This window comes from Caretta caretta, chromosome 13, assembly GCF_965140235.1.
Source record: "Caretta caretta isolate rCarCar2 chromosome 13, rCarCar1.hap1, whole genome shotgun sequence".
Taxonomy (NCBI): domain Eukaryota; kingdom Metazoa; phylum Chordata; order Testudines; family Cheloniidae; genus Caretta; species Caretta caretta.
Window position 1 is genome coordinate 34,405,011 of NC_134218.1, and position 71,844 is coordinate 34,476,854.

General features: G+C 48.6%; 2 protein-coding genes and 1 pseudogene across 2 annotated transcripts; 1 reads left to right on the forward strand and 2 right to left on the reverse strand.

Annotated features, from left to right (window-relative positions):
• Nucleotides 1-2,459: 2,459 nt before the first annotated feature.
• Nucleotides 2,460-3,401, reverse strand: LOC125622506 (olfactory receptor 11L1-like). Its single transcript, XM_048820598.1, has one exon. It carries the CDS (start codon nt 3,399-3,401, stop codon nt 2,460-2,462), a length of 942 nt encoding a protein of 313 aa, XP_048676555.1.
• A 10,582-nt stretch (nt 3,402-13,983) lies between these two features.
• Nucleotides 13,984-26,923, reverse strand: LOC125622507 (olfactory receptor 6C76-like; annotated as a pseudogene).
• Nucleotides 26,924-61,827: 34,904 nt separating this feature from the next.
• LOC125622618 (olfactory receptor 5AR1-like) lies at nt 61,828-62,772 on the forward strand. The gene has a single exon (XM_048820742.1). The coding sequence runs from the start codon at nt 61,828-61,830 to the stop codon at nt 62,770-62,772; it is 945 nt and encodes a 314-aa protein (XP_048676699.1).
• The last annotated feature ends 9,072 nt before the right edge of the window (nt 62,773-71,844 follow it).

Sequence of the window (71,844 nt, forward strand, 5' to 3'; positions counted from 1 at the left end):
AGCCATTAAGATTCCAAACCACCATTAATGGCCCACACTTTGCATAATTACATTAGGACCTCAGAGTTATATTTCATATTTCTAGTTTCAGATACAAGAATGATACATACAAATAGGATGACCACACTCAGTAGATTATAAGCTTTGTAATGATGCCGTATAAGAGACCTTTTGCATGAAGCATATTCCAGTTACATTATATTCACACTTATTAGCATATTTTCATAGAATCCTATGGAGGGCAACAACAATGAGGAGTCTTGTGGCACCTTAAAGTCTAACACATTTATTAGAGCATAAGTTTTTGTGGGCTATGACCCACTTCTTCAGATGTATGGAGTGAAAATTATAGTAGGCAGGCATAAATATACAGCACAAGAAAGGATGCCTTTCAAAGTGGGGGGTCAATGATTCAATCAGGGTGGATGTGTCCCATTCCCAACGGTTGAAAAGAAGGTGTGAATGTCAACAGAGTAAAAATTACTTTTTGTAGTGCTAACGAGATGGATGGCCCATACTCAACAGTTGATGGGAGATTACTTCTTGTAGTAACCCAGCCATTCCCAGTCTTTATTCAGGCCTAATTTGATGGTGTCAAGTTTGCAAATGAATTCCAGCTCTGCAGTTTCTCATTGAAGTCTGTTTTTGAAGTTTTTTTGTTGAAGAATGGTCACTTTTAAGTCTGAAATCGAGTGTCCAGGGATGTTAAAATGCTCTCCCACTGGTTTTTGAATGTTAGAATTTTTGACATCTGCTTTGTGTCCATTTATTCTTTTGCGTAGAGACTGTCCAGTTTGGCCAAAGTACATGGCAGAGGGGCACTGCAACGTCACACTCACATCATGATTTACAGAGAGTTATAGAGAGAATATAAGTTATAGAGAGAATCCACCTTTTACTCTAGTTTAAACCTGCAAATGGTCCATACCCTAAGCTGCAGAGAAATGTGACCCCCCCACACACCTAAAAAGTCTCTGCCAATATGACCTGGGGGAAAATTCCTTCCCAACCCCAAATATGGCAATCAGTTGGACCTTGAGCATGTGGGTGAGACCAACCAGCCAAAGAATACTCTGTAGTAACTCAGAGCCCTCCCTATCTAGTGTCCCATCACGGGCTGTTTGGCAGATTTTCTACTAATAGCCTCAGATATGTCATGCCATTGTAGGCAGTCCCAACAGACCATACCCTCCATAAACTTATCAAGCTCAGTCTTGAGGCCAGTTAGGATTTCTGCCCCCACTGCTCCCCACGTGTGGCTATTCCAGAACGTCACTTCTCTGATGGTTAGAATTGTCTACCTATCAGGTAAGTGTCATGGCCACTGGGATCTGAGTTATTCTGGTGCAAGGCTCCCTCTGTCTCACTAGGTGAAATCATCTACTGTGGAGAGATCATTTAAAAAGGCATTGGAGCAGGAAAATCAGAATATTTTTGCAAAATCAAAATTTTCCTATGGAAGATTTAAGTGTAAGATTTAAGTTTTCCAGAAACTTCATTTTCCATCGATAAGTGGTTTGATGGAAAATTACCAATCAGCTGCAGACACAGTATCGGGAATTATAGATCTTCTTAAACAGGAGGGGTGAAAATCTAGCCCAATTGAAATCAACGGCAAAACTCCTATTGACATCAGTGAATCCAGGATTTTACCCTACGTGGCTGTTGTAGAAATCAGCTTCTACCAGAAGTACAAACAGATAAGCCCCCCCACATCTTGAGTTCCAGCCTTGCCTGCATTGTTGTTTACCAGGAGTCACACCATGTCTGGAACTGCATACCATCCACAGAGCCAACCAGTGATTGATTGAATAACATTGTTTTGCATTCATCAAATACTTCTGCCCCCTTTTGGATCAAAAAGTATCTAGTTACATTTTGGGACCCTGGAGACGTTACAGCTGGAAGTAGAATTGCTGCAGTCTGGTATTTTCCTTGATGTAATCTTGTTTATTTACAAGGAAGGTACAAAGTCCTACTTCTCTGAATGCAGGAGAAAACAAGAACAACAAAAAAAGCCAGTTTCTTAGCTTACAGCCTCAAACCTCTTGAGTCAACACCAACCCAAAAACTTTCTCTTTCTAGCTTTTCCCAGGGTCTCAATAGGCTCACGGGCTACTGCTTGGCTTTCTTGCTTTTTTGCCTCTGCCTCTCTTTCTGTTCCTGTATGTTATGAGTTTCTGTGTGTTCTGCATTCCCCTCCCCCTCTCCCCTGGACTCTTTCCCCTACACACACACACACACACACACAATACACAAACAATACTCATCATCAACCCTCCATTCACTCAGTCCAAACTCCTGGGCAGGATCACAACCTCCTTTTGCCTTAGGTGGGAGGCTTCTGATGAACTCATCCTAACTGAAGGGTGCTTCCCACCCAACCTCAGCGAGGTTTGTGATTGATATAGTTCCTGGTACCCCTCCACATAATGAAGCCACCTGGGGAAAGTTCTTCCTTAGGCCCTAAATAATCCTGAGGTTGTCATTGGTTTCCTCAGTGCCTCCTTCACCATGTTGTTCCGTAGGGTGTATATGATGGGGTTCAGCAGTGGGGTCAGGACACAGTAGAAGAATGACACCACCTTGTCCATGTCAGAGGACTCCATCACAGGCGGCCGGGCATACATAGAAAGGGCTGAGCCATAGAATATGCCTGTGACCGCAATGTGGGCACCACATGTGGTCAGAGCTTTCTGGAGACCACTCTCTGAAGGCATCCGCCATGCTGTCCATATGACACAGCTGTAGGAACCGGCGGTGAGAAGGAAGGAACTCCCGGCTATGGCCCATGTCAGGGTGAAGCACACGAGCTTGCTGAGATGCGTGTCTGAGCAGGAAAGCTTGGCCAGGGGGACAAAGTCGCAGAAGAAGTGATCAATCTCATTGGGTCCACAGAACGACAGCCTGGACACGGCCACGGTGAGGACGGAGGAGGCCAGGAAGCCAGACACCCAAGCAACCACCGACAGCTTGAGGCACAAGATGTTACACATGATGGTGGAGTAGCGCAAGGGGTGGCAGATGGCCAAGTAGCGGTCATACGCCATCACTGCTAGGAGGAAGAACTCAGTGGAACCCATGGAGAAGAAGAAAAACATCTGGGTTATGCATCCATGGACGGAGATTGACCTGTTCCCCAACAGAAGCCCAGCCAGCATCTTGGGCACCGTCACTGAGGTGTACCAGATCTCCAGGAAAGAGAGGTTGCTGAGTAACACGTACATAGGGCAGTGGAGGCTTGGACAACTCCTGACTATGGCAATGATGGAAGTGTTGGTGGCAATTGTCAGGAGGTAGATGATCAGGAACATCACAAAGAGGATCCACTGCAGCTCCGGGAATGCAGAGAAACCCATGAGAATGAACTCAGTCACTTCAGTTTGGTTAGCCCCTTCCATGGTGCTTGCAGCCGTTTGATCCATGAGAGAAAAAATACATATGTTAATATGAGGATTTCCAGAGCAGAGCCAAATCCTGAGAGGCACTGAGATAGATAGATAGATAGATAGATAGATAGATAGATAGATAGATAGATAGATAGATAATGAGTCTGAGCGCTCTGACCGGCTTTGTTTTTTGACAATTGCCCTCACAAAAGTAATTATATAGGACGTTAAAAATCTAATTGCATGTGCTCTTTAGTAGATCAATAAATTAATGAAGAGCTAAAATTTCTAATGCTCTGTGAGAATCTGGTACCTTAGATTTACCCTGCATGCACTCTAGATACTTCTTCTTGTGTCAAATTAATGCCCTCCAATTAAATACCAGCTCATTGTCACCAGTACGATTGTCAATGTCTCTGCTATCTCTTCACTCAGGAATGGGGTTTGGAGTTGCAAAGCAGCACTTGAGCTTCTCCGCATGCCTGAAGCCTGTCTGTCCCAAACTGGGACATTTATAATGAGTGTAGGACACATCCAGGGAATGCACTGGGAATCTGAGAACTGAGGGATGTATCTGCTGTTGCTCTACCTAATTACAATACGATGTGTGCATTTTCCCCAGCTCCTACTTTACCTCAGAGATGGATGAGTCTGCCATAGCCTGAGCTAACAGCCTTTGGGATTTTAGCTCAGCCCAGAGGGGTTCAGAACCCAGAGGTCCTGGGTTCACTGTGCCCACCAGACCTGAGACCCTCGTGTAATATGTGGCGACGCGAACAAGGGTTTAAGCTGTGATGTGGGTTCCCCAGCCCCACTTCTCAGTGCCACAAGAAAGAAGGGGGATTCTAGCCTACTTGTGCAGCTTTTAATTATACTGGGGCAGATGCAGGTGGATGGTCCATTGGGAAAAGCTGCAAGGCAAGAGGCTGGGATTCTGTCCCCACACGTGTCCAGTTGCTTTCCTGGATGACCTTATGCAAATCACGTCAGGCGAGATTTTCAGACATATGGATTCATAGATACCAAGGCCAGAAGGGACCAATGTGATCATCTAGTCTGATCTTCTGTACAACCCAAGCCAGAGCACTGCCCCCAAATGATTCCAGTCTTCATTTAAAAATTATCCATGATGGAGAATCCACCAGAACACTTGGTAAACTGTCCCAATGTTTAATTAGTATCCCCATTAAAAATGTAGGAATTTGTCTACCTTCAACTTCCAGACATTTTGGTGCCCAAAGATACATACAGGTGTCTAGTGGGATTTTCCAGCTGCCTTCACTGATTAGCCACCTAACTCCCATTGAAATCACATGTATGCCCACCATTCATGGCAGTGCCAAGCACAGGAACAAACCTCACTCACCCAGACACCTAAACAGCTCTGCCATATACCCAAGCAGATACACCCTACAAATCCAGCACCCGTCTCCATCTATGTCCAACACACACCCCACTCCCCAAAGGCCTGGTCTAAACTTAGAAGTTAGGATGTCATAGCTACATTAGTTGGGGGTGTGAAAAAAACACACCCGTGACTGACACGCTATGCAGACCTAACTCAGGCAGCTACGCTGATGCAAGACTGTTTCTGCCAACGTAGCTAGTGGTGTTCCAACACTGACGGAAAAACCCCTTACACTGGTGTCAACTGCATCTTTGCCGTGGGTTTACACTAGCATAGCTACACAAATGTCCTTGTCTTGTAGACACAGCCTCAGTCTGAATTCTTCCAAGCCTGTTTGTGTTCGCTACTCATGGCACTAACTGAACTATTCATTAATTAATATTTCTCATTTTAAATATATTTCTGGGTCTTTTATGTAACACAGATACGTTCATTTGCCAATGCACCCTATTCCTCCCCCCACCCCCAACACACACACACTCACTCTTCCAACCCACATGCCCAAATCTAGCCTACCTATACAAACATGGACACACAAATATCTCACCCATACAAAGTCATACACACACAAATGTGTAACATACCGGTCCATCTATCTTCTAAGGACACAGACAAAAGTATTATGCACAAAACTCTCTCTCTCTCTCTCACACACACACACATACACACACACATATTTATTAGACAAAACCACATCTGTAAAAATTAAACAAAGCTTTCAAATACACAAAATAACCTGCAAACTTGCTTCTTCTTCAGTCTCTGTTCTTTGTTAAATAAACTTCTTCGTGCTTTTACTGTAAATATATCCAGGTGCGGTGTGTTGAGCAGAGCATGAATCTGAGGTAAGTGGGCACTGTCCCTTTGGGACTCACGGAGCTGTGAATTTGGGGAGTGTGCACTGGAAAAGGGGTTGGAGGCTAGGAGGGCTCGTGGGTTGGCAAATGCCTATCACTAGCCCGTGAAGGGAGAGCAATGTCTGCGGAGGCCCTGAGTTGCTAGAGGCTGCTGGGGTCACACAGTTGACCCCAGCAAGTACAGGCAAGCCTTCTTCACACTCAAGGCAAGCGGTAGCCAGGTGCCTCGCAATCCTGGAAACCCCTGGGAAGTGTGACACACACAGTAACCAGTCACACCAAATTCCTACACACTAAAGTCATTCACACCCATGCACACACTCCAGTGTGACTGCTAATATGACCAAGAGCTGCCAGACAGGACACGCAGTAGAGAAGAGAAATGGAATTTTCTTTGTATAGAAGTAACAGACGCTGAGGTTGCTCTTGTTGAAGTCAACAGGAGTTTTGCTTTTCATTTTTGTGGGAACAGGGCTGGGCCCATGGACTGTTCTGGAAGATGGCCTTTTGTGTAACGCTACAATGAGAACACTCCAAATAGAATCCCAATCTTAAACTTCCTTTAAAAAAAATATCTGTGTGGCAAATTGCCAGCACTACTATGATGGGTCTCAAGCTTTCTCTTCTTCTAGGCGGGGGGGGGGGGGGTTCAGGGCGCCATTTCTTGCCCCTGAACTGCAGTATTAACTGCCCCACTAGTGTCCTAGAGGAGGGGAGTGGAGAAGGGGGGACCCGGGCCTGCCCCGTACTCCGGGTCCCAAGCCAGGGCCCTAGGGGTAGCGGTAAAACACTTGAACTAGCAGTTCCTTCCCCTGGGCTACTCCCCTCTCCTTCCCTTCAGCTTGTGGGGCTTCCTGCCCTCCCGCTGCACAAACCACATGTCCCTTTACCTAGGGTCTTTGTCTTCTTAGCCCACCACAGCACTTCGCCAACCTCTCCTCTGTTTCCCTCCAAACTGCTCTCTGCTCCAACACCAATCCACTCTGCTTCAACTCCTCCTCTTGATTGAAGCAGGGGGGGTTTTATCAGGTGACTGACTTCAGGTGCTCTAATTGGCTTCACGTGCTTTAATTGGCTTCAGGTGCTTTAATTAATCGATAGCAAACTTTCTTCCCTCTACAGGGAATAAGGCTCCCTTCTATCACTCTCCTGCTGCCCTCTGGCCATGCTGTATCACATATCCCCGCCCCCCCCCCGCTCAACACCATGGGGTTGGGCTACTTGGGACGAGAGGCAGTGCTGTCGTCTTAGGTCATCAGCGTTACCGTGTTGGCTTCTGGCCCTGTGCTGTACCTGGAAATGGAAGGGCTGCAGGGATAGGAACCTCCTAGTCATTCTTGTGTTCTTCTCCTTGTTTCTGTGCATCCACTGGAGTGGGGCATGGCCTGTCACGAGGGTAAACTGCCGCCTCAGTAGGTAGTAGCGGAGAGTCTCCATAGCCCATTTTACTGCCAGACATTCCTTTTCAACGATGGCGTACTTTTGTTCCCTGGGGAGGAGTTTCCAGCTGAGGTACAAGATTGGGTGTTCCTCCTCCCCTACCATCTGCGAAAGGACGGCTCTTAGCCCTACCTCCGAGGCATCTGTTTGTAGGATGAATTCCTTCTCGAAGTCTGGGGCTATGAGTACTGGATGGCAGCAAAGGGCGGTCCTTAAATCTGCAAATGCTCATTCTGCCACATCAGTCCACTTTACTATCTCGGGGCCCCAAGCCTTGTGGCGAAATGAGGGATGAAGCTCATATAGTATCCTACTATCCCTAGAAACGCTCTGACCTGCTTTTTGCGGACTGGTCGAGGCCAACCTTGTATTGCCTCCACTTTGTTCCATTGGGGTTTCACCAAACGTCTCCCTACTACATACCTGAGGTATCTGGCCTCAGCTAGTCCTATCACGCACTTGAGAGGATTGGCCTCACTTCCGCAGGGCATCTAGCACCACTTCTACTTTTCTTAGGTGTGTTTCCCAGTCAGGGCTATGGATAACTATGTCGTCTAGATAGGCGGTGGTATACTTGGCATGGAGTCGCATCAATTTGTCCATAAGTCTTTGGAATGTTGCAGGGACCCCATGGAGTCCAAAAGGGAGGACAATGTATTGGAACAGGCCATCGGGTGTAGAGAAGGCAGTCTTTTCCTTGGCATTCTTGGCCAGGGAAATTTGCCAATATCCTTTGGTCAGGTCCAGAGTGGTTAGGAATCAGGCCTTGCCTAACTGATCAACTAGCTCGTCAATGCGTGGTATCGGATAGGCATCGAATTGGGATACTTCATTCAACTTCTGGAAGTCATTGCAAAATCTCAGGATGCTGTTAGGATATAGATATTCAGGCCTGTCTGTAAAGGCATATACTCTAAGAATTTAGGTGTATTCTTATCACTTAGCTAGTTCTAGAGGTATAAAAGAAAGAATCAAAATTACTGTCTGCCTGTGTAAGGTCCTTCTCTTACTGTGACAGTCTGAGGCCCTGTTCTTAGGCTAAGGCCTTTGGCTAAGCAGCAGAGGCAGCCATAAGCTGCGAAGCGAACGGTCACATCCTCACGTTCCAAACCTGTCACATTGAAATCAGGTGCTACTGGCCTATTAGGAATACAATCCTGTCCTGATAATGCCCATCACCTCCAGAGAAAGGAAAGTGCCTAGAAGATGTAAAAGGAAACTTAGTTTGATAACATCCTGTCTGGCAAGAACTCACTTATCAATAGCTGGGATGTGAAATCCTCACTTCTGTATTGTTTTGTCATTATAGTTCCCACTTTGCTATTCTTTGTCTGTATAATCTGTGTCTGGTTCTGTGATTGTTCCTGTCTGCTGTATAATTAATTTTGCTGGGTGTAAACTAATTGAGGTAGTGGGATATAATTGGTTAAATAATCATGTTACAATATGTTAGGCTTGGTTAGTTAAATTTCAGTAAAATGATTGGTTAAGGTATAGCTAAGCAGAACTCAAGTTTAACTATATAGTCTGCAGTCAATCAGGAAGTGAGGGGGTGGGGGAGATGGAAACAGGGAATGGGAGTAAGGAAATTGGAATCATGTTTGGCTAAGGGCAGGAATTGGAACAGGGACACAGGTGTAAGGCTCTGTGGTGTCAGAGCTGGGAAGGAGGATACTAAGGAAGGAAACTGGAATCATGCTTGCTGGAAGTTCACCCCAATAAACATCGAATTGTTTGCACCTTTGGACTTCGGGTATTGTTGCTCTCTGTTCATGCGAGAAGGACCAGGGAAGTAAGTGGGTGAAGGAATAAGCCCCTTAACAGGTGCCGTCAGGCTTGGGGAATAGGATGATAGGGCTGGACCACTGGCTGTGGGATTCTTCAATAACCCCGAGTTCCAGCATCTTCTTCACTTCTGTCCTAATTTCTTCCCTTTTAGCTTCCGGTATTCGGTATGGCCTTATCGTCACCCTTACTCCAGGACTGGTGATAATATGATGTTGGACCAGTGTTGTACGGCCTGGCTGTATACAGAACACATCCTGGTTTAGTTGGATCATATCAATGACTTCTGTTCGTTGTTCTGGAGTTAACTCAGGAGATATCTTCACCTGCCCCTGTTGGTCGTCTGTCTGGGGTGGAGCTCCCCGAATGACCAGGCACGTCTCTCGGTCACGCCAGGGCTTCAGTAAGTTGATGTGGTAGATTTGCTCTGGCCTTCGGCGGTCTGGCTGTCTGACCTTATAGTCCACCTCCCCAATGGCTTCCACTATCTCATGTGATCCATGTCAGCTGGCCAGGAGTTCGCTTTCTGCTGTCGGCACTAGCACCATCACCCGTTCCCCCGGCTGAAATCTCCGTACTTTCGCCCAGTGGTTGTAATATTTCCGCTGGGCCTCTTGTGCTTTTTCCAAATGTTCTCATACTATAGGGGTTACTCGAATTATTCGCTCTCTCATCTGTGTCACGTGCTCAATGACATTCTTTCCTGGGTCAGGTTGTTCTTCCCAATCTTCCTTGGCAATATCTAATATTCCGCATGGGTGGCGTCCGTATAGTAGTTCAAAGGGAGAGAAACCAGTAAACGTCTGGGGGACTTCCCGTATAGCAAACATTAGATACGGTAGAAGGGTATCCCAGTCTTTTCCGTCCTGTGCTACCACCTTCCAGATCATACTTTTAACAGTACGGTTAAACCACTCGACCAGTCCATTTGTTTGTGGATGGTAGACTGAGGTCTGTATGGCCTGGATGCTGAGCAGGGTACATAAGTCTTTCATTAATTTTGACATGAACAGGGGTCCTTGGTCTGTCAGGATCTCCTTAGGGATGCCCACTCTGGCAAAAACCTGGAGTAGTTCTTTTGCTATTATCTTGGATGTGGGGTTTCTTAAAGGAATAGCTTCTGGATATCACGTGGCATAGTCAAAGATGACTAGTACATTTCGGTGGCCCCATGCTGATCTTTCCCGTGGGCCCACTATGTCCATGGCTATCCTCTCAAAAGGGACTTCAATAATAGGCAAAGGTACTAATGGGGCCCGCAAGTGAGGTCGGGGGCTATGCAATTGGCATTCAGGGCAAGAGGCACAATAGCGCTGGACCTCTGCACGTATTCCTGGCCAATAAAATCTTCTTAGGACTCTGTTCAGTGTCTTGTCTACTCCTAGATGTCCCCCAAATAGATGACTGTGAGCTAACTCTAGTACTGCCCTTGTGTGTTTCCGTGGGACTAAGAGTTACTCCACTTCTTCCCCTCGTATTTGTGCTATCCTGTACAACAGATCGCGTTTGAGCACATAATATGGCCTTGGACCTTTGGTCTTTCCTTCCACGGGTACACCATTTACTTCCACTAACTCCTCCCTTACATTTGCATATAGCGGGTCATTGGTTTGGTCCTGCCCGAAATTCTCATGTGTGGTACTGATCTGACCTAATTCCAAGAGGTCTGTTTCTACTCCGCCCCCTGGGTTGCCCTACTTGGGCTGGGAACCCCCTCTGAGTCCTCACTGGCCTGAATTATCTCCTGGCCTCCTGAACGGGTTCACCTATCAACAAGGGAGGTTTTCTGGTTCTCTGCTAGAATCCTGGTCCCTAATCTTTTATCTGCCCTCCTTTCCCACCTAGACTTTCAGGGTTTTCCGGGGGATGAGAATAACTCTGGGGCAAATTTGTCAAACGTTGGCGTGAGGCTATCTGTAGGTGCCTCCCTCTCAGCCTGGGGGGTTGCTACCCTCCCCTGACTCTAATGGTGGGAGTAAGCTCTCAAACCCGGGGAAGTCCCTACCAATTAAGACAGGGTAGGGGAGCCTGGGGACTACCCCTGCAGTCACCCTGGTAGTATTCCCCTGGATCTCAATCCGTACTGGGATTGTGGGGTAGAAATTTACGGTGCCATGAACACACGTTACCCCTGTGTTTTTGGCCCAGGTTAGTAGGTCTTGCCCCACCAACTTCCCCGAGACCAGCGTGACAGCACTCCCAGAATCTACTAATGCTATGATCTCAATACTATTCATTTTTACTGATCTTGTATACCCATGCGAGGTCATTGCGACCCCTACCAGGCCGATTAGGCCACATTGCTCCCCGTGATCTCCCAGATTACATTGCATAGGCTCTTCCCTGTTGGGACATTGGGCTGTTATATGCCCCAATTCTCCACACTCGTAACACTGCCCCCTTATTCCAGTTGCCACCCTCTGCCTGGGACTATTTGGCCGGCCCACCCAGCCCTCTCTTCCCAAACCCCCAGGTCCCTTCTTGGCCTCGGGCCATTCCTCAATGTCTTTCCTTCCAGTTACGGTTCTGGAGTTCTTGACAGTCCGGGTCCTTGAGTTTGGGACTCGCTTCCTGGTTTACTGTGTCTTACCCCCTGTGGTTTGGAACAGTTCGCGGGCTGCCAGCTGTCTTTCCACAAGGGAGACCAACTCATCATAGGTGAGGCCTGGTGGTAGCCCCCTCATATACTGGTCCAGTACCAGGAGCTCCATCATCTTCTCAGAGCTGAGGTCCTCAGGGCACAGCCATTTCCAGGTCAGGTGGATCAGGTCAAACAATTGCGATCGGGGTGTCTTGTCCTCTGTATACTGCCACTCATGGAACCTCTGGGCTCGCAACACCGTCGTTACTCCGGATCTGGCCAGGATCTCTGCCTTCAGCTGGGGGTAATCTGCTGCAGTCTCCGCGGCCATATCATAGTAGACCTTCTGGGCCTCCCCACACAGAAATGGGGCGAGGATATCAGACCACTGATCTCGGGGCCAGGCATCCCTCAGGGCTGCTCTTTCAAAAGACAGGAAGTATGCCTCCACATCATCCTCCCGTGTCATTTTCTGTAGGCAGTGGCTGGCCCTTATGGTCCGGGTCCCATCGCAGTTGTGGTTCAGCTCCATAAGGGCCTTCATCTGGTTCACCAACTCTTCGAGCAGGCCTCGGTCCTGGGCAGCCTGACTCATCAACAGATGATTAGTCTCCTGCTGCATCCGAGTTGCCTCCTGTTGGGCGGTTGCTTGGACCCGGGTAGCCTCCTGCTAGTGGCTTGTATTAGGGCCTTGACCATGTCATCCATCTTAGGGATGGGAGGGTTTTGGCTAACCCTGGTTAAAGTCCTCAGCACGTAGATCCCACCCCTGACACCATGTGTGGCAAATTGCCGGAACTGCTATGATGGGTCTCACGCTTTCTCTTCTTGGGGGGGTTCAGGGCACCGTTTCTTGCCCCTGAACTGGGGTATTAACTGCCCCACTAGTGTCCTAGAGGAGGGGAGTGGAGAGGGAGGGACCCGGGCCCACCCTCTACTCCGAGTCCCAGCCCAGGGGCCCTAGGGGTAGCGGTAAACCATTTGAACTAGCGGTTCCTTCCCCTGGGCTGGGAATTGATGCCGACACACTCAATCTAACCAGGTGAGTTATTACTCTACAGATGAGCACTGAAATCTGTGGGCCAGATTCTGTGTTTTGGCTGGGCTCTCCTTGGCAGAGATGAGCATATGTGACCTTGAGCCTCCAATGTTCCAGTCTCTGCATGGATGAGGATTTGTGTTGGTCAGAAGGGGGAGTTCACAGGTCCCTAGCCTATAGAGAATAGCCTATTTCACCTAAAGCGGAAAAAAAGTATTATAATTCCACTTGTTTTATTGCTTGACCAGGATGGGAGTTCAGCTAACTTAGTGACTATCTCACAGGACTGGCAATCAAAAGCAAAGGGTTATATTCTTGAGGCTTCTGGGAAGTCACTTCACAACCTTCTGCCTCAGTTTCCCCCATCTGTCAAGTGACGGGAATGTTACTTATCAATGTTTGTAAAGTGTTTTTAGATGGTTATATGTAAATTGCTATCTATGGACTAAGTATTATTAACAAAAGACCTTGCAAGAGATATTAGAGAGACAAAGTGGGTGAGGCAATATCCTTTATTGGACCTACTTCTGTGGGCGAGACAGATAAGGGTGTGGTTTACATTATAGCACTAGGTCAACACAAGGTAGCTTTTGTTGACCTAACTATGGAAGCGTCTACTCTTAAATTTCGCTCCCAGCTGACTTAACTGACCCACTACATTGAATTAACAACTCCACCTCCATGAGCAGCGTAGAGTCAAAGTCGATGTAGTTAGGTTGATGCACCATCAGTGTAGACACTGCCTTGCTTATGTCGACTATTACTGCCTTTCAGGAGCTATTCCACAATGCTGCACATAACAGTACAATCAATACAAGTACTCCTGCTGAGGACGCGCACCGACTATACAAGAAGCAAAGTTTAAACACGCACTAGTGATGTAATTACTGTGGCAAAAGTATGCCGACATAAGTTAGGTCAACTTAATTTGGTAATATAATATAGACATGGCCAAGCCTTTGAGCTACACAGAGCTCTTCCTTGGGTCTGAGAAAGGTACTCAGAGTGTCACAGCTAAATACAAGATCAAACAGATAGTTTAGAATAAGTAGTTAGCACATATTCTAAGATATTGTTTAAGGCGAAATGGCCCATTAACACAACACTGCATATTGCAAGAGATAGATAGATAGATAGATAGTCAGACTTGACAATTAAGGTCTGGCTTGACAAAACCCTGGCTGGGATGATTTAATTGGGGATTGGTCCTGCTTTGAGCAGGGGGGTGGACTAGATGACCTCCTGAGGTCCCTTCCAACCCTGATATTCTATGATTCTATGATAGATAGATATATAGATAGATAATTGGTTTTCTTGGAGGGAAAGAATGGTTTCTAGCATCCTATTACTCTTGTTTAATTTCCCCTTCTTTTCCACTCACAAAACCCATTCAGAAGTGAAGATGATTCCTTTAGAAGTTCACGCTTCTCTTCAAGATGGCCCTCAGGGCATCTTTAATCTGCTCATGCTGAAGATGAAGGGGCTTATGGGAGGCTGTTCCTCAGGCTGAAGATGAAAGAGTTCATGAGAGGCGTCACCACTGTGTTGAGCAGGGCCACCAGATTGTTGAGCAAGGCATCGCTTCCCGGAGGCTGGACACACATGAAGATGCAGCTGCCGTAGCCCAGGGTGATGATGATGAAGTGGAAGGAGCAGGTGGAGAAGGCCTGGTTGCGTCCTCTGGGGGATGTTATCCTGAGGATGGTGGCAACAATGTAGGTGTAGGACACCACCATAAGGATCAAGGATCCCAACAGGATGGCAGAGGAAGCCATGAAACTCACCAGCTCCACAAAGCTCATATCCGCACAGGACAGCTTGACCAAGGCCATGTCATCGCAAAAGAAGTGGTCAATGCGGTTGGCACTTCAGAAGGGCAGGGTGATGACCTGGATGGTGGGGATGATGGGGGACAGGAACCCTGCTGCCCATTACCCCCAAACCAAGCTGGAGGCAGAGCTGAGAATTCTTGAATGTGGTGTAGCACAGTGGGTCACAGATGGCCACGTAGCAGTCATAGGACATGGCGGCCAGCAAGGCAAACTTGCTTCAGCCCAGAAAGAAATAGAAGTAGCATTGAGCAATGCAAGCCGGGTAGGAGATGGCCCTGTTACCCCTCAGGAAGCTGGCTATCATCTTGGGTAGGACGGAAGATGTAATAAGGATCTCCAAGCGACAGTTTTCAGAGAAAGAAGTTTATGGGGCTGTAGAGGTGACACTTTAAGAGGATGATTGCGATGATCATGATATTGCCAGATAAGATCAGCAGGTAAGAGGCCAGGAAGCCAACAACAATGAGGCATTTCCAGATGATGGGGGTAGAGGAAGCCCACGAAGATGAATTCAGTCACGGTGGTTTGGTTCTGCTTGGTTACATAGGAGCTTTCTGTGTTGGGGCAGAGGGAAGACGGTGGGAATAGGGAACAATGTGTTAGATGAACAGGAGAAAAGAAAAGAAGAAAAACGGAAGAGTAGAGAAGAGGAAAGAAAGTGGAAGAGAGAAAACTTTAGACAAAAAATTTTAAAAGAGCAAAGCTGGATGGAATTGTTTCCCTGTGGAAATGTTCAATTCTTTTGAGGGTGTGAGGGAGAGAGGAAATTTTATTTCCTCAATGAAAAGTGCAAAATTTTCCACAGACAGCAGACACTTACCACAATTTTTTATGTTAGTTGAAAACCCAATTTTTTGTCAAAAACCAGTTTTGATAGAAATGTTTGGACTAGACTTAAAAATAAGGAAAAAAAGAAAAATAGTAACTGAAGTTACTAGATCACAGGCCCTGATTCTCATGGGAGACTTCAATCACCCTGATATCTGCTGGGAGAGCAATACAGCGGTGCACGGACAATCCAGGAAGTTTTTGGAAAGGGTAGGGGACAATTTACTGGTGCAAGTGCTGGAGGAACCAACTAGGGGCAGAGCTCTTCTTGATCTGCTGCTCACAAACCAGGAAGAATTAGTAGAGGAAGCTAAAGTGGATGGGAACCTGGGAGGCAGTGACCATGAGATCGTCAAGTTCAGGATCCTGACACAGGGAAGAATGGAGAGCAGCAGAATACGGACCCTGGACTTCAGAAAAGCAGAGTTTGACTCCCTCAAGGAACTGATGGGCAAGATCCCCTGGGAGAATAACATGATGGGGAAAGGACTATAAGGTGGATAGAAAGTTGGCTAGATTGTCGGGCTCAACGGGTAGTGATCAATGGCTTCATGTTTAGTTGGCAGCTGGTATCAAGTGGAGTGCCCCAAAGGTCGGTCCTGGGGCCAGTTTTGTTCAATATCTTCATAAATGATCTGGAGGATGGTGTGGATTGCAACCTCAGCAAGTTTGCAGATGAGACTAACCTGGGAGGAGAGGTAGATATGCTGGAGGGTAGGGATAGGATACAGAGGGCCCTAGACAAATTAGAGGATTGGGCCAAAAGAAAAATGATGACGTTCAACAAGGACAAGTGCAGAGTCCTGCACTTAGGACTGAGTCATCTATCTGCCGACCTGATGGGGCAAACAGAGAAGTCTGCTGCTTGCCAGGGCCTAAAATTCGCGATGTGACGGAGAGTCTGCCGAGACTCATCAACCCCTCGGATCGCTACCCCTTCCTGCTTCTCCACATGGGCACCAGTGATACTGCCAAGAATGACCGTGAGTGGATCACTGCGGACTACGTGGCCCTGGGAAGAAGGATAAAGGAGTTGGAGGCGCAAGTGATGTTCTCATCCATCCTCCCCGTGGAAGGAAAAGGCCGGGGTAGGGATCGTCGAATCGTGGAAGTCAACGAATGGCTACACAGGTGGTGTCGGAGAGAAGGCTTTGGATTCTTTGACCATGGGACGGTGTTCCAAGAAGGAGGAGTGCTAGGCAGAGACGGGCTCCACCTAACAAAGAGAGGGAAGAGCATCTTCGCGAGCAGGCTGGCTAACCTAGAGAGGAGGGCTTTAAACTAGGTTCAACGGGGGAAGGAGACCAAAGCCCTGAGGTAAGTGGGGAAGCGGGATACCGGGAGGAAGCACGAGCAGGAGCGTGTGAGAGGGGAGGGCTCCTGCTTCATACTGAGAAAGTCAGTTATCTCAAGTGCCTATATACAAATGCACAAAGCCTGGGAAACAAGCAGGGAGACCTGGAGGTCCTGGCAAAGTCAGAGAATTATGATGTGATTGGAATAACAGAGACTTGGTGGGATAACTCGCATGACTGGAGTACTGTCATGGATGGGTATAAACTGTTCAGGGAGGCCAGAAACTGTTCAGGGAGGCCAGAAAAGGTGGGGAAGTTGCACTGTATGTAAGGGAGCAGTATGACAGCTCAGAGCACAAGTATGAAACTGCAGAAAAACCTGAGAGTCTCTGGATTAAGTTTAGAAGTGTGAGCAACAAGGGTGATGTCGTGCTGGGAGTCTACTATAGACCACTGGACCAGGGGGATGAGGTGGATGAGGCTTTCTTCTGGCAACTCGCAGAAATTATTAGATTGCACGCCCTGGTTCTCATGGGAGACTTCAATCACCCTGATATCTGCTGGGAGAGCAATACAGCGGTGCACAGACAATCCAGGAAGTTTTTGGAAACTGTAGGGGACAATTTCCTGGTGCAAGTGCTGGAGGAACCAACTAGGGGCAGAGCTCTTCTTGACCTGCTGCTCACAAACCAGGAAGAATTAGTAGGGGAAGCAAAAGTGGATGGGAACCTGGGAGACAGTGACCATGAGATGGTCGAGTTCAGGATCCTGACACAAGGAAGAAAGCAAAGCAGCAGAATACAGACCCTGGACTTCAGAAAAGCAGACTTTGACTCCCTCAAGGAACTGATGCGCAAGATCCCCTGGGAGAATAACATGAGGGGGAAAGAAGGCCAGGAGAGCTGGCTGTATTTTAAAGAATCCTTATTGTGGTTACAGGGACAAACCATCCCGATGTGTAGACAGAATAGTAAATATGGCAGGCGACCAGCTTGGCTTAACAGTGAAATCCTTGCTGATCTTGAACACAAAAAAGAAGCTTACAAGAAGTGGAAGATTGGACAAATGACCAGGGATGAGTATAAAAATATTGCCCGGGGATGCAGGAGTGAAATCAGGAAGGCCAAATCACACCTGGAGTTGCAGCTAGCAAGAGATGTTAAGAGTAACAAGAAGGGTTTCTTCAGGTATGTTGGCAAGAAGAAGAAAGTCAAGGAAAGTGTGGGCCCCTTACTGAATGAGGGAGGCAACCTAGTGACAGAGTAACCTAGTCCCACAGTATTCTTGTCAGCAAGTTAAAGAAGTATGGGCTGGATGGATGCACTACGAGGTGGGTAGAAAGTTGGCTAGATTGTCGGGCTCAATGGGTAGTGATCAATGGCTCCATGTCTGGTTGGCAGCCAGTTTCTAGCGGAGTGCCCCAAGGGTCGGTTCTGGGGCCAGTTTTGTTCAATATCTTCATAAATGATCTGGAGGATGGTGTGGATTGCACCCTCAGCAAGTTTGCAGATGACACTAAACTGGGAGGAGTGGTAGATACGCTGGAGGGTAGGGATAGGATACAGAAGGACCTAGACAAATTGGAGGATTAGGCCAAAAGAAATCTGATGAGGTTCAACAAGGACAAGTGCAGAGTCCTGCACTTTGGACGGAAGAATCCAATGCACCTCTACAGACTAGGGACTGAATGGCTAGGCAGCAGTTCTTCAGAGAAGGACCTAGGGGTGACAGTGGACGAGAAGCTGGATATGAGTCAACAGTGTGCCTTGTTGCAAAGAAGCAATGGCATTTTGGAATGTATACGTAGGGGCATTGCCAGCAGATCGAGGGACGTGATCATTCCCCTCTGCTCGACATTGGTGAGGCCTCATCTGGAGTACTGTGTGCAGTTTTGGGCCCCACACTGCAAGAAGGATGTGGAAAAATTGGAAAGAGTCCAGCGAAGGGCAACAAAAATGATTAGGGGTCTGGAACACATGACTTATGAGGAGAGGCTGAGGGAACTGGGATTGTTTAGTCTACGGAAGAGAAGAATGAGGGGGGATTTGATAGCTGCTTTCAACTACCTGAAAGGGGGTTCCAGAGAGGATGGTTCTAGACTATTCTCAGTGGTAGAAGAGGACAGGACAAGGAGTAATGGTCTCAAGTTGCAGTGGGGGAGGTTTAGGTTGGATATTAGGAAAACCTTTTTCACTAGGAGGGCGGTGAAACACTGGAATGCTTTACCTAGGGAGGTGGTGGAATCTCCTTCCTTAGATATTTTTAAGGTCAGGCTTGACAAAGCCCTGGCTGGGATGATTTAGTTGGGGATTGGTCCTTCTTTGAGCAGGGGGTTGGACTAGATGACCTCCAGAGGTCCCTTCCAACCCTGATATTCTATGATTCTACGATTCTATGAAAGTGAAAGTTAAAAACAGGAATACAGAAAAAAGTAAAGGATATGAGAGGGTGAAAATGAAAGGAGAGAAATGAAGAAAGAGAATAAAAAGGAAAGAAGGAAAAATAAAGCAAAAAAGTAAAGAACAAAATTAAGAGAAAAAGAAAAGAAATTAGAAAAGAGGAAAATGGAAAAAGGAGAAATAAAACAAGGAGAAAAGGAACAGAGAGAAAAAATAAACATCAAATTTAGGAACCAAAAAAAAAAACAAAGTAAAAGGAAGGAAAGAAAAGAAAAGAAACCAGAAAAAAACAAGGAAAAAATTATGAGTACAAGCAGAGTCAGGATGAGCTCTACCCTGACATCTGGTTGTGAGTCATGGTGGGTTGTGGAAAAGAACTTCAGGGGCTGATCTCATTTGCATAGACACACCCACCCCACCTAGATGGTCACTTTCGCTGCTGTAGGAGCCCCAGTTTCTCTGTTATTGGGGCAGGAATAAACTGTTATCCTGATTATGTGAATCAAGGACAGTGGAACTGTACTTGGCCTTTTGTTATGCTTGAGGGACTCACCATCAACTAAGCAGCACTCACTAGGCAAGGGAGATGGGTTCCAAAACCCAGTGAATGAAGAGAGGCTGGGTTTAGGTATTGATGTCTAGTGGTATGGGTCTGTTTGTGAGGGCTTTATGTGCTAATTGCACTTCTTTCTTTTTCTACTGTAGAATATTAGAGCTAGCTTTGATTCTATTAGGAGTCTATTTACAGGTTGCTGAGCTGAAGTTGTTTTGGGCCAATGGTACACCAGCAGTGAGGCTCTCCTACTACAAGCTGAAGTTACAAAAGAGCTAAACTTACTAAGAGCTGAAATCACTGAGTGTTGTGTTAAGTAGCAGGGGAGCCTGAAGATATGGTGTGGAACAGTTTGCGGGATGGCTGGCAGAGCAGAGTGGCTGGTGGAGTTGAGCAGTTTGTGGGTGCTGGAGCAGCTCATGGGGGCGGCTGGCAGAGTGGAGTGGAACGATTTGTGGGACAGCTGGTGGAGCGGAGCGGATCCCCATGGAGAGGTGGAGCGATCGGCTTTGGACCATGTAAGGTGCCCCTTAAATCCCCCCCCCCCCCCCCCCGCACATCTCCACCCAGGTTGGGAGGTAAAACTCTGCAGATAAACTTTCAAACTCTGGGGCTGCACTGACCAGGGACAGAGACCTTTGGGTTGTTGGACTTTTGGGACTTTGGGTGATTTTGAGTTGCTGGACTCAAGAACCAAAGGGAAAGGACACAGCCCAATTTGCTTGGGATGGGTTTTTTGCTCATGGGTTGTGTTATGAATCCTGTTGGTGGTGTTTCCCCAACATAATGCCACATTGTTTCTCTCCGTTATTAAAAAACTTTTGGTACACTCAGACTCTGTGCTTGCGGGAGGGGAAGTATTGCCTCTTAGAGGCACCCAGTGGGGGTGGTATATATTTGTCCCAGGTCACTGGATGGAGGCTCGAGCCGGTTTTGCATTGTGTATTGGAATGGAACCTCTAGGTACTGAACCCGGCCCTTGTTGCTGCCAACTCTGACGGGCAGAAGGGTTACATGAGTGAAAAAAGAAAGGAGAGAAGAGAGAAAGAGGAAATGAAAAGATAAGAAAAAAGGTGATTAAAAAGGAGATAATATTTTTAAAAAGGGAAAAAGAAAAGGGAAAAAAACAAAAGGAAATAATAACCGGAAGTAGTGCATGTGGGTGGGGAGGACAGCTACTTACATTAGTCTGGGTCTGTGATGCTAGGAAGATGCCATAAAGACAAGCCAGATAGGCACAGATTGAGGCATGTGCTGCAATCATCCCCAACCCCCGTAAGGCAAATTCTTCTGGAGTAATTTTTAAATTCTAGTCCCAGCTCTTTTGGATTAAATACTAAAGTAATTTGTTCTGAACTGCTTCAAAGACTGACAAGAAATAATCTCTGATTTTTCTCTTCATGTCAAACTACGAGAAGCTGTCAAATAGCACCTGCAATGTCAGGATCTTTTGACTTGTCTGACGGGCATTGTCACATCTCAACAACTTGTCCTTTTATATGTTGATTCTAGTTCTCCTGGTCTGATGAATAACCCCCCTGGCCTTCTCTGTGAAGTAGGTCTACCTTGACTGGGTGAGGCTGAGTAGTGAAAATGATCGCATGTACCCCAGAGGATCAACTATTGGAGAGTCCCAAATCCACTTTCTGAGATGTACGTGGAAAGAGGAAAAAACATGACACTCGCTTTCCAAGAAATACTAACTAAGTTACCATCTGTGACCAACTACAGGCACCTTTCAGAATGTTTTAGTCTTTGCCCATATGTCACAGGCTCGCTTGTGATGCCAGAGATCTCTAATGTGCCATCTAATTCATTGCATGTGACTCCGACCATTTAATTATTGTGTTCCTTACACTTCTTGGTAAGCAGTGTAGTCCAGTGGGTTATGCACTGGTCTGCGCAGCAGGAGATCCTCACTTCTAATGATCTCTATGTCGCTTGCTCAGGGCAGGTCCTTTAGCACTAAGCCCCCGAACCACAAAATGCCTAACTCCTGTTGTGACCATTGGGCCGTTAATTGTTGCCCACTTGCGAGTTAACTAAGGAGAGTAGGCCAGTCAAGGTTCCTTCCCCACTCTGAACTCTAGGGTACAGATGTGGGGACCTGCATGAAAAACCCCCTAAGCTTATTTTTACCAGCTTAGGTTAAAACTTCCCCAAGGTACAAACTATTTTACCTTTTGCCCCTGGACTTTATTGCTGCCACCACCAAGCGTCTAACAAATATATAACAGGGAAAGAGCCAACTTGGAAACGTCTTTCCCCCCCAAGAATCCTCCCAAACCCTACACCCCCTTTCCTGGGGAAGGCTTGATAAAAATTCTCACCAATTTGCATAGGTGAACACAGACCCAAAGCCTTGGATCTTAGGAACAATGAAAAAGCAATCAAGTTCTAAAAAGAAGAATTTTAATTGAAGAAAAAGTAAAAGAATCACCTCTGTAAAATCAGGATGGTAAATACCTTACAGGGTAATCAGATTCAAAACATAGAGAATCCCTCTAGGCAAAACCTTAAGTTCCAAAAAGACACAAAAACAGGAATATCCATTCCATTCAGCACAACTTATTTTATCAGCCATTTAAACAAAACAGAATCTAATGCAAATCTAACTAGATTGCTTATTAGCCCTTTACAGGAGTTCTGACCTGCACTCCTGCTCTGGTCCTGGCAAAAGCAGCACACAGACCGAGAGAACCTTTGTTTCTCCCCCACTCCAGCTTTGAAGGTATCTTGTCTCCTCATTGGTCATTTTGGTCAGGTGCCAGCGAGGTTATCCTAGCTTCTTAACCCTTTACAGGTGAAAGGATTTTTCCTCTGGCCAGGAGGGATTTTAAAGGTGTTTACCCTTCCCTTTATATTTATGACAAGGCCAAGTTGTTTTCACTAATAAATGTGATAAACAGGTTAAGTCCCAATCACCACCTCAGATGAAACAGGATTGAATTTAACAGTAACAGCTCCTGCCCATCTGAACTTAGTTCTTCACTTTCCCCACAAGGACAGTTAGGACCATCTTTGATGCCCTCTAAGATGCGGTCCCACGAGGGTTGTTTTCCTTTCTAAAACTCTCTCTGGCTAAAGAGACAGGGAACAAGGGATGTGGCTGAAACAAAAACCTTGTCTAATACCTTACATTTCAAATGCCGTAACTGCTCTTTCTTATTTTCTTTGTCTTTAATAAAAGGTTAAAAGGATTTTTAATGATGTGTTTGCCATAGGAACTAAGCAGGCTGATGCATGTGCATACCAAACCCTGAACCTTGTTTAACACTGTTTGATGTTGGACAGTGATTGGGTGATGCTAACACCTTTGGACCCATGTATTCCATCTAAATTAAACCAATGCTACTATTTTAGACACCTAAGTTCAAAATTTAGGCACCACTGAGCTCCTCAAAGCCCCCACTTAGCTGTTGCCAAGCCCTATAAGTGCCTTAATTCTCTCGATGCCGAAAGTTTTGCTGCAAACATCCCCTAAGTACCAATTGTTTCTGCCATGATGCATGTGAACCGCAGCCTCACTCGAGGTGTTTGGTTGCCTGTCTCAAATCTAAGCCCCAGCCGGATCCTCAAACCAGACAAACATTGACATGACTGCACTTCTTTCTCCTGTGGAACCTGACCTGATAGATGGGCTCTGAACACACCTAAATCCACATAAGATAGTGTAGGGTACTGTGAGGATTTCCTCATATCTAAGCTGGAAAGGAATAGATTTTTATCGATAAATATCAGTTAACGGTGATTTCATCAAACACACAATATGACGAAAAAATGTTTCCATCACTAATCAAAATTGACTGATAGGCAAGGTAAGCAAAATGCTACCTGAGCACTGATTAGAGTTTGATTTAAGGATATTGATCTTGTATATCATGTTGCCAATTAGTGTTGTAACATTTTATAAAGCTTTAACTTTCTGAATCCCAGCATCTATCCTCATTAAATAATTATCTGATCCCCTCCCTCATAATTTCCTGCAACTGTGAAAATTTAAATCAATAAACATTGAGGGGGAAATAAAGCTTAAAACTTTTGATTTTGCACAACTGTGAAAACTAAAAAAAATAAAAAAGCTTAAAAATAAGCATCAATAATATCTGCCAAAACAAATTTTTTTAAATTGAAATCTGCCAACCCTACTCATAACTTGTATGTTAGGGCACATAACAGTGGTTAGGACACACTCGGGGGCCAAGGATTCCTAACCTCTTGTTTTTGGTTTTCACTGTGCGGCTAAGGCCCAGATCCACAAAGAGACTACAGCATTGCAATGTGTCTTAAGACCTAACTTTAAGGCACCTGGAAGCCAGTGGAATCAACAAATCCTGGGTCAGGCATCTAAGCTCTCTATGCAAGGAATGGGGAGAGAGGGACACCTAAGAATGGGATCCACAAAAGCCAGCATGCTGGGTGGGGAGCTGCCTAAATTAGCCAAAGGCATATGCCAATGACAGGGATGTGTCTTAAAGCCAACCCTCTCGGGGAGTTCAGCTCCTAAATCTGGGCTGGAGGGAGACACCTAGCTCTGCTTAGAATTTTCTGCTGTGAACCATCTCCTGGAGTTAGGGGCCAATGTCATTTTTTTCAAGACATGCCCAGGGAGAAGAAGCCCACCGGGTAATGCACTCACCTGGGACATTAAAGACCTGGGTTCAATGTCACCCTCTACCCAATGTGGAGAGCAATTCTGAACGAGGGCATCCCATATCCCAGGTGAGCACCCTAATGACTGAGCTAAAGGTTACAATGGAGTTCCTCCTCCTGCCCTCTGCCATTTTGTGTGGCATTGGGCTACTTCAGAACACTCTACTAGATCAAGCCCTGCAGGTGAGATCAACTAAGAATTGCCACTATGAATGACAATGGATAATTAATGGGCCAGGGACAGGGGCATGAGGATGACTCTAAAGCCAGGTATTTGGAGCATTCACCTAGGATGTAGGAGAGGTAAATTCATGTCCCTGTTTGTTATTTATAAATAGTGGAGCAGCTTCAACAGTCAAGCCTTAGAGAGAACCCTGCACCACACCACCCCATAATCCAATGACTAGGGGTCTATTCTGTGTCATAGAATCATAGAATATCAGTGTTGGAAGGGACCTCAGGAGGTCATCTAGTCCAACCCCCTGCTCAAAGCAGGACCAATCCCCAATTAAATCATCCCAGCCAGGGCTTTGTCAAGCCTGACCTTAAAAACTTCTAAGGAAGGAGATTCCACCACCTTCCTAGGTAATGCATTCCAGTGTTTCACCACCCTCCTAATGAAAAAGGTTTTCCTAATATCCAACCTAAACCTCCCCCACTGCAACTTGAGACCATTACTCCTTGTCCTGTCCTCTTCTACCACTGAGAATAGTCTAGAACCATCCTCTCTGGAACCCCCTTTCAGGTAGTTGAAAGCAGCTATCAAATCCCCCCTCATTCTTCTTTTCTGCAGACTAAATAATTCCAGTTCCCTCAGCCTCTCCTCATAAATCATGTGTTCCAGTCCCCTAATCATTTTAGTTGCCCTCCGCTGGACTCTTTCCAATTTTTCCTCATCCGTCTTGTAGTGTGGGGCCCAAAACTGGACACAGTACTCTAAATCAGGCCTCACCAATGTCTAATAGAGGGGAATGATCATCTCCCTTGATCTGCTGGCAATGCTCCTACTTATACAGCCTGTTAGGGGGCTTATTCCTTCACCCACTTACTTCCCTGGTCCTTCTCGCATGAACAAAGATCAACAATACCCAAAGTCCAAAGGTGCAAACGATTAAATGTTTATTGGGTGAACTTCCAGCAAGCATGATTCCAGTTTCCTTCCTTAGTGTCCCCCTTCCCAGCTCTGACACCATAGAGCCTTACCTGTGGCCCTGTTCCCATCCCTGCCCTTAGCTAAACATGATTCCAATTTCTCCACCCCCATTCCCTGTTCCCATTCTCCCACCTCCCCCACACACACACACATACACACTTCCTGATTGACTGCAGACTATATAGTAAAACTTGAGTTAGGCTTAGCTATACCTTTACCAATCATTTTACTGAAATTTAACTAACCAAGGCTAACATATTGTAACATGATTATTTAACCAATTATATCCCACCACCTTAATTAGTTTACACTCAGCAAAATTAATTATACAGCAGACAGGAACAATCACAAAACCAGACAGAGATTATACAGACAAAGAATAGCGAAGTGGGAACTATAATGACAAAACAATACAGAAGTGAGGATTTCACATCCCAGTTATTGATAAGTGAGTTCTTGCCAGACAGGATGTTATCAAACTAAGTTTCCTTTTACATCTTCTAGGCACTTCCCTTTCTCTGGAGGTGATAGGCATTATCAGGACAGGATTGTATTCCTAACAGCCCAATAGCACCTTCTTTCAATGTGACTAGTTTGGAATGTGAGGATGTGACCGTTCGCTTCCCAGGTTATGGCTGCCTCTGCTGCTTAGCCAAAGGCCTTAGCCTAAGAACAGGGCCTCAGACTGTCACAGTAAGAGAAGGCCCTTACACCAGCAGACAGTGAATTTGATTCTTTCTTTTATACCTCTATACCTAGCCAAGTGATAAGAATACACCTAAATTCTTAGAGTATAGGCCTTTACAGACAGGCCTGAATATATATATCCTAACACAGCCCAAAATGTTGTTAGCCTTCTTGGCAACAAGGGCACACTGTTGACTCATATCTAGTTTCTAATGCACTGTAATCCCCAGGTCCTTTTCTGCAGAACTGCGCCTAGCCACTCGGTCCCTAGTCTGTAGCGGTGCATGGGATTCTTCCGTCCTAAGTGCAGGACTCTGCACTTGTCCTTGTTGAACCTCATCAGATTTCTTTTGGCCCAATCCTCTAATTTTTCTTGGTCCCTCTGTATCCTATCCCTACCCTCCTATCTACCACTCCTCCCGGTTTAGTGTCATCAACAAACTTGCTGAGGGTGTAATCCACGCCATCCTCCAGATCATTTATGAAGATATTGAACAAAACCGGCCCCAGGACTGACCCATGGGGTACTCCACTTGATACCGGCTGCCAACTAGACATGGAGCCATTGATCACTACCCGTTGACCCCAACGATCTAGCCAGCTTTCTATCCAGCTTCTAGTCTATTCATCCAGCCCATACTTCTTTAACTTGCTGGCAAGAATACTGTGGGAGACCATATCAAAAGCTTTGCCTCATAGTGCAGACAACCCAGCTTCACGGATCTTCTCCATATCAGGCAGAGCAGGGAACTGTTGGGTTGTCTGTATCACCTGAACCAAAAGCATTTCTTGTGGTTAACAGCTACTGGTAAAGCAATAGATCATGACAGATAGGCAAGGAAAAGGTTAGGACCAGCTAACCTTCTCCAGCTAATAATAATAAGGTGATGATGACGGAGTTCCCAATCATCACCACCATAAGGATGATGAAGAATAGCATGACAAGGACAATCACCACCTCGCGGGGGCTGGGGAAACCTATCAGAATGAATTCAGTCACAAGTGTCCTGTTCCTTGCTTCCATACCTGCTACGACCCTTACCTAGACAGAGAACAATAAAATAATGAAACCAACACATTTTCAAGTGTTATTGAGAGCTTTACTTAGAATTGCAGTGGGAAACATGAGGTTTAATTAATAGATAACAGTAAATAATAATAGATAAGATGCAGGAGAGGATGGAGAAAAAAATGATGAGGAAGAAGATGAAGATGAAGAACAAGAATATAAAGAAGAAGAAGAAGAGCCTCTAAAACAAGATTGGATCATTGGGATTGATACATGAATCACTGGGTGAGGTTCTTTGGTCTGTGTTATGCAGGAGGTCAGATTAGGTGATCCATAATGGTCTCATCTGGCTTTGAAATCTATGAATTTATCAAAAAGACAACGACAACAACGAAGACAGAGAAGCAGAAGTTAATGACGATGCAAAATAACTAAATCACAAAAGTGGAATGAGGCATACTTTTATTTTTTTTTCTCCCAAGCATATGATGATCTGATCTGAACACGTAGGCTGATATTTTCAAAGCAGGCTAAAATTAATTGGAATTGGCCATCTAAATCTGCTATGTACTGTGAAAAAGTTCCTCCTCTACCTTGGTGGGTCTTGCACTTATTGGCCTATTTGCTTGCCTTGGAGCTTCACGGCAGCCCTCAGTTTGGCCATTTTCGTGAAACCACAGTCCAGGTCAACTCCTCCTGTGTCTGACCAGGAGTTGGGAGGTTTGGGAGGAACCTGGGCCCGCCATCTACTCCGGGTTCCAGCCCAGGGCCCTGTGGAATGCAGCTGTCTAGAGTGCCTCCTGAAACAGTTGTGCGACAGCTACATCTCCCTGGGCTACTTCCCAATGGCCTCCTCCAAACACCTTCTTTATCCTCACCATAGGACCTTCCTCCTGGTGTCTGATAATGCTTGTACTCCTCAGTCCTCCAACAGTCCACGTTCTCACTCTCAGCTCCTAGTGCCTCTTGCTCCCAGCTCCTTACACACGCACCACAAACTGAATTGAGCTCCTTTTTAAACCCAGGTGCCCTGATTATCCTGCCTTAATTGATTCTAGCAGCTTCTTGATTGGCTGTAGGTGTTCTAATCAGCCTGTCTGTCTTAATTGTGTCCAGAAGGTTCCTGATAGTTCTGGAACCTTCCCTGTTGGGAAACGGAACGTCTTTTGCTTGCTCCTCAGCTATCTGCTTTCTATTCTTTCCTAAAGCCCCCTGGCCCGGATTTTTCTTACTTTTTGCACCTGCCTTAGTCCCCCCCCCGACCGGGCCAGACGCTTTTTTGTTTTTTCTTTTCATTTTTTGTGTTTTTTTTCCGTCTACGTCCTTCGCCAGCACCCGCCCCCCCACGCCTGCTTTCGGGCGCAGCTACTTGCCTCAGCTGAGCCCCCGGAGGAGGGGGGGAAGATTGCCGATTTGCTGTCCGGGGGGGGGAGTGGAAACCCCCAGACCCAGCCGTCTTGCCAGCAGCTCGGACTTTACAACATTCTTAGCATGCCGGAAGCCTTGGAACACAGCCAACACAGCCGGAGAAGAAGATTTCAGTAGACAGGAGACATAATCCAGGAGAGCTATAAATCATAGTGAAGGGGGCCGTAAGACTGAGTAATTTTCTGAATTATACTCTCGTGGGGGGGAGTTTGACTGTGGTTACTTGCGTTTGTGGCGGCACAGGGGGTGTGGCGTGGAGACCCCCACCCCCGATCCATCGGTGCCCCTACCCCCCCATCGTTATTACAACTGTCATGGCCCCCCCGCCGTCTGTCCCTGCTGGCAACCTGCCATCTCCCTTCAGATCCAGCTGTTCGCTTTGAACTTTGCCTTCCGGACCGGACATAACAGCCGACCAACCGAGACTCTTTGGACAAACATGTGTGGGTCTGCACCGCCCCCCCCCCAGATTGCTTATCCCACAGCTTGCCCCTATTACTGGACCCCGATTTTGTTTTTCCCCCCCTCTCCCAGTCTAACCCCCTCGGTATTTCCCCCCTCCCTGCCCGCAGCCTAGCGGAAGGAGGGGCTACTCTGCTTTCTCCCCTCCCCCTCCTCCTTCCGGTGTCTCCCTGTCTCTCCCTGCTCACAATGGCGGGGAACGAGAGGGGCGAGACTGCTTCAACAAAATTAGTTGTCCCTCCCCCACCACCACCCCTGCCCGACGCCCAAGGTCCCCCACCACCACTATTGTCAAGATACTTGCCACTCCCCCTGCTGGGGCACCGGTAGCAGGAGGCACCAGGGTGATTGCTGCTGCTGCTGCACCCACTGCCCCCCCAGATTCTAGGAAACCCCCCCCCGGTTAGCCAGAAGGGCCAGGGCGGGTGGAAAGGAAAGGGCCCCGCTAAAACCACTAAGCCCTCCATGGCAGGGGCTGCCCCCACCGCTGTGGCCTCGTCATCAACCGTGGCACCCCTCCCTGCATTTCCCTCCACCAGCTCTGCGATTGTCCCTCCCCCGGCCCCCAGGACGTATGCCCGGGTGGCAGCGGGCTCCCCCCTGCCTGCCGCCTCGTCATCTCGCCCCCCCCGCCTCCGCCACCATCACCAGCGGCCGGGGCCCTTTCCCCGCCTTGACCAGGAAGCACGGCGTCCTTTGCCTCCTGGTGCCCGCCTCGCCCCACGTGGAGACATCCATGCAGGCGTTGGCGAAGGTGGTAGGACACACGGCTATTGTGGCAGCCTCCAAGATGTATGGGAAGGTCGTTTTTTTCTTAGCCTCGGAGGATGCCGCCCAGGAGGCAGTGGAGAGGGGCCTGACGGTGGGGGGGGGGTGTTTGTCCCCCTAGAACCGTTAGAAGACCTGGGCGTTCGCCTCGTCCTTACCTCCGTTCCTCCCTTCTTACCCAATGCTGCCCTGTTACCCGCTCTTTCCACCCTGGGGAAACTTGTTTCTGTCATCAGCCCTCTCCCGTTGGGTTGCAAGGACCCCACCCTCCGTCACATTTTTTCGTTCCGCCGGCAAGTGCAGCTTCTACCACCGGCAGGGGCGTGTGACGAAGAGGCGCTCGAGGGGTCTTTTCTAGTCCCCTACCCGGGAGCCCGCTATCGAGTCTTTTACTCTACCGGAGAGGCCTGGTGCTACCTCTGCCGTTCAGCGGGGCATGTCCGCAGAGACTGCCCTTTAGCCCGGGGGGGAGGGGCATCCGAAACCCCTGAGACCCGGCAGGACATCGGCCCCGTTGCTGCCGACGCCCCTGGCTGCCCGGCACCTGAAATCAACCCTCCTCCTACTCGACCCATCGCTGCTCCCGTCCGGGCCCAAGAAATACCTTCCCTACAACGCCCGGGCGAGCAAGGGAGTTCCACCCTTGCTAGTACCAATCCAACAGAGCCCATGGAGGAGGGTGTGGCAAGGATATTACCGGGTGTAAGAGAGGGCCCTCCCCAAGGAGAAACCCCCGCCCCTCATGTTGCCTCACCGCTACCTCCCCGAACCCCTAAACCATCACCTCCGCCCCCCAACATGACCCCTGCTAACCAGCCCCCAGATGACGCTATGGAGGGCTGGACCCTAGTCCAGGGGAAGCGAGGCAAGCGGAAGGCTCGAGCTCCGCTGCATCCGTCCGACGCGGAAGCCCCCCGGAAGACCAGGAAAGGAGGCATTGCTTTCGAGCCTCCCGCCACGGCCAGGAGCGAGATCCATCTGCTGGTGTCGAGAGGGGAAGACGGACTGGCATTGGAGGGCAGAATCCCCCCTCCACGGGAGACCCTCCCCTCCGAGACTTCTGAGGACGCCCCTTCTGCCTGGACACTACCCGAACCCCCCGCGGACCCCGAGGTGACCGTTGAGGCGGGCCCTAGAGGAGAGGCCCCCGGGGTGGCAGGAGTTGGCCTCTCCCCCGTGTACGCGGAGATTGAGGCCCTAGATTTGACCCCGGTCACCCAGGGAGGGGATGATCTGCTGCCGGCTGGCCTCGAGCTGGGCAGCCTTACCCCAGCCTCCCTTTCCCCATGCTCCCTCCCCCTAACTGCCTTCCCGGGTGAGCACCCTGCAGAAGGTGGTCCCCCACCTGATGCCATGGCCGCTAAGACCACCATGGAGCCAGCACCTAGCATTATTGGGAGCCCCCTCCGTTACCCCTTAACCCTTGACTCTGCTCAGGAGGCACTTTCCTTTAGCTGCTTGCCTCCTGCACCCCAGAGCCTTACCCCTGCCCCTGCCCCCACCCCTGCCCCTGCCCAAGTCCCCTCCTCCTGCAATGTTAATGCCGCCCCTGGGGTTATTTCCTTTCCGCCTTTCGCAGATTCCCCCCAGGGAGCAGTCTTTGCACTTTCTAGCCGCGACCCATTAGGAGTGGCAATTTTTCCCCTGCCATCCCCCTCCACCCCAAGGTGTGAAATGAATTTAATAACCCCAGCCTGTCAGACGCCCCATCGGTGGTCCGCACCCTGTCTACCCGCCTTAGCGGACCACGAGGCTGTATTAAGAGGCCCATCAGGGAACACCTCGGGAATTGTAACCCCACCCCCCCATGAGCTGCGGCATGTGCTACGGAAGTTCCTAGAGCACACCCGTGGCGCCCGCGATAGGGCACAGCTGGCTCTTCGGCTATGGGGGGACTTTGATCAAATCCTCCAGGCCACAAGGGCCCTTATAAAGGAGGGCAGGGGGCAAGAAAGACACGGTGCTGCGGCCTACGAGCGAGCCCGCAGCTTCCGACGCGATCTACTCACCCACAGGATGGGTCACGGGTTGCTGCGCAACCCGCCGGGGGCCCTGAACACCCCCGCCAACACGAGGCCCCCACCCCCCCAGCCCTCCGCATGACGCCTCTTATTATTGCGACCCTGAATACCAGGGGCTGTAGGATGGCTCTCTGCAGGTCCCAGGTGCTCTCTTACCTTCGGGAAGGGAGGTACTCTGTAGTTTTCCTGCAGGAGACCCATACGGACCTGGCCGCCGAGGACAGGTGGTGGCTGGAGTGGGGGGACGGGGTATACTTTAGCCACTTCGCGACCTGGCAAGCTGGAGTAGCGACCCTGTTCTCCCCCAACCTACGGCCTGAGGTGCTAGGGGTCAATGAGGCCGTGCCGGGCCACCTGCTGCACCTTCGAGTCCGTATGGAGGGGCTCGTGGTTAATCTTGTTAACATCTATGCCCCGCAAATGAGCTCCAGGCGGCCACAAATTTATCAGCAGGTGTCCGACTTTCTCGGCACCCTGGATTCGCACGAGTGCCTGGTCCTGGGAGGGGACTTTAACACCACCCTCGAGGAACGGGACCGCTCAGGGGCCGAACCGAGTCTGGCCGCTGCGAATATTCTCCAAGGGATAGTCGACCATCACTCCCTAGTGGACGTCTGGCGTGACCATCACCCAGATGACACCTCCACGTTCACCTTTGTCCGGGTGGAGGCCCATCGGTCACACCACTCTTGGTTGGACCGTATTTACTTATCCCGTTTCCATCTTTCACAGGCCCATTCCTCCGCCATTCGGCCGGCCCCATTCTCCGATCATCATTTAGTCACCGTAATGGTCTCCCTCCGTGCAGAGAGACCGGGGCCGGCCTATTGGCACTTTAATAACAGCCTGTTGGAGGACGAGAGCTTTGTGATGTCCTTCCGGGAGTTTTGGCTGGCCTGGTGAGAGCAGTGGCGTGCCTTTCCCTTGGTGCGGCGATGGTGGGATCTCGGGAAGGTGCGCACCAAGCTCTTCTGCCGTGACTACACTCGGGGCACCAGCCGACGGCGAAATGCGGCGATCGAGCAGTTGGAACGGGAGGTCTTAGAGATGGAGAGGCGCCTGGCCACCAATCCCGAGGACCCGTCCCTCTGCGGAGCGTGCCGGGAGAAGCGGGAGGAGCTCCGGGCCCTTGAGGACCATCGGGCCCGAGGTGCCTTCGTTCGGTCCCGCATCCGCCTCCTTTGGGAGATGGACCGCGGCTCCCGCTTCTTCTATGCCCTGGAGAAAACGAGGGGGGCCAAGAAACAAGTCACCTGCCTTCTTGCGGAAGACGGCACCCCCCTCACGGATCCGGAGGAGATGTGTGGGAGGGCCCGCGACTTCTACACAAGCCTTTTCTCCCCGGACCCGACCGATCCTGACGCTTGCAAGGTGCTCTGGGAGGAACTCCCCACCGGTCAGCGTGGGCGACCGAGACCGACTAGAGCTGCCTCTCACCCTGGCCGAGTTCTCGGAAGCCCTCCGTCGCATGCCCACCAATAAATCTCCGGGCATGGACGGGCTGACCGTGGAGATTTACCGCGCGTTCTGGGACATTCTCGGCCCAGACCTAGTCACCGTCTGGGCTGAGTCCTTGCAGAGCGGGATCCTCCCTCTGTCGTGCAGGCGAGCGGTGCTCGCTTTGCTGCCGAAGAGGGGGGACCTCCGCGACCTACGAAACTGGCGTCCCGTCTCACTCCTTAGCACGGATTACAAAATCGTAGCGAAAGCAATCTCGCTGTGGCTAGGGTCCGTGATGGCGGACGTGATCCACCCAGACCAGACCTGTACTGTCCCGGGTCGCAGCATTTTTGACAACCTCTTTCTAGTCCAAGATCTTTTGGAACTCGGGCGGAGAGATTGTCTGTCATTCGTCCTCCTGTCTCTTGATCAGGAGAAGGCGTTCGACAGAGTAGACCATGGGTATCTCCTGAGCACTCTGCAGGCGTTTGGATTTGGACCTCAGTTTGTGAGTTTTCTCCGGGTGCTGTATGCCTCCGCGGAGTGTTTGGTTAGGCTCAACTGGACCCTGACTGAACCGGTCAGCTTTGGGCGAGGAGTGTGGCAGGGGTGCCCCCTCTCGGGCCAGTTGTACGCTCTGGCGATCAAGCCTTTCCTCTGTCTCCTCCGCAGGAGGATGACAGGGTTGGTGCTGCGGGAGCCGGAGCTGCAGCTGGTCCTGTCGGCGTACGCCGATGACGTACTCCTCGTGGTCCAGGACCCGGGCGACTTGGCGCGAGTGGAGGCATGCCAAGCCATCTATTCGGCAGCCTCCTCCGCCCGAGTCAACTGGGTCAAGAGCTCTGGCTTGGTGGTGGGGGACTGGCGGCAGGTGGGCTCCCTCCCACCCGCACTTCAGACCATACGGTGGAGTGTGGGTCCACTGCTCTATCTCGGCGTTTACCTTTCCACCATGCATCCTTCCCCGCCGGAGAACTGGCAAAATTTAGAGGGCGGGGTGATAGAGCGGATCCAGAGATGGACGAGGCTACTCCGATGTCTCTCCCTCCGAGGGAGAGCACTAGTGCTTAACCAACTAGTCCTGTCCACGCTCTGGTACCGGCTCAACACCCTGGCCCCGGCCCCGGGTTTCCTGACCCACCTCCGGAGATTGATTCTAGAGTTCTTTTAGTCAGGAATGCACTGGGCCCCTGTTGGGGTTCTTCATCTACCCCTGAAGGAAGGAGGGCAGGGCCTGAAGTGTCTGTACACTCAGGTCCGCGTTTTCCGCCTCCAGGCCCTGCAGAGGCTCTTTTATAGTGCACGTAGTTCAGCGTGGAGCATACTGGCGCATGCCTTCCTGCGCCGTTTCCAAGGGCTTCGATACGACCGGCAGCTCTTTAATCTTTCTCCGAGGGGTTTTCCGCGAGACCTCTCCGGGCTGCCGGTCTTCTACCAGGACCTCCTCTGGACCTGGAAACTGTTTCTAACAACCAGGTCCGTGGCGGCCACCGTGGGAGCAGATCTCCTCACGGAGCCCCTGCTACACAACCCCCAGCTCCGTGTGCAGGTGGCGGAGTCCCGCTCGGTGCGCCAGAGGTTGGTCCTGGCGGAAGTCACGAGGGTCGGAGACCTCCTGGACTATGACCGGAGAGACTGGCTGGTTCCCCTGACGCTCGCTCGGCGCATGGGGCTCTCCAGCCTCCGTACCCCCCGGCGCGTACTTCAGGAGGTGAAGGCCGCCTTGACCCCCGCTGCTCGGGCTTATGTTAGCCGAGCCTTGTGCGAGGGCGCACCCCGCCCATCCCTTACCCCAGGCCCGCCTGACCTTTCCATCGGGCCCCTACCCCGTAGATCCCAACAAACCCCTCACCCTTTCACTGCAAGCCGGCTGCACGAACTGCAGCCGGTTAGCTTTCAAATTGCACCACGGAAATACTTATATACACTTACACTTCACACCCTTCACGCCCACACCCTGGTGTCCCGCCCCGATACAAAGTGGCGGGACCTCCTGCCACCTTTGGAGGGTGAGCAACCTCGGTGGGCCAGCCTGTATTCCCAAGGCCCGTCGGGGACATCAGTTGGCGGCTCCTTCACGGAGCTGTGAGCACGGGCGTGTTTCTGACACGGTTTACCCCCATCCCGGACACTTGTCCTTTCTGTAATGTGAGGGAAACCCTGGCACACGTATATTTAGAGTGTGCCAGATTGCAGCCCCTTTTCCGGCTCCTCACAAATATTCTATTACGCTTCTGGCTTCATTTCTCCCCTCACCTTTTTATCTACACACTTCCCATCCGTGGCCCCACAAAGTCGCGGGATCTTCTGGTCAACCTCCTCCTAGCCTTGGCTAAAACAGCCATTTATAAAACCAGAGAGAGGAGGTTGGCCCATGAAGCGTCCTGCGATTGTGGGGCCTTTTTCTGATCCTCAGTACATTCACATATCCGGGCGGAGTTTCTCTGGGCGGCGTCCACCGACTCCCTTGACGCCTTCGAGGAGCGGTGGGCGCTGTCTGGGGTTCTCTGCTCGGTGACCCCATCCGGTTCCCTCCGTCTGACCCGTTGATTGAGGGGAAGAGCGAGAGACGCCAGCCCCAGCCGTTGCCGCTGTGGATACCATCATTCCTGTCATCTAGGAGGGGTCCTATAATACATGGGTGTCTACCCCCCCACCCCTAAACCGCCCACCCCGCAGCCGTGCCCATCTTACCGGGCACTCTCAGGAGAGGGAGGATCGGTGACACTGGGCGCGGCACTGGGTAACTCGAGGGGGTGGAAGACCACGAGTGTCGAGGAAGCCCCCCCGCTCTGGGCCCGCGCTAGCCTGAACACTTCTCCCTCCTGAAAGCTGCTGTGTTATACCTTCTGATTGCGTTGTTTTGTTGCATAGTTGTTTTGTTTCCTTTGGTAATTCTGTAAACGTTACCAATAAACTTTCTTTCTGTTTCAAAAAAACCTTCCCTGTTGGGAAACGGAACGTCCTTTGCTTGCTCCTCAGCTATCTGCTTTCTATTCTTTCCTAAAGCCCCCTGGCCTGGATTTTTCTTTCTTTTGGACCCTGCCTTAGCTTCCCCCTCCACCCCCCTGACTGGGCCAGATGCTTTTTTGTTTTGTTTCGTTTTTCTGCCGTTTCTCTGTTGCTGTTGAGTGCTGGTCAGCTGCCAAATTGCCACCAGCACCCCGCCTCATGCCTGTTCCCGGGCGCAGCTATTTACCTTAGCCGAAATCCCCGGAGGAGGGGGGGAAAGATTGCCGACCTGTTATCCGGAGAGGGGAGTGGAAGCCCCCAGACCCAGCCGTTTTGCTGTTAGCTTATTTTTGTAATTTTTCTCGGCCGGCCGGAAGCCTTGGAACACAGCCAACACAGCTGGAGAAGAAGATTTCAGAAGACAGGAGAAATAACCCAGGGAAGCTACAAATCATCGTGAAGGGGGCCATAAGACTGAGTAATTTTCTGAATTATACTCTCGTGGGGGGGAGTTTGACTGTCGTTTACTTGCATTTGTGGCGGCGCAGGGGGTGTGGCGCGGAGCCCCCCCAATCCATCGGTGCCCACCCCCCCACACCATTACTACAACTGTCACGGCCCCCCCGCCGTCCGTCCCTGCTGGCAACATGCCATCTCCTTTCGGATCCAGCTGTTCGCTTTGAACTTTGCCTTTCGGACCGGACATAACAGCCGACCAACCGAGACTCTTTGGACAAACGTGCATGGGTCTGCACCCCCCACCCCGGATTGCTTATCCCACAGCTTGCCCCTATTACCGGACCCTGATTTGTTTTTTCCCCCCCTCCCAGTCCAACCCCTTCGGCATTCCCCCCCCCCGGCCTGAAGCCCAGCAGGGAGGAGCGGTTACTCTGCTTCCCCCTCCCTCCTCCTCCTTCCGGTGTCTCCCCGTCTCTCCCTGCTCACAATGGCGGGGAATGAGAGGGGTGAGGCCCCTCCAACAAAATTAGTTGTCCCTCCCCCACCTCCCCCCCGCCCGACCCCCAAGGTCCCTCCCCACCACTATTATTAAGATACTTGCCACCCCCCGCCCCCGCTGGGGCACCGGCGGCAGGAGGCACCAGGGTGATCACTGCTGCTGCTGCGCCCAACACCCCCCCAGATTCTAGGAAACCCCCCGCAGCTGGCTGGAAGGGCCAGGGTGGGAAAAAAGGAAAGGGCCCCACTAGAACCACTGAGTCCTCCATGGCAGGGGCTGCCCCCACCACTGTGGCCTCGTCATCAACCGTGGCGCCCCTCCCTGCGTTTCCCTCCACCAGCTCTGCGATTGTCCCTCCCCCGGCCCCCAGGACGTATGCCCGAGCGGTGACGGGCTCCCCCCTGCCTGCCGCCTCGTCATCTCGCCCCCCCGCCTCCGCTACCATCACCAGCGGCCAAGGCCCTTTCCCCACCTTGACCAGAGGCACGGTGTCCGTTGCCTCCTGGTGCCCGCCTCACCCCACGTGGAGACATACGTGCAGGCGTTGGCGAAGGTGGTAGGACCCACGGCTATTTTGGCGGCCTCCAAGATGTATGGGAAGGTCTTTTTTTTCTTAGCTTCGGAGGCTGCTGCCCAGGAGGTGGTGGAGAGGGGCCTGGCGGTGGGGGGGATGTTTGTCCCCCTAGAGCTGCTAGAAGACCTGGCCGTTCGCCTTGTCCTCACCTCCGTTCCTCTCTTCTTACCCAATGTTGCCCTGTTACCCGCTCTCTCCACTTTGAGGAAACTTGTCTCTGTCATCAGCCCTCTCCCGTTGGGCTGCAAGGACCCCACCCTCCGTCACGGCCTCTCATTCCGCTGGCAAGTGCAGCTTCTACCGCCGGCAGGGGCGCGTGACAGAGAGGTGCTCGAGGGGTCTTTCCTAGTCCCCTACCAGGGAGCTCGCTATCGGGTCTTTTACTCCACCGGAGAGGCCCAGTGCTACCTCTGCTGCTCAGCGGGGCATGTCCGCAGAGACTGCCCTTTGGCCCGGGGGGGAGGGGCACCCGAAACCCCCAAGACCCGGCAGGACATCGCCCCCATCGCTGCCGATGCCCCTGGCTGCCCGGCACCTGAAACCAACCCTCCTCCTACTCCACCCATCGCTGCTCCCGTCCGGGCCCAAGAGACACCTTCCCTACAATGCCCGGGCGAGCAAGGGAGTTCCACCCTTGCTATTACCAATCCAGCAGAGCCTATAGAGAAGGGTGCAGCAAAGATATTACCGGGTATAGGCCCGCCCCAAGGAGAACCCCCCGCCCCCCATGCTGCCTCATCGTTACCCCCCCAAACCCCTGAACCATCACCTCTGCCCCCCGACACGACCCCTGCTAACCAACCCCCAGATGACGCTATGGAGGGCTGGACCCTAGTCCAGGGGAAGCGAGGCAAGCGGAAGGCTCGAGCTCCGCCGCACCCATCCAATGCGGAGGCCCCCCGGAAGACCAGGAAGGGAGGCACTGCTATCGAGCCTCCCGCCACGGCCACGAGCGAGATCCATCCGCTGGTGTCGAGAGGGGAAGATAGAATGGCATTGGAGGGTAGAATCTCCCCTCCATGGAAGACCCTCCCCTCTGAGACCCCTGAGGAAGCCCCTTCTACCCGGATACTACCTGAACCCCCCGCGAACCCCGAAGCGACCGTCGAGGCGGGCCCCAGAGAAGAGGCCCCCGGGGTAGCAGAAGGCGACCTCTCCTCCATGTATGAGGAGATTGAGGCCCTAGGTTTGACCCCGGTCACCCAGGGAGAGGATGATCTACTGCCGGCTGGCCTCGATCTGGGCAACCTCACCCCAGCCCCCCTTTCCCCATGCTCCCTCCCCCTAACTGCCTTCCCGGGCGGGCACCCTACAGAAGGTGGTCCACCACCTGATGCCATGGCCGCCAAATCCACCACAGAGCCTGCACCTAGCATCACTGGGAGCCCCCTCTCCCACCCCTCAACCCTCGAATCCGCTCAGGAGGCACCACCTCTCAGCTGCTTGCCTCCCAAAGCCCAGAGCCTTGCCTCTGCCCCTGCCCCAACCCCTGTCCCTGCCCAATCCACCTCCTCCTGCAATGCTATTGCCACCCCTGGGGTTATTTCTTTCCCATTTTTTGCGGATTCCCCCCAGGGAGCAGCCTTTGCATTTTCCTGCCATGACCCATTAGGAGCTGCAATTTTCCCTCTGCCATCCCCTTCTACCCCAAGGTGTGAGATGGACCTAATAACTTTAGCCTGTCAGATGCCCCATCGGTGGTCCGCACCCTGCCTGCCCACCTCAGTGGACCACGAGGCTGCATCAAGAGCCCCACCAGGGAACAACCTGAAAATCGTAACCCCACCCCCCCATGAGCTGTGAAATGCATTGTGGAAGTTTTTAGAAAACATCCGTGGCGCCCGCAACAGGGTACAGCTGGCTCTCCAGCTATGGGGGGACTTTGATCAAATCCTCCAGGCCACAAGGGCCCTTATAAAGGAGGGTAAAGGGCAAGGAAAGCACGGTGCTGCGGCCTACGGGCGGGCCCGCAGCTTCCATAATGATCTGCTCCCTTACGAGATGGGTCACGGATTGCTGCATGACCCGCCGAGGGCCGCGAACACCCCCACCAATAAGGAACCCCCACACCCCCAGCCTTCCGCATGACACCTCTCATTATCACAACTTTGAACACCAGGGGCTGTAGGATGGCTCTCCGCAGGTCCCAGGTGCTCTCTTACCTTCGGGAAGGGGGGTACTCTGTAGTTTTCCTGCAGGAGACCCATATGGATCCGACCGCCGAGGACAGCTGGCAGCTGGAGTGGGGGGACGGGGTCGACTTTAGCCACTTCACGCTTCGACAAGCTGGAGTGGCGACCCTGTTCTCCCCCAACCTACGGCCCGAGGTGCTAGGGGTCACTGAGGCCGTGCCGGGCCACCTGCTGCATCTCCGAGTCCGTATAGAGGAGCTCGTGGTTAACTTTGTTAATATCTATGCCCCGACTACGAGCCCGAAACGGCCACAAATCTATCAGCGAGTGTCCGACTTCCTCAGCACCCTAGATTCTCACGAGTGCCTAGTCCTGGGAGGGGATTTTAAAACCACCCTCGAGGAACGGGACCGCTCGGGGCCGAGCTGAGCCCGGCCGCTGCGAACATTCTCCGAGAAATAGTCGATCATCACTCCCTAGTAGACGTCTGGTGTGACCACCACCCAGATGACACTTCCACGTTCACCTTTGTCCGGGTGGAGGCCCATCGGTCACACCACTCTCGTTTGGACCACATTTATTTATCCCGTTTCCATCTTTCACAGGCCCACTCCTCCAACATTCGGACGGCCCCATTTTCTGACCATCATCTAGCCACCATAACAGCCTCCCTCCGTGCAGAGAGGCCGGGGCCGGCCTATTGGCACTTTAACAACAGCCTGTTGGAGGATGAGGGCTTTGTGATGTCCTTCCGGGAGTTTTGGCTGGCCTGGCAAGAACAGCGGCGTGCCTTTCCCTCGGCGCGGCGATGGTGGGATCTAGGGAAGGTGTGCGCCAAGCTCTTCTGCCATGACTACACCCGGGGCACAAGCTGACGGAGAAATGCAGCGATAGAGCAGTTGGAACGGGAGGTCTTAGAGATGGAGAGGCATCTGGCCGCCAGCCCCGAGGACCCGTTCCTCTGCGGAGCACGCCGGGAGAAGCGGGAGGAGCTCCGGGCCCTTGAGGACCATCGGGCCCGAGGTGCCTTCGTTCGGTCCCACATCCGCCTCCTTCGGGAGATGGACCGCGGCTCCTGCTTCTTCTATGCCCTGGAGAAAGCAAGGGGGGCCAAGAAACACGTCACCTGCCTTCTTGCGGAAGACGGCACCCCCCTCACGGATCCGGAGGAGATGTGTGGGAGGGCCCGTGACTTCTACACAAGCCTTTTCTCCCCAGATCCGACCGATCCTGGCGCTTGCAGGGTGCTCTGGGAGGAACTCCCCATGGTCAGCGTGGGCGACCGAGACCAGCTAGAGCTGCCTCTCACCCTGGCCGAGTTCTCGGAAGCCCTCCGTCGCATGCCCACCAATAAATCTCCGGGCATGGACGGACTGACCGTGGAGTTCTACCACGCGTTCTGGGACATCCTTGGCCCAGACCTAGCCACTGTCTGGGCCTAGTCTTTTCAGGGCGGGCTCCTCCCTCTTTCGTGCAGGCGAGCGGTGCTCACCTTGTTGCAGAAGAAGGGGGACCTCTGCAATTTATGAAACTGGCATCCCGTCTCGTTCCTTAGCACGGACTACAAAATTGTAGCAAAAGCAATCTCGCTGTGGCTAGGGTCCGTGATGGTGGACGTGATCCACCCAGACCAGACCTACACTGATCCGGGCCGCAGCATTTTTGACAACCTATTTCTAGTCCGAGACCTTTTGAAACTCGGGCGTAGAGACGGTCTGTCGTTCGCCCTCCTGTCTCTCAATCAGGAGAAGGCGTTCGATAGAGTGGACCATGGGTACCTCCTGGGCACTCTGCAGGCGTTTGGATTCGGACCTCAGTTTGTGAGTTTTCTCCAAGTGCTGTATGCTTCCGTGGAGTGTCTGGTTAGGCTCAACTGGACCCTGACTGAACCGGTCAGCTTCGGGCGAGAAGTACGGCAAGGGTGCCCCCTCTCAGGCCAGCTGTACTCTCTGGCAATTGAGCCCTTCCTCTGTCTCTTCCGAAGGAAGTTGACAGGGTTGGTGCTATGGGAGCCAGAGCTGCGGCTGGTCCTGTCGGCGTACGCCGATGATGTGCTCCTCGTGGTCCAGGACCCGGGCGACTTGGCGCGGGTGCAGGCTTGCCAGGCCATCTATTCGGCAGCCTCCTCCGCCGAGTCAACTGGGTCAAGAGCTCTGGCTTGGCGGTGGGGGACTGGCGGCAGGTGAGCTCCCTCCCACCCGCGCTTCAGACCATACGGTGGAGTGCAGGTCCACTGCTCTACCTAGGCGTTTACCTTTCTGCCACGCAAAATTTAGAAGGCGGGGTGATAGAGCGGCTCCGGAAATGGACGAGGCTACTCCGATGTCTCTCCCTGCGAGGGAGAGCACTGGTGCTTAACCAACTAGTCCTGTCCACGCTCTGGTACCAGCTCAACACCCTGGTTCCGGCCCTGGGTTTTCTGACCAACCTCTGGATATCGATTCTAGAGTTCTTTTGGTCAGGAATGCACTGGGCCCCCATTGGGGTTCTTCATCTACCCCTGAAGGAAGGAGGGCAGGGCCTGAAGTGTCTGCACACTCAGGTCTGTGTCTTCTGCCTCCAGGCCCTGCAGAGGCTCCTTATAGTGCAGGTAGTTCGACGTGGAGCATATTGGCATACGCCTTCCTGCGCCGCTTCCAAGGGCTCCGATACGACCGGCAGCTCTTTTATCTCTGTCCGAGAGGTTTTCTGCGAGACCTCTCCGGGCTGCCGGTCTTCTACCAGGACCTCCTCCAGACCTCGAAACTGTTTTCAACGACCAGGTCCGTAGCAGCCACCATGGGAGTGGATCTCCTCGCGGAGCCCCTGCTACACAACCCCCAGCTCCGTGTGCAGGTGGCGGAGTCCCACTCGGTGCGCCAGAGTTTGGTCCTGGCGGAAGTCACGAGAGTTGAAGACCTCCTGGACTCCGACCGGGGAGACTGGCTGGATCCCCTGACGCTTGCTCGGCGCATGGGGCTCTCCAGACCTCGTACCCCCCGGCACGTACTTCAGGAGGTGAAGGCCGCCTTGACGCCCGCTGCTTAGGCTTATCTTAATCGAGCCCTGCGTGAGGGCGCACCCCACCCATCCTCTACCCCAGGCCTGCTGGACCTTTCAGTTGGGCCCTTACCCCGTAGATCCCAACAAATCCCTCACCCTTTCACTGCGAGCCGGCTGCATGAAGTGTAGCTGGTCAGCTTCCAAATCGCGCCACAGAAATATCTATACACACTCACGCTTCACACCCTTCACGCCCACATCCTGGTGTCCCACCCCGATACAAAGTGGCGGGACCTCCTGCCACCTTTGGAGGGTGAGCAACCCTGGTGGGCCAGCCTGTATTCCACCTTGATCCCGAGGCCCGTCGGGGACATTAGTTGGCGGCTCCTTCATGGAGCTGTGAGCCCGGGCATGTTTTTGACGCAGTTCACCCCCATCCCGGATACTTGCCCTTTTTGCAACATGAGGGAAACCCTGGCGCACGTATATTTACAGTGTGCCAGGCTGCAGTGCCTTTTCCAGCTCCTCATGAATATTTTATTACGCTTTTGGCTACACTTTTCCCCTCACCTTTTTATTTACACACTCCCCATCCGTGGCCCCACAAAGTCGCGGGATCTCCTGGTTAACCTCCTCCTAGCCCTAGCTAAAACAGCCATCTATAAAACCAGAGAGAGGAGGTTGGCCACTGAAATGTCCTGCGACTGTAAGGCCATTTTCTGATCCTCAGTACATTCACGTATCCGGGCGGAGTTCCTCTGGGTGGCGTCCACCGACTCCCTTGATGCCTTCGAGGAGCGTTGGGCGCTGTCCGAGTTTCTCTGCTCGGTGACCCCGTCCTGTTCCCTCCGTCTGACCTTTTGATTGAGGGGAAGAGCGAGAGACGCCAGCCCCAGCCGTTGCCGCTGTGGATACCATCATCACTGTCATCTAGGAGGGGTCCTATCACACGTGGGTGTATGTCCCCCCACCCCCAAACTGCCCACCCCGCAGCCGTGCCCATCTTGTCGGGCACTCTCAGGAGAGGAATGATCAGTGACACTGGGCGTGGCACTAGGTAACTCGAGGGGGTGGAAGACCATGAGTGTCGAGGAAGCTCCCCCGCTCTAGGCCACCAGGTAACTCAGGAGGGTGGAAGACCACGAGTGTCGAGGAAGCCCTCCCTCTCTGGGCCCAGGCTAGCCTGAACACTTCTCCCTCCTGAAGGCTGCTGTGTTATACCTTGCGTTTGCTTTTGTTTTATTGCATAGTTTTGTTTTATCCTTTTTGGTGATTCTTTGTAAGTGTTACACAAATAAAACTCTTTTCTGCTTCAAAAAAAAAAAATCACTCTCCTATAGCCCCCTGGCCTGGGCTTTTCTTACTTTTTGCCCATGCTTCAGCTTCCACCCCCCTCCCTCCAACCGGGCCAGACGCTTTTTCTTCGTTTTGTTTTTTTTTGCTGTTTTTCTGCTGCCGTTCGAGTACTGGTCGGCGGCCAGCTAGCTGCCAGCGCCCTCACTCCTGCCCTTGGATGCTGCTACTGCTCTGGCTGAAACCCCCAGAGCGGGGTGGACTGCTGACCCGCTCCCCAGAGGAGGGGAGTGGAAGCCCCCAGACCCAACCGTTTTGCTGTTTTTTCTGGACCCGTATCGGGCCGAGAAGAATCTTATCCCCAAAATGGAGAAGAGTCAGAACCTTAGACACATTTCTATGGACAAACTATTTTTTGTCAAAGATGCTGAGATAGGTGTTGGGAAGCAGGATAAAGCGAGAAGAGACGCAAAGGGAAGAGAAGAGACATTTTTACACCTCTACAAAAAGAATATAAAGTAGTTGCCAGAGATTACTATAAGTAAGAAAGGAATTTGGATTTGGTACCATTTTACATCCCAGTTTGCATTTATCATGCAACAATTCTTAACATATGGTGTAAGGCATGGGAAAATCAGATCTATTGATTGCATTTATTGAATGGCATGTTTGTGTATTAGGCATTATTTTACACTACTTAATAAAAGAGTGACCTAAATTGCGCTGTTAGTACAGAATCTGACAGAAGTGGATTTTCTAGTCTCTTAAATGAGAAATGTGATATGTCCGTGTTTCTTAGATTTTTAAGATCTACAAGGCTTAGAAAGGGTTTTGCTCTATGTTTTATGAAGCATCATGTAGGTTTGTGGTATGAAATAAAAGAAACTGAATAACACTGGGGCTGATATTTCTATGTGGTGTAATTCCTCATTCAACAGGGCTGAATCCCCTCTCACTCAGCCTGGTGTAAATGAGGTCTATAGAAGTCAAGGGATAAAGGCAACTCTGCAGTCCCACTGCCTGCCGTGGTTCTATAAGTTAGAAGCTAGCCAAGTAAATGAAAATTGCTTGGCAATGCAAGAGCCAGAAGATGATCTGTCTCTCGTCAGTGCATTGATTCAGGAGGATGACCAGAATGAAAAGTCGCACAAACTTGGCACTGTCCCTTCAGTTAGCAGATCTGAGTCTGATAAGCATGGGGGGAAGTGGGGGAGCAGTGATGCAAAGAGGGAAGTTGTTGGTTTAGCCAGGGAATGCAATATAATTCCTAGTTCGGTATGACGATGCAACAGCCAGGTGAAACTCCTGGGTTTACGTCTCTCTTTACAAGGTGGAATTTTCTGGACAACATACCAAACTCATGATCCAATTCTCCATGCACTGCACCTTCTGTTTTCATTTACAGCAGAGCAAAATGTGTGCAAAATGCTACAAAAGCAGAATGTCAGTGAGAATCTGGGGTTTCTATTCCCGGGTTTGTCATGGGCCTGCTGTGTGGCCTTGTGACAGTTCCTGTCTTTCTCCTCTCAACCTTTCTTTGTCATTTCTATTTAGACTGTAAGATCTTTAGGTGAGTACTGGCTTTCCCTATATGTCTGTGAAGTGCATAGCACAGTGGGGCTTCATTTTTGTTTGGCGTTTCCAGAGGAAAAAAAAATTATTATTGTTGTTGTTGTACACCCATTTTGCACAAGAATAAATGGCAAAACAAGTTACAAGGCAACAGAGAAGTAAGCCCTATACAAAAACGCCTTGATGTGACCCCATACAAATAACACCAGAAAGCTGTGAAATACACAAAATACGACAATCAGAAATACTCACTTCATTTCCCACACATCATCATCAAGGAGCTGTGTTTGGGTCTATTGTCCTTTCTCAAAGGAGAGAGGTCCCATCCAGCCTATATGGACTCCAGAATGCAGAGTTCTCTTCTTTCAGGACATCTTCAGCTAACAACAGCTGCGCTCTTCCTGCCTATACCCAGACCATGGGCTTCCGTACAGATTTTCCAAGCTTGGAAATTTGTGTGAGAGACAACTTCATTGTAAAAAGAAAAGGAGTACTTGTGGCACCTTAGAGACTAACCAATTTATTTGAGCATGAGCTTTCGTGAGCTACAGCTCACTTCATCGGATGCATACTGTGGAAACTGCAGAAGACATTATATACACACAGAGACCATGAAACAATACCTCCTCCCACCCCACTGTCCTGCTGGTAATAGCTTATCTAAAGTGATCATCAAGTTGGGCCATTAATGTCTTCTGCAGTTTCCACGGTATGCATCCAATGAAGTGAGCTGTAGCTCACGAAAGCTCATGCTCAAATAAATTGGTTAGTCTCTAAAGTGCCACAAGTACTCCTTTTCTTTTTGCGAATACAGACTAACACGGCTGTTACTCTGAAACTTCATTGTAGGAGTTATGGAACCACTGAGAGTAGACTCACTAATTCAACTATTCACTACTGTACTGACAAAAACCCAAATCTTAACCTCAGCAGTATGACTGGCAGGATGCGCCAATTTGGCTACCAGTTGAGAACCTCCTAATAGCATAATCTGCTTCAGTATCCAGCCACCATTTGGCCAACATGACAAGATCATGGGTTCCAGCAGACAGATATTTGAAGCATCGGTGCTGAGCAAGAATAATTTGTGTGCTGCTTGAAATTATCTCCCCTGGCAGCAAAGAAGCATGTGGGAAATAGCCAGTTCTTTTCTGGCTCACGATATGTATTTTTAGCCAACTGATTAGTATGTTCCATAACGTTATCCTCTGGGGACCAGTTATAAACATTTCTCCTGGTGGAATGAGAAAAAAAAGTTTCCAAAATACTATTACAAAAACTATCTAAGAACTGATATTTAGCAGTATTGATCATCCACAGCAGATTAGATAGAGAGAGAGAGAGATAGCACATTTCTTCTAGACTCCAATACCAGCATGAGCAGGCTCCTTTCCCTAAATTTAGCAGTCATGTCTCCAATCATTATCATTCACCTTGGCTTGAGGAGTCATTTTGGCCTGGATCAAACTGGGGTTCAGCCATTGACAACTAAGGCCTGATCCATATTACAAAGTTAGGTCAACATAATCCAAATTGCATCAACCTATTCTAATTTGTCTCTGGCTGACATAAGCACCCCATTACAGTGACACAGTGAAATCACCTCCCCAAACGGTGTTGAGTCTTGGTCAACCTACCGAGGTGGATGCAGTGCAAGTGTAGACACTGCGTGACCCAATAAATTCTCCAGCAGCTGTCCCACAATGCCCCATTCCATGGTCTTAATTGTGAACTCCACTGTCCAGGGGTCACAGAGACTGGAAGCCACACACCAGTGGAAAACACCCAGCATATTTTTGAAATGCCTTTTCCTGATCACCCAGTTTGTCAAGCACACCTAGGAGCTTTCCCGTGGCATGTATATACCTCTGTGAAATCAGCAATGAGCAATAGGCACCAGTTCTAATAGACTGAGCATTGGGCTGGGACTCACACATCTGGCTCCTCCTGGGCTCTCAAGGACATGCTGTTAGCTAAATCACAAATTCAGCCTTCTGTCTATCTACTCTTATGGTTCTCAGTACCATATGACCCCTCCTAATTGTGAATGGATGGTACCCTCACAACACCCCTGTGAAATAGGGAACTATTACTCTAGTCTTACAATGGAGAACTGAGGGATAGAGAGATTAAGTGACTTCCTCAGGCTACCCAGGCTGTCTAAGGAGGCACAAAGAATTGAATCCAGGTATCATGAATACAGGGCCAGTGCCCTATCCAGTAGATGTTGGCAAGCCCTGGATTCTGTGAGCCTTAAGGGCTTGTCTACACTTACATTTTATAGTGCTCTGTCTTTCTGGTGCTGGGGGGTGAAAAATCACCCCCTGAATGCAGCAAGTCTGAGCGCTTTAAAGCGCTAGTGTAGACAGACTCTGAGCTAATCCCCTTGTTCAGGTGGATTACCAGAGGTGCTGGGAAAACCCTCTATACCAGCGCTGGCATGCGACCACACTCGCACTTCAGAGCGCTGCCGCAGGAGCGTTCCCGTGACAGCGCTGTGAAGTTTCCAGTGTAGCCGTGCCCTAAGTTGTTTGCTTGTTTTGTTTTGGTGATTGAAAAGTCAAAAAAGCTTTGAGCTTGAAACTAACAGATGCATTGGTCATGTCAAAGCAAAGTGTTTCGTTCTGTATCAACCTGAAAAAAAAGTTGGTTAGACTTTCAGGCATGTTGCAGAAAGCAAAGTAAAAGATTCAGAGAAGGGCTACTAGGATGATCCGAGGAATGGAAAACCTGTCTTATGAAAGGAGACTCAAGGAGCTTGGCTTGTTTAGCCTAACGAAAAGAAGGCTGAGAGGAGATATGATTGCTCTCTATAAATATATCAGAGGGATAAATACCGGAGAGAGGGAGGAATTATTTAAGCTCAGTACCAATGTGGACACAAGAACAAATGGATATAAACTGGCCATCGGAAAGTTTAGACTTGAAATTAGACGAAGGTTTCTAACCATCAGAGGAGTGAAGTTTTGAAATAGCCTTCCAAGGGAAGCAGTGGGGGCAAAAGACCTATCTGCCTTTAAGATTAAACTCGATAAGTTTATGGAGGAGATGGTATGATGGGATAATATGATTTTGGCAATTAATTGATTTTTAAATATTCATAGCAAATAGGCCTAATGGCCTGTGATGGGATGTTAGATGGGGTGGGATCTGAGTTACTACAGAAAATTCTTTCCTGAGTATCTGGCTGGTGAATCTTGCCCATGCTCAGGGTTTAGCTGATCGCCATATTTGGGGTCGGGAAGGAATTTTCCTCCAGGGCAGATTGGAAGAGGCCCTGGAGGTTTATCGCCTTCCTCTGTAGCATGGGGCACGGGTCACTTGCTGGAGGATTCTCTGCTCCTTGAAGTCTTTAAACCACAATTTGAGGACTTCAATAGCTCAGACATAGGTGAGAGGTTTTTTGCAAAAGTGGGTGGGTGAGATTCTGTGGCCTGCGTTGTGCAGAAGGTCGGACTAGATGATCATAATGGTCCCTTTTGACCTTAATATCTATGAATCTATGAATCTATAAAAGATTCCCCAAACCCGAGAAGGCGAACACCATCATGGTAGGGGTAAGCTTCACCCAGTGGTCACGGCATTCACCAAAGAAACCTCGATTCATCCCTCTCCCCAGTCCCCACCTGATGATGATAAAGTAACTGAATGTTGGACTAAGAACATAAGAACGGTCATACTGGATCAGACCAAAGGTCCATCTAGCCCAGTATCCTGTCTTCCAACAGTGGCTAATTCCAGGTGCCCCAGAGGGAATGAACAGAACAGGTCATCACCAAGTGATCCATTCTCTGTCTCCCATTCCCAGCTTCTGGCAAAGAGAAGCAAGTGACACCCTCCCTGCTAATAGCCATTGATGGACCTATGCGCCATCATGAACTTATCTAGTTCTTTTCTGAACCCTGTTACAGTCTTGACCTTCATAACATCCTCAGGCAATCAGTACCACAGTCCCACCTTTTGTTTGTTTTAAACCTGCTGCCTATTAATTTCATTGGGTGACCCCCCTAGATCTTGTGTTATGAGAAGGAGTAAATAACACTTCCTTATTTATTTATGTTCTTAGTCTGTATGTTTTCCCCCGTTATGGAAAAACACCCCTGACACTGGGCTTTGGGATCACCTGGGTTGAGTTCTTCTCAGTCTTTCCTCTAGAAGCTGTTCGACTTTTTATATAATTAAAAAAATTATTATAAATAAAAATATTATAAATAAATAAAAATTATAAAAATAATTATAAAAAAATTTATAATTAAACAGCTAATAGAGCAGCACGTTGAGTTTGGGTCTCCCACATCGCAGGTGACCACCTGACCGATCACGCAATAGAGCAATACTCACTGTCGCCCAGGCCAGAGGGTATATACTGTAATGCATAGTGGTAATTCACAGTCATTCACGATGATTCTGGAGAGTCATTAGTTCAGGGAAAGAGAGTGAGGCATCCTTACAGCACTCTGTCCATCTTAAACACTGACATCCTCTTACCCTTAAACCTCTCCCCTCAGACTCCCCTCTACAACCATGTCCCTTTCACATTCGGCCTTCAGTGATCCTCTGTACCCTTCACATCCGCCCTTGCTGATCACCGTGCAGCCCCCATCCCGCCCCTTCACTCTGTGTCACCTCTGTTGAATACCATTCCTTTATTATTTTTATATTTCAGTTGACTTCATTCACTATAGACAGGTGTAATTGGTCTGAAATGCATTGACAGTGAGTTTTTTTAAAGTTATTACTGTCAGACCTAGCTTACAGCTATTTTCTCAGGGCTGTGTTAGTTCAGGAAATCTTACAGGTCTATAGATAGTTATCACTCATTTTGTGAACTGAAAATCTAATTCTGATATACAGGGAGTGTAGAACTGTTCAGGAAGAAGTGCCCAGTTTTCCCTAATATTTTTCAGTGGCGAACAGCCTCATTAGTACTTAAATTTTGAAAATACAGAACTCGTTGGGAAAGAAAAAGAATCACAATAGTCTTTGGAAATTTACAAAAATATTGTTATTTTGAAATTTTTTAAAGAACTGTGTATTTCTCATCGAGTAAAATTTCCATAAGTGTTTCCTTTTCATCTAAATGTCTTTCTGTCTTTTTTTCTTAGGGAGAAAAAAGGGGTAAATGTGAAGAAAAAATAATCTAAATATATTTAGAAAAGTTATTTACTCTTTTATTTTTCTTTAAATTGGAGATCTGGAAAATGTGCGGAGGGATTTTTTTAAAAGTTATTTATCTATTATGAATAAAAAAGCCAGTTTAAAAAATAACAACGAAAACAGAAACATCTTTGCATCTTCTCTTTATAATTGTATTTTTAATCAGGATTAGCAGAAAAGGTAACCAAAAACAAGTCTAGTTTAACCTGTGACATTAGAGATTGAAATGTCCTGTAAGAAAATTAAAACCAATTCCTTGTAATGGAAGCCATGTAGTAAGACATGTCCATTTCCACCAGTTCTGGCCCATTTACCCTCGTGGAGCCATGTCTGATTTACACTGATGGTTGGTTTGGGCTTTTTTTTTACTTAGATGGAGGTGTCACACTATCTAGGGTGGCTCATGACTGTAAGTGTGCACATCAGGGCAGACTGTCCAAAACAGGGCAGATTCCTCAAACCGGTGGGATGCTCTGTAATTAGATTTCACAAAGCTGGTAACAACTGTGAATTCCTGGGTATGAAGTTTAAGAAATGTATCCAAATGAACTGAGTGAGACAAGGTGGGTGCTGTAATATCTGTTACTGGACCAGCTTCCATTGGTAAAAGAGACTAGCTTTTTAGCTCAGCAAAGTTTCTCTCTTTCACCAACAAAAGTTGATCCAATTAAAGATATAACCTCACCCACCTTGTCTTGCCCATAACCTGGGACTGACAGGGCTACAACACCACCGCACACATCCAAATGAAAGCAAAAGTTTCATTTTAGTTTGAAAGTTTTCTCATGCAACATCACAAATTTTCATCAAAAATGACATTTTCCCATCAAATCTTTTGATTCCAGCAAAACCTCTTTTTTTTACCTTGACATTTCTTTCGACAGAAGAAAATTTTGATTCAAAATGAAAGAAAAAAATTAATTTGGCTTGAAATTTTCTGATGACAAATGAAATAAATAAATAAGTAAAAAAATAGATTTTTCCCACTCATGTTTACTGCCAAACGCTGCAGGGAGATGGATTTCATTTCTGCCCTGCTGTGGACATCCTCCGTGACCATGGGTAACTCACCCCATCCCTCAGTCTGGGATTTTCAAGAGAGAGGAAGCTAGGTGCCCAATTCCCATAGAATTTTGCTGGGAGTTTGATGTCTGAGCCCCCAGGATGCTTTGAATATTCCAGCCTCCGTACTTCTTTGTGAAGTAAGCTGATTTTAAACAGTTATGGATCTTAGGGCTAGATTCCCAATAGTACTCTGGCTTTTAGACCTGTAAAAATCTCTCCGATTCACCAAAACTGAATTTGGTGTGCAGGCTCCCTATCCGATGGGGAGAGGTAGAATCACAGAATATCAGGGTTGGAAGAGACCTCAGGAGGCCATCTAGTCCAAGCCCCTGCTCAAAGCAGGACCAACCCCAACTAAATCATCCCAGCCAGGGCTTTGTCAACCCTGATCTTAAAAACCTCTAAGGAAGGAGATTCCACCACCTCCCTAGGTAACCCATTCCAGTGTTTCACCACCCTCCTAGTCAGATAGTTTTTCCTTATATCCAGCCTAGACCTCCCCCACTGCAACTTGAGACCATTACTCCTTGTTCTGTCATCTGTTAAAATAAGACACAAGGCCCCAGTTTGATTTGAACTCATGACTATTGGTTTATAAGACCAGTACTCTAATCCCTGAGCTACGGAGCCAATCTTGTTAGCGCCTACAAATGGGATTCACAGAAGTCAACAGGATGAACAGCTCCCTGCCTATGCTTATGATGGGATGTGCCTCAGGGAGGGATGTGTGCTAAAGATGTTACTGCAAGAAGTAGCTTGTAGCTCTTCTTTTAGGGCTGGGTTAGTTAGGAGGTCATACAGGAGTATAAATAGATATAACTCATTTTTGGATCTGAAAATCCAATTTTGATACACATAAAGGGTAGGTCTTTTCAGAAAGCAGTGCCCATTTTTAGCTAAATATTTTTCACTGAGGAGCAGTCTCTTTAGTACATTGAAAATATAGAACTTGTTGGGAAAGAAAAAAATCACAATATTTTTGAAAAGTTACAAAAATATTTTTATTTTAATTTTTTTGAAAAAGAACTGTGTTTTCCTCTCATTGTAAAATTCCATAATTTTCTTTTATCTACATTTCCATTTCTTTCTTTCTTTCTTTGAAAAAAAGGAGGAAATGTAGAAAAATTAAAAAACTAAATATAGTTAGGAAAGAAACTTTCCTTTTTTCTTGAAAATAAAAATCTGGAAAATATATGAAACTATTTTAAAATGTTATTTACATATTGTCAGTGAAAAGGACACGCTAAAAATATTCCAAGAAAAAATGTCTCCCTTCCCTATTGATAACTACACTTTTAGATTGGAATTAGCAGAAAAAGCTAATGACGACGAGTTTAGTTTAATTTGTAAAAGTTAAGAGGCAGAAATGGAAATATTATGTAACAAAAATTTAAACCAATTCCTTGTGAAGATAAGATCTCAGTATTATTCAACCACTTTGCTATGAAGTCATATGGTAAATGCAGATAAGTGGTATATACATATAAGGGAAAAAAGAATGAGCCATAAAGCACAAGAAAGTCTGTATTCCCCTATTGGAAATTTCTATAGCAATTTCTTCACCACAATCAGTACATTAGTTATGATACATAGTTTATTGAAAATACATTTTCTCAGAGAAGATATTGATTTTCATGGATTCCCAGGTCTATCCATAGCTAAAGGGGTTGGGTGCTGGTAAACCTGACCATTACTGGTAGAGCATTTAAGGAAGCCAAGGACTGTGTAAACATGGTGACTGGGTTGCAGTTACCTTCTCACCCCTAGAGGTCATCCCACATTGGCAGATAAGTTTGTGTGGTGGTGGAGGAGAACTGCTCTGTCTTCTGAGCCCTTTTGCCCACCACTAAGAACCTGATATTCAGAAGTACTAAACACTCACAACTCCAACTTAATTCAATAGCAGATGCACATACTAAGCACTAGATTTTGTCAAAGAAAAAAAAGGCTTGCAGAAAAGTTTTCCTGCTGAAAAATACATGTTCATCAAAACCAATATTTTCCATGGAATAATGTCCTATTTTGGTTTTGCTGCAGGAGTTTGTTTTCATTTTGAATCAATTTTGGGGGGAAAACTGACTAAAAAGTTTTTTTTTTAAAATGAAAATGAAAAAAAGGTATGTGGCATTTTCAATCAAAATGAAATTAAAATATTCACTTGACTTTTAAATGCTAATTCAAAACAGGAATGTTCAGTTTAAATCAATTTGAAACTTCCTGTGGGACAAATGAATTTGTTTCATTCAGAATTCCCAGCCATCTGTACTGATTAATACTCAATATCTGGCTCTTTTAATTTGGGACTTGAGGGCACCACCACCAACAAAATTAGGAGGCATCTCTCTCTGTCCCTTTCTCTGTTTCTCTCTCTCTCTCTCTGTCTCCCTCTCTCCCCCCACCCCCCACCCAGGTGAGCATTTCCTGCAGAGGTAACAATGGAGAACCAGAACATATCTGTGACTGAATTCAACCTCCTGGGATTCCCTGGCACCCACAGCTTCCAAGGCCCCCTCTTCATAGCCTTTCTTAGCTCCTACATGGTCACCTTGATGGGCACCTTGATGGGCATCATGGCATTGGTCTGGGCTGACTATCGTTTCCTCACCTATATGTACCCCTTCATTGCCAACCTCTCCCTCCTAGATGTCCACCTCACCAGTACAGTCATGCCCCAGATGTTGGCCAACATGTTGAGCGAGAGGAACACCATTTCCTTCACCAGGCCTACTTCAACTTCATGGTGGGCTCTATGGAGTTTTTCCTCCTTGCTGTCATGTCCCTTGACCGCTACTTGGCCATCTGCTACCCACTGCAATATAGAATCATAGAATCATAGAATCATAGAATATAAGGGTTGGAAGGGACCCCAGAAGGTCATCTAGTCCAACCCCCTGCTCGAAGCAGGACCAATTCCCAAATATGCCATCCTCATCAGCACTCACGCCTGCTTACAGCTAGTGGCTGCCTCATGGATGTGCGGGTTCCTGGCCTTGCTTCTTCCCACCTTCCATATTGTGGCCCCAATGTCATCAACCATTTCTTTTGCAACGTGATGCCACTGCTCAAGCTCTCCTGCTCTGGCACATGGACCATCAAGGTGGTGGAATTCTCTGTGTCAGCCTTGCTTTTCCTGGGCTCTCTCCTAGTGACAGTGGTGTCCTACACCTTCATCATCACTACAGTGCTCAGGATCCCCTCTCTTAAAGGCCAACAGAAGGCCTTCTCCACCAGCAGCTCACACATTATTGTGGGGATGCTCTTTTATGGGAGCTCCATCTTCATCTTGTCCAAACCAGGAAAAGCCACTCCTTGGACCTCAGCAAAGTGGCCAGCATACAGAACACCATGGTGACACCTTTACTGAACCCGTTCATCTGCAGCCTGAGGAACAAGAAGGTCAAAGATGCCTTGAGAGACTCCTTCAAGAGGAATCTGTATTCCATAAAGGAGCCCCACTGGGTTTCTAAAATGGGAAATTGTTTAAAAGGTGAGGTAAAATTTTCAAAATAAGAACATAAGAACTGCCAGACTGGGTCATACCAAAGGTCCATCTAGCCCAGTTTCTTGTCTTCCGACAGTGGCAAATGCCAGATGCCCCAGAGGGAATGGCCAAAACAGGTAATCATCAAGTGATCCATACCCTCTCGCCCATTCCCAGCTTCTGGCAAACAGACATTAGGGACACCATCCCTGCCCATCCTGGCTAATAGTCATTGATGGACCTATCCTCCATGAATTAATCTAGTTCTTTTTTGAAACCTGTTATACTCTCGGCCTTCACAACATTCTCTGGCAAAGAGTTCCACATCTTGACTGCACATTGTGTGAAGAAATATTTCCTTTTGTTTGTTTTAAACCTGCTGCCTATTAAAATCAACTAAATTACTTAGAAGCCAAAGTCCCATTTTTAAAAATATGTTTTAGTCACTCAGTGGGACACTCCCCAGAGTACAATTTGGACTGCTGGATGGCTGTGTCCCCTCAATACTCCAGCATGGGGCGCCTTTTACACTGCTTTGCTGTGTTGTCTTCCACTCCTGGCTAGTTCACTCTCAGCCTCTAGCATGCAAAATCACTCCCAGCTATACTGCATGAGTGCTATAGCCAGTCACTTATGAATGACATACAGGGAGACAGCAGAAAATTCCCAGATCTTCCCCCAGAAATGTGCGTCTTCTACTGACTAGCACCCGCTGGACTATACAAGCTCATATAAAGTCCACCAGTTCATCAATGGAAAATGATATGCACAAAGCTTGTTATCTCAAGTGGAGATTCCTAACACATCAATCCAAACACATGCTAGTTTAGATAAAACAATAAAAGCAAGTTTATTAACTCTAGAAAGATAGGTTTTAAGTGATCACAAGTAATAATGCATAAAAGTCAGAATTGCTTACAAAGCAAATAAAAAGATAAAATGCAAGCTAAAGCCCTAACATAACAAGCTAAGTGAACTTAAAAGCAAAAGGTTTAATCTCCCCATAAGCTTATAGAAGTCTGTATTTGCTGAAAAGCCTCCGAGCTAAAACTCCTTCCCCAGTTCAAAGATGTTTCCTTTGTCTTTCAAGCATTGAAGCTGCTGTGCATAGAGATGGGGGAAGAGAGGTGATTTGTGGTGTGTGTGTCCTCCATTCTTATATCCTTCTCCCTTCTTTGAGGATTATCTCCAGCTGGCGTTCAGGTGACAGCCAGTCTGTTTCCATGGGACCTCTAGCTGTTTTCACTGCCAATATGTAAAGTTATCACTCACACCCTTCTTTCTACCAAGGAATGGTCATTTAACAAAGTGATAGACCACTTGACTTTGTTGATACCTGTCTGGGGTGCCAGTATGTCTTTGTCCCTGAAAAACTGGTTTGGGCCAACCTTTCTAACTGTGGAACATGTTATAGCAGTGTTATAGAGTAGAGTCTTATAACTTTACATACAATGTTGCCACACGTAGTTTACCAGGACAATAATGTTCAGCAGATTATGATTTTTCACTGATCTACAGCTGTGGGACAAGAAAAGCCCCCTATTATTCAGCACTTAGGCTGTAATTGGACAGCACGTTTGCATTTGTGAGAACGGGATCCCAGCCAGCCTTGGTTGGAGATGCTGCCCAAGGCTTGGGGTGGGATTCATCTAGGTCTGGTCTCCAGGATACGTGTATTGACTTTGTTTGACATGGAACCCTTCTGTTTCCATTGGCCTCAGTCACTAGCTCCTGAATCTTGACCTCTGACAATAAACATCTGATTGTTTCCCCCACAACTAGCTCTCAGAGCTGCAGGATTGTCCAAAGAGCTGAGCTGAATCATACAACCTGGGGTTTGCATGGTTCCCTGGGGACAGCAGCTATGGTGTTTCTGTGAGTGCCCCCTGGAAAGGGGGCTGGATGCTGCAGGGGAACACTCCAGCGGGGCTCGTGGAGTGGGGTGCACCTAATGCTAACCTGCCAGGAGGAGTGAGGGTTGGCAGAGCCCAGAGGTGGTTGTTTGGGTCGCCTTGGGGAGCTGGCACCCAGGTAGGTCTCCCTCTCATGGAAGGCAAGGGGATTTCAAGGGGATTCACAGCCCTGGGCACCCCGAGAACTGTCCCAGCCAGTGTAGTTATCTCCCTTTGCGAAGAGGAATGAGCTCCACCTCCTCCATATCGGGACAGCTGCCCCCAGGCTGAGTTTGTGGGATGGATACAGAGCAGATGTAGGGCTGGGTGCTCTATTGGGCCCTGCTTTCCAGGTGTTTACCCTATAACTCTGCTGGGATGGATGGACAAACAAGCAGGAAGAGCGAGGGACAGTCCTGGACAAACACTGGAAGGTGGGGAAGGGACCATGCCTGGACTATTGGCTGGAAAGATCTGACCTCATCAGCCAACAGCCCAGGAAGGCAGCAGAACTGAAGGACTGGAGGGATTTCCAAAGGGACCCCCTACCAAGAAACGGGTTTGGGGGAACCAGACTAACACACGGGGATCCACTGGGGGTATCTGAATAAGCCAGGCCTGCCTAGGTGCCCAATAAACCAGGGGAGGGCTTTGTCTGAGAGGGATAGCTCAGTGGTTTGAGCATTGGCCTGCTAAACCCAGAGTTGTGAGTTCAATCCTTGAGGGGGCCATTTAGGGATCTGGGACAAAAATTGGGGATTGGTCCTGCTTTGAGCAGGGGTTGGACTAGATGACCTCCTGAGGTCCCTTCCAACCCTGATATTCTATGAAACTGTGTGGTTTTAAACAGCTTTCTTGAAATGCTTTGTTCTTACTGTTAAAATCAATCAGACTGGGGTAAGGAGGTTGCATGTGAGTCACTGAATTCACTGATCCCCGACTCCATCAGGGAAAAGCAGCAGGCCCCAAACCCAAGCCTGCTGGCTAAGCACAGTGAAATCACACCCCTAACAGACATTGTTACACCAGTGCAGAATCTGTATGGGGCAGAGAGACAGCAAGAGAAGTTGTTCAGTCTAGCTAGAGCAGGGCTTCTCAGAAACCATTTTTCCATGCAACATTTTGCAAGGAAATGAACAAATTTGGAAAATTTTCACTCCCTGCCCCTCACAGCTCCCCCCCCCCCCCAAAAAAAAATTAAAAATGCCATTTTCTTTATTTTTAAAAGAAACAGATATTGTCTTGGTTCCTTCAGAAAGACATTATTAGATTTGAAAAAATTCTTTTCAACTTTTTTCATCAAGTAAAGAAAAAAAGTGTAGAAAGTTCTGACAGTAGCATTCACTCTCAATTTATTTGACATTTTTGCACTTTAAAAAAGTGAGAAAAAGTGAAGGAAACAAAAAACAATTTTATTTCACTTTCTACTGTTTTCCCAATGTTTTTCAATGGGAAACAAATAAGTGAAAAGGATTTTGTTTTCTTACTTTCTCCAAATTTTTACCTTTTACTCTCTTATTTTCAAATAGTTTCTAATTGTCTGAATTTTCCTAATACGTTTGTGGTTTGAAACATTTTCAGAAAACTTAAAAAAAATCTCAAATGACTTTTTTCATGATTTTTTTCATTTTTGATGAACTCCCATATTTCAAAAAAAATACGTTTAGTTAAAAATAAACCAGTTTATAGGAGAGAAAGTTTCTTTTTGCTGAACTGGCCTTAAACAGGCCAGCTGAAGTTTTTCAGAGCTGCCGAGCGGCTTTAGACACCCAATTCCCATTGGTTTTGGTGAAATGACCCTGATTCCCACCAGTGGGCAGTCTGACCTTAGGAGTTGTGTACTGCCCTAGAGCAGGGCTAAGGCAGAGCTCAGCCCAGTGCTGCCTTGTGACCCTCCACAATGTGGAAAGTGGCTAACCATCAACCTCTGACATCTCAGGCCCCCCAGCTGAGGGTCTGCCCGTGTGAATTAGTTAAGGGCTGACACGAGCTCACTGCTTAACACCTGATTTTTCTCAGCACTCTAAAATCCCCACGCTGAATCACATTGCCTAGATGAAGTGAAGTGATGAAGTGAGCTGTAGCTCACGAAAGCTCATGCTCAAATAAATTGTTTAGTCTCTAAGGTGCCACAAGTACTCCTTTTCTTATTGCCTAGAAAATTGCCCTGTCTCCTTCGCATCTGAGCTAGGGTAAGTGGGGCAAACTTGGAGTGTCTTAGCCCAGAAGTTCCTGAGACATAACACCTGTAAACAGGGGACCTGAGAGTGAAACACTGCGATTTTCTCTGGCTTGGCTCTGGTTTGGTTTCAGATGGGCATTGATCCTGTGTCTTTTTCCTCATGGCCAAGGATGCTGGTTGTACGAGGCAAATTGGCCTCCCCAGGGATGGCCTGCGGTGACGTCTGTAAGGCACAAAGGATGATTCCCCAGGAGACGGCTCTGCAATATCTGCCAATCCCAGCACCCCTCAGCTGGGCTGTGTCTCTCACTGGGCACAGAGCAGGGGCTGGGCTGTTGGTGGGAGAGGGGCAGGGAGGCACTTGCTGCCCAAAGCTCTCGTCAGGACAGGATGGCAGACGAGCTCTGGAGGGAGACAGTGAGGCAGACACCAGGCAACAAGGCCATTCCTGCAGCGGATGAGCTGAGGATTGCAAGCTCATATCTCAGATCAATTTCCTGCCATAGGAAGGTATGTAACAGGCTGGCTCATCGGCCCCTCTAATCTGGCATTCCCTGCCCCCCCATCATACCCCAGGATCAATCAGGCCTGCTGTCCCCCTTTTCCCCCCACATCAGACCCCTGAGTCATCCAGGCTAGTCCAGGAACCCTCAGCTCTCTGCTGCACCAGAACAGACCCAGGGTCTGGACACTGCAGCCACTTCCCCCCCAGAGCTGCTCTGCGTACCTCAGACTAAGAGGGAGACTGCAAACCAAAACACTTTTGTTGATTTTTTTCCAGCAGCTCAATATTGGAGCCATAGCCAGGGCAACGAGAGATGAAAGACCCAGGTACTGACGAGATATTTATGGGGAACGAGCAAACGACAAAGCAAAGGGAAAAAACATCGAGAACATGAAGAACTGGCTTCTCTGTTGTGGCCTGTTATAATGTAGCTAGCGTTCAGAGGGGCGTGGGGTCCAATGAGGGGTGGTTCTAGCCCTGGCTCGGGGTGGAGCGGAGCGGGGAGTTTAGTGGTAGAGACGGAGGGATGGGGAGCCAGGACTCCTGGGTTCTAGCCCTGGCTCCAGGAGGGAAGTAGGATCTCATAGGTTAGAGTTGGAGGGCTGGGAATCAAGGCTCCCAGGTTCCATCCCTAGACAGAGCAGGGACTTGTAGCTGGGTTTCCTCCACCCTAGGAAAGTGCCCCAACTCCCTGGCTGTTATGGCATCTCCTTGTCACCCAAAACTCCCCCCTGGAGGTGGAGAAACCTTCCCAGTGATAGTTTTTGTTGGAACCATTCCAATGCCAATAAACTGTTTGGTCTGGACAAAATGACATGTATGTTCACGGAAAAAAGTTTTGCCAATTTTTTTTTTTTACCAGTTCCATCTGGGCACGAGAGGCTGCATTTGTAACAATGTTTTGGTGCCAGATCAGAGTTTCTAACACATCTAGGTGCCTAACTCACTTTGTTTTCTATGGTGCAGGTGTCTCGGTGGTTTGAAAATCCCATTAGATGCCCAAATGCCTTTGCAATCTGGCCTTTAAACATCTCTGCAGGTCTGGCCCTGAGTCACTGTGTGGCAGCACTGGGAATGCAGGCTCGGTCTCCTAAGGGTCCCGCCAGCTCTCTGCTGGTGGCCCCTGTTGTGTGAATGTAGGTGGAGTAAATGGGCCAAGGTGCTAACAGAGCCCATCACTGTCCAGCACTAGCCAGTGTGAAACAAGGGGCAGGGATTGGGACCCAGAGACCTCCCCCAGCTCGTGCCATGGCAAACATGCCGCAAAACAGCCCTTAACCTTTGATTAAGGCCACAGGAAAGGAGGGGAAAAGCCCAAACCTTTGAACTGTGAAGCATTAAATCCGGCTGTTGTTTGCACAACCCCCCTAGTTCCCTTTCCATTGTGCTGGGACAGTCTGGGCAGGAAATCCGGCTTGTCTGCCAGTCTCTGAGATGGTATCTGTGCTGGTGATAATGAACCTCACGGGGGGAGAGAAGTGAGCTGAGACGGGCTGGAGCTGCTGTTGTCAGAGCTGCTGTTGTTAAATCCCAGGTGGTGTTTGTGGTTCTCCGGAGCAGACGGGGGTGACGATGTTATCTGGGTCCCTCTCTCTGGCCTGGGCTGGCCAGGACATCTCTCAGGATCAGGGATGGGGTAGGAAGTAGCCCCAATGGTGAATTTCACTCCACTAGCCCCCATCTCTTCTTCCTCATTCCTGCCCCCCCCCACCCCAAGACTCGGTCGTGAAGGGCCCCGAAGGGAGTGGTAGGCAGAATGGTCCCTCCCCCACTGATTTGTCCCCCAGTTTCCAACACACAATTTAGGTTAACTGATTTCTGGCCCAACAGTCCTCTCTTTTCCCAGACATAAGCTTGTCACAGGCCTTGAGGGACACCCGGAGGCCTTTTGTTTGGGCCAATTCAGTCTCCATCTCCCTTTCATACCCACTGCTGTTAGTGTAGGTTGCTGTGACTGTGTAGGGACTTTCCCTCACTCTTTACAGTTCAGCTCACAAGGAGGGTAAATGTCTCAGCCCAACTCTCACACCACTGACCTTCCTCTGCCTGCAGGGGATGGACCCCCTGGAGCCAATGGGGAGGGAGAACGACACCTCAGTGACCAAATTCATCCTCCTCGGTCTCTCCAGCAACCCAGCAGAGCAGCTCATCCTCTTTGGGGTCTTCACAGCCATCTACCTGGTGGCCCTGATGGGCAACATGCTCATCTTACTGCTGGTCAGCCTGGACTCCCGGCTCCACACACCCATGTACTTCTTTCTGGTCAACCTCTCGATGGTGGACATTGGCTACACCAGCTGCACCGTGCCCAAGATGCTGGCCAATTACCTGTCGCAGGACAAGTCCATCTCGCGGGCCGGTTGCCTCTCCCAGATGTTCTTCTTCATCTCCTTTGGGGGGATCGAGTGCCTGCTACTGGGGGTCATGGCCTACGACCGATACGTGGCCATCTGTCACCCGCTACAATACGGTGCGTTCATGAGCCGACGGGTGTGCGCCCTGCTGGCTGCAGCCGCCTGGGTCATGGGCTTGACCAACTCGGCCGTGCACTCATCCCTGATGTCCATCCTGTCCTTCTGCCGAAGCAACATCCTCCACCACTTCTTCTGCGACATCCCCCCACTCTTCCAGCTCTCCTGCTCTGACACCCAGACCAATCAGGCTGTCACTTTTGCCTTGGGGGGTGCCGTGATCCTGGGCTCCTTCCTGGGGACTCTGGTGTCTTATGTGTACATTGTGATGGCCGTTCTCAGGATCCGCACGAGGGAAGGGCGCCTCAAGGCCTTCTCCACCTGCGCCTCCCACCTGACTGTGGTCAGCCTCTACTTTGGCACCATTATCTTCACCTACATCCGCCCCAACTCCACCTACTCACAGGACCAGGATCGGGCACTGCCCGTGCTCTATGGCATTGTCACCCCCATGCTCAACCCCATTATCTACAGCCTGAGGAACAAGGATGTGAAAGGGGCGCTCCGAAAAGCCCTGGCTAGGAGCTAGGGAGGGCAGGTGCACTGGCTTGGAAGCCAGGACTCCTGGCTTCTCTCTGGTTCTGGGAGGGGAATGGAGTCTAGCTGGGAGAGCAGGGTGGCGGGAGTCAGGACTCCTGGGTTCCACACCCAGTTGAAAGGAAAACTTGGGGTGGGGGGTGTACATACAAGAGATTGTTTTTCCAATTGCCAAATCCAAAAGTTTTTTTCTGGTTTTCTCTGAACACTTTTCATTTTTCAGCAGTATTGTGTGTAACATTTTGGGGTTTCTGGCATAAAAGGTTTTTGTTTTTCTTTGCTGAAAACCTTTAAAAAAATGAAAAGAAGTCCAATTTCGGTTTTTAGACAAAACGTCAACAATTTATGAGTCATTTTCCCATTAGGAGAAAGAGTGGGTAACAGAGTCATGAGAAACCCTTCTGCTCATTCCTGCTTTGCTTTCTTGAAATTTGTACCTGGGAAACCGCAATCCAAAAGGCTTCCAAAGACCCCATAATGGTGTATCCATAGTCTATATGTATCATCTGTTATGAAGATGTTTTGTTAATTGCAGAAATCACAGAACTGGTTGAAAAATGCCAATTATTTTCACGTGAAATAAATAAATAAATAAAAGCTTTGTTTTGTAGAAAAAAATCCTACAAAAATATTTTCAGGTTTTTTTGTTTAATTTGGTTTTTGCAACAAAAATAAACCCCCAAAAATATTTTTTTCAAAAACGGTTGTTTGTAATATTAAGTTATTAATTAAAACATCCAGTGTTTGATAAAAATCTTTCAGTTTCAGAAAGCATTTTGGGTGAAATGTTTCAGTTTTTGGTAAAAGCATCTACTGTTTGGTAAAAATGCTCAGTTTCAAAAAACTGTTTTGGGTAAAATGTCTCAGGATTTGGTCAAAACGATTCCTTTTAAAAACATTTATGATCAAAAATATTGTTTTTGAAAACAGTTGGTTAAACAGGCATTCTTTCAAAAAATTGAAAAACTTTCAGTCTCTGCGTTTTCAATGGAAAACTGGAAATTGTTCACAAAAATGACATTTTCCTGCAAATGTTCCTGATTTGGTCAAACACCCCTTTTGCTCCTTGGAAAAATGGTTGGGTGAAATAATTTAATTTAATTAAATTTAATTAAATGGATTTAATGACCAATAATTATGGGTAGCTGACAATTGAGAATTGATTATTATTTCATCGTTAATTCATAGCCCCAGTGACCAGAGTAATGGACCAGAAACCCCATTGTGCTGGGTGCTGCATAGAATTGAAAGAAAGTTCCTGCCCCAAACAGCTGATTGTCTGTCCCGTCCAATGTCCGTGACGATTTTCTGGGTGGACCTATTGCAAGGTTCCTGTGACTGTAACTTTGGGAGGGTGGGGTGCCACTGGGCGCTTGCACATTAGTGACCCGTTAGGTGTGTGAGGCGATCCCTGTGGCGATAGCAATATTCCGGGGGGAGAATCCTGGCTGTGACTGCAGCAATGACTCATTTAGCTGGGGTGTTTTAGACCTTATGGTTGGATCCAATACTTCTTCTCCTAAATTCATCTCTTTGTCTCTCGTCCTTCCTTAATGTCAAACCCCAGAAACGAATGTTATCATTTTAACACGTGTAGCTGGGCTCAGTACAGGAGCCAAGGGGAAGGTTCCCTGGCCTAGGATATGCTGGGGGTCAGGCAGCATGTGTCAAATGTTCCCTCCTGGCCTTATAGTCTATGGGTCAGACCCCAGCTGGTGTGAATCAGCCATAGCCCCATTGGAATCAATGGGCCAGACCCCCAGCTGGTGTGACTCAGCCATAGCCTCATTGGAATCAATGGGACAGATCCCCAGCTGATGGGAATCAGCCATAGCCCCATTGGAATCAATGGGACAGATCCCCAGCTGATGGGAATCAGCCATAGCCCCATTGGAATCAATGGGACAGATCCCCAGCTGGTGTGACTCAGCCATAGCCTCATTGGAATCAATGGGCCAGACCCCCAGCTGGTGTGACTGAGCCAAAGCCCCACTGGGGTCAATGGGACAGATCCCCAGCTGATGTGACTCAGCCATAGCCTCATTGGAATCAATGGGACAGATCCCCAGCTGATGGGAATCAGCCATAGCCCCATTGGAATCAATGGGACAGATCCCCAGCTGATGGGAATCAGCCATAGCCCCATTGGAATCAATGGGACAGACCCCCAGCTGGTGTGACTCAGCCATAGCCTCATTGGAATCAATGGGACAGACCCCCAGCTGGTGTGACTCAGCCATAGCCCCACTGGAATCAATGGGCCAGACCCCCAGCTGATGTGACTCAGCCATAGCCCCATTGGGGTCAATGGGCCAGACCCCCAGCTGGTGGGAATTTGCTGTAGCTCCACTGGGGTCAATGGACCCAATCAGTAGCTTGTGTGAGTCAGCAGTAGCTACACTGGAGTCAATGGGCCAGCTCCCCAGCTGCTGTAAATCGGTATCTCTTCATTCGAGACAGTGGACCAGAATTAGGTCCCCAGGTTAGTGTTGTTCCTAGCTCCCTCATGCTCTATTGACACACCAAGATGTAACAAACCACAATCATTCTCCATTTTATTCCAGCTTTGTGTCACCAGATACGCCTGGCCAAATGGGTATGTCCTGTTCCACATTCCAATTGGCCTCTCGATGGGAAACCTGGTGGTCAGAGACAACACTTAGTCTTGTCTCACTGATGCCAGATTTTTTTTCTTCCCATGGTTCCTGTTTTATCTTCATATTTTTGTTGAATTAATAAATTCTGGTGAGTCTTCTGGTCTGTTCTTTAGGCAGCCAAGCCAGGACAATCAGCACATGCAGACTGACTCTTGTGCAACTTTCTTGTCATCCCATTTCAACTTTCTCCTGCCTTTTCTTGTCATCCCATTTACACTTTGTAGTTTCAGACTCTTGTCAGATAATCCGCACCACACAAATCCCAAGACCTGACATCCTGACAGCTCTTTCAGATGGGATGGAAAAGACAAAAACAAACAGGAGTCAAACATTAAATCCAGATTTGGAGTCACACAGCTACGTTCTAGGACCTTTGTAAACAGACTTGGAGCTTCATAGGTTTTATGGCCAGAGAGGACCCGTAGAGCCTCCTGTCTGACCTGTATAGCACTGGCCATTAAATGGCCCCTGTTCCCCCTGTATTGAGCCACATAACTTGTGTTTGATTGAAACACCTTCCCAAAGGGCCTGCAGCCTGAACAGGCAGACATCAAGCGACAAAGAATTCCCTTGGGAATTGATTCCCATGGTTACTCACCCTCAGTGTTATAAAGTGACGCATAATTTCTCACTTGACTGTCTGGCTAGAACTTTCATCCATTGGTTCTTGTTCTTCCTTTCTCTGCTCCATTCCAGAGCCCTTTACTGCCTGATGTTTTCTCCCCAGGAAGGTGCTTTTACCCTGCAATCAAGTCACCTCTCAATCTTCTGTTTGATCCGTTGGAGCTCGTTAAGTCTCTTCTTGGAGGCATTTTCTCCAGTCCTCAGATCTGGAGAGGGTGCAGAGAAGAGCCATGACAATGATTACAGGATTAGAAAATATGCCTTATAGACTCCAGGAGCTCAATAAATTTAGCTTAAGAAAGAGAAGGGTAAGGGCTGACTTGATCCCAGTCTATAAATACTTACCTAGGGAACCAAATATTTAATAAATGGCTCCAATCTAGCAGAGCAAGGTCTAACATGATCCAATGGCTGGAAGGTGAAGAGAGACAAATTCGGACCGGAAATAAGGCATATATTGTTAATGGTGAGAATAATTAGTCATTGGGACAATTTACCAAGGATCACGGTTGATTCTCCATCACTGATCATTTTTAAATCAAGATGGGATGTTTTTTCCTAAAAGCTCTGCTCTAGGAATTATTTGGGGGCAGTTCTCTGGCCAGTGTTATACAGGGGGTCAGACTAGATGGTCACAGTTATTTCTTCTGGCCTTGGAATCTATGAATCTGTTAATATCTTTTATAGCTCTCCTCTGCAAATTTATGTTTATTTCTGAGCACATGGAATTTTTTTGGACACTTTGGGTTGCTGGCATGTGTTGACAGAAGCAGAGATTGGCTAGGAATTCCTTTCACTGATATATATTCATTTTTATTTCACAACATAAATATCCAAAAACTGATATGTTTATGAGATATCGTGGTCTCTAACCACCATAGAATCATAGAATTGTTGGACTGGAAGGGACCTCGAGAGGTCATCTAGTCTAGTCGCCTGCACTCAGGGCAGGACTAAGTATTATCAAGATCATCCCTGATAGGTGTTTGTCTAATCTGCACTTAAAAATCTCCAGTGATGGAGATTCCACAACCTCCCATGGCAATTTATTACAGTGCTTAACCATGGGCATGAACAGAACGGCAAGTGTCAACTAACATTCATAGAAGGTGAATGCAAGTTTGTAGTAACTTAGAATTATAATAATATATAATAGTAATTAGAGCAGGGTGAAATTTTTCACTTCAATACTTTATTCACTGAAAAAATGCAGTTTGGGGCAACTGAAACTATTTGTGTATTTAGGTTGAATTTAATTAATAGTTTTGGCCACATAGAAAAAAAATAATTGAAATGGTTCATTTGGACATTTCTTAAATGAAACCTTTCTACTTTTTGTGTCAAACTGACATTTCATTTATAAATTTAGCTAGATTTGTTTTTAAAAATATAAATGGTAACAACCCCTCCCCCCATGTAACTAAATGAAAAAAAAAAGTTCCATTTCCGGTTGAACAAAACCCGTCATTCAGCCCCAAATGGATTGTTTTTCCGTTCTTTATTTCAAATAACTCACTTTCAACCTAAGTTGGGTACCAATTTTCTTTGGCTTCTTTGAAACCCCACCCATGTCTGAGAGGTTCAAAGGGATTCAAATTAAAGTGAACAGGTATTCATACCTGACCTGGCCCCCAGGAAGCTTCCTCGATCAGAGGGATCGGGAACAGGTTAGGTGGGGCGGGCTATGATTTGGACCCAATGTTGGGATACTGGCTAACTCATAGGGGCAAGGTATAGAATCTGGAGTCTTTCCCCTCAAGGGACTCTAGTCCAGTATTGTGTCTCTGACTTTGACCAGTACCTGCTGGATGCCTGTAGCACACACAAGATGGGGAGAGGGGAGCACATCACAGCAGCCCCCTTTAACGAGTGCCTCAATGTACAACAACACTGCGAGCCAAGCAAAGATGTGGGGGGCCAGGCCTGGAGGAGCTTCATTGCGGGGAAGGGAGGAGACTGGAGCCCCCACTAGAGTAATTTAGGGATGGACTCTGCTGCTGGGTCCTGGCTTCTCCACCTCTGGATCTCCCCAAACACACTGCCACACTGACCTCACCTGAGCTCTGCCCAATGCCATCAGCTGGGGATCTGGCCCCATTGACTCCAAAAGGGCTTAGTCTCCATTATATAGATGGGGACACTGAGGCATGGAGAGCAGCTGTAACTGGTTAAAAGATAGGAAACAAAGGGTAGGAATAAATGGTCAGTTTTCAGAATGGAGAGAGGTAAATTCAGTGTCCCCCACGGGTCTGTACTGGGACAAGTCCTATTCAACATATTCATAAATGATCTGGGAAAAGGGGTAAACAGTAAGGTGGCAAAATTTGCAGATGATAAAAAATTACTCAAGATAGTGAAATTCCGGGCAGACTGTGAAGAGCTACAAAGGGATCTCACAAAACTGGGTGACTGGGCACAAAATGGCAGATGAAATTCAATGTTGATAAATGGAAAGTAATTCACATTGGAAAACACAATCCTAACTAGACATATAAAATGATGGGGTCTAAATTAGCTGTTACCACTCAAGAAAGAGATCTTGGAGTCATTGTTCTCTGAACACATCCTCTCAATGTGCAGTGGCAGTCAAAAAAGCTAACAAGACATTGAGAATCGTTAGGAAAGGTATGGATAATAAGACAGAAAATACCATTTTGCTGCTATATAAATCCATGGTGTGGCCACATCTTAAATACTGTGTGCAGATGTGGTCGCCCCATAGCAAAAAAAGATATATTGGAATTGGAAAAGATTCAGAAAAGGGCAACAAAAATGATCAGGGGTATGGAACAGCTTCTGTATGAGGAGAGATTAATAAGACTGGGACTTTTCAGCGTGGAAAAGAGATGGCTAAGGGGGGGTATGATAGAGGTCTTTAAAATCATGACTGGGGTGGAGAAAGTAAATAGGGAAGTGTTATTTACTCCTTTTCATAACACAAGGACTAGGGATCACCAAATGAAATTAGTAGGCAGCAGGTTTAAAACAAACAAAAGGCAGTATTTCTTCACACAATGCACAGTCAACCTGTGGAACTCTTTGCTAGGGGATGTTGTGGAAGCCAAGACTATAACAGCATTCAAAAAAGAACTAGATAAGTTTATGGAGGATAAGTCAATCAATGGCTATTAGCCAGGATGGGCAGGGATGGTGTACCCAGCCTCTGTTTGCCAGAAGCTGGGAATGGGCCACAGGGGATGGATCACTTGATGATTATGTGTTCTGTTAATTTCCTCTGAGGAACCTGACATTGGCCACTGTCAGAAGACAGGATACTGGGCTAGATGTACCATTGGTCTGACCCAGTCTGGCCGTTCTTACGTTCACGTACTGCAGTGGTTTGCAGATGGCGACGTATCGTGAAATGCCATGACAGGGAATAAGGCAAGCTCAGATGTAGCAAAGAAAACAAAGATAAAGTCTTGGGCAACGCATCCAGAGTAATAAATTGATCTGCTGCTGGTTAGGAATTTGGCTGTGGATTTGGGGACTATGAGAGATATGTGGCAAAGGTCTATGAAGGACAAGCTGACCAGGAAGAAGTTCATCAGAGAGTGAAGATGGTGTTCGTGAGCTACAACTGTGATGATAAGAAGATTCCCCACCAGGGCTGCTAGGTAAACAAAGTGCAAAATCTGAAGCTCCCGAACATCAGAGAATACCAGGAGAAGGAACTCGGTCATGGATGTTCAACTGGACCTTTTCTCCCGAGGAACTTGTGTGCAAAGGTTGGGATCTGAGTGGCAGAGGGAACAACCCTAGTGCAATGCTGCAGGCCCATGTTTACATGGTTAATCCACATTGATTGCCAATACAACAGAAAGATTGAATCAAAACGAAAGGCTGGATTCCCAGCTGGTTCAAATCAGCACCATTCCAGCGGGGTCAATGGGTCAGATTCCCAGCTGGTGTGAATTGGCAGGGTGCTATGGAGCTGCCAGCTGACATGAGCTGAATGTCAGTGATGCCTGGTTATATGTTTGTTCCTATGTTGGAACATCTCGTTGCATAACCCCACCCTCTGATTTTCTTGCCCATGGAAGATTCTAGAGCTACGGTCTGTCTCTATCATCATTCCCAAATCCATGGCCAGTTCCCACAGGCTTAGTTCTTATTTTGGATGGGTTTCCCAAATCTTTCTCCTCTTCTTCAGCAGAATTTGCCTCACTGACTGTCACAGTCAAATACAAATCTGTCTTTATGACAAAATTAGATTATTGCTAGGTCAAGGACTGGGCCTATCCCTTCTCAGCTTGGATGTGACTTCACCAGTGGTCCCCAAACTGTGGGGCATGCCCCTCTAGGGGTCATGGAGGAACAGTCAGGGGGGCATGGCAGGGCCTGGGCCAGCCCCCATGGTGGGAAGTGGAATGAGAGCCACCCAGCCCTGCTCTGCCCCCAGCCACAGCCCTGGCTTCCGTCCCTAGCCCCACCCCCAGCCTTGGGCCCTGACCACAGCTCCAATCCCAGCCCCAGCCCCACCCCCAGCCTCAGCACCTGGCCATGACTCCACTCCTGGCCCTGTTCCTGGCCCTAGAACCACCTCCAGCCCCTTCCCCTTTACCCCTGTCTGCCCCCCTGCCAAGCTGCGGCCCCGCTCCTGGCCCCAGTTCGGGGGGGGGGGGGGCATGTAATGGGCCTTTACCACTTACACCAAGGTTACTAGGCTTGGCAGATGTTGATTTTTGTTCTTTTATAACTGTGACGGATGATATCAAGGTTTACTTTTCAGCATTTTTTCCACTTTGTATCTACTTAAATTTTCACAGCTGTAGGAAATTATAGGGATGGGGTCAGAAAATAGCTACTTAATGACTGGAGAAGTTGAGATTCAACAAGCTGAAGTTTTATCACCACTGAAACGCAAATGATCAACCTCACACGTCAAAAGAAAGTGGCTCTAAGAAATGCTCAGGTAGTACTTTTCTTACTTTGCCCATCTCTACATTTTGATTCCTATTGATGGAAATATTTGTTCTCGGCTGGCATGTGTGTTTATTGACATTTAACCAATTAAAAGCTGATCCTTCCAAGCCCACCTATAATACAATGACAACAGATAAGTGACTTCCACTCGTGTTTACATCACTATTGAGTTTAGCCCCGAGTCTCTGGGCCAGAAACTCATCAGCATTACACTGCTGATTGATGTGAATGGAGATACTCTACGCTGGCACTGGTCCAGCTGAGCTGAGAAATCTGACCCTCATAGCTCTGCCCCCATTCCAGGGTGCTCTTAGCCAAATCTGGAACTTTGGCGGTGTTAAGTCGATGTAGTGGGTCACTTACCTCAGTGGGAGCACCATTCTAGTGTAGACACTGACTGGCACTTACTAGGTCGACATACACTGCCTTGCTTATGTCTGGGTGCACACACTCAGCTCGTGGAACCTGGCATAGCTCTATAGCACTCTGCCAATTTATGCCAGCCAGGGATCAGGCCCCACTGATTCCAGTAAAATGATAGCCAATTTACACACCAACTGGAGATCTGTCCCATTGATTGCAGCGATGCAATGGCTGATTTAGACTCCCTGGGGATCTGGGCCTTGGTAGCTGTTCAATCTCTCTGACATACCCACAACCAAAAGGAATTCCACATTTTAAAAAATAGCATGCAGAATCAGATCTGCAGCCAAAGGAGCCATTTATCTTAGTGTTTTCCGCAGAAAGAAAGAACGTAAGTTGGACCGTTCATCCCCATAGAGAGTGAAGATCAGCTACAGAAAACCTCCAATACACTGAGGTTCGCCATTAGAAGTTACACTGTAATTAATCCACAA

What these genes read in the sequence shown, in the direction of transcription:
- LOC125622506 (XM_048820598.1), bottom strand. Translation starts at nt 3,401, where the DNA reads ATGGAAGGGGCTAACCAAACTGAAGTGACTGAGTTCATTCTCATGGGT.
- LOC125622618 (XM_048820742.1), top strand. Translation starts at nt 61,828, where the DNA reads ATGGACCCCCTGGAGCCAATGGGGAGGGAGAACGACACCTCAGTGACC.